The 72,089-nt window shown below is 39.8% G+C and overlaps 1 protein-coding gene across 1 annotated transcript; it reads left to right on the top strand.

Moving 5' to 3' along the window:
* Positions 1-36,034: 36,034 nt before the first annotated feature.
* Positions 36,035-47,913, top strand: SLC38A2 (solute carrier family 38 member 2). The gene is made up of 16 exons (NM_001257811.1): positions 36,035-36,349; positions 37,483-37,683; positions 38,008-38,089; positions 38,238-38,353; positions 41,509-41,582; positions 41,686-41,778; positions 41,909-41,990; positions 43,670-43,752; positions 44,150-44,208; positions 44,295-44,462; positions 44,868-44,947; positions 45,045-45,145; positions 45,708-45,832; positions 46,219-46,363; positions 46,474-46,571; positions 47,649-47,913. Exons 2-16 carry the CDS (start codon positions 37,568-37,570, stop codon positions 47,745-47,747), a joined length of 1,521 nt encoding a protein of 506 aa, NP_001244740.1. The 5' UTR covers positions 36,035-36,349; positions 37,483-37,567; the 3' UTR covers positions 47,748-47,913.
* Positions 47,914-72,089: the final 24,176 nt, after the last annotated feature.

Here is a 72,089-nt window from a genome sequence, read left to right as displayed (position 1 = left end):
ACTTCACAAAGCCTCCTGCCAGTGCTCTGAGACTTTACCGGAAGGTTTTCATTTTCTCTTGACAGGAGGCACACTGTGTGTGGAAAGTGTCCTTGCCACCTCTATAGTATAAATAACTATCAAATGTGACTACGAATCATAAACATGTCAGTGATTTGATTCCATGGATTTACATCATAATTGAAATAGTCAAGGTCACAAATAATGGGCTAAAGGAAAACAGCAGCACCATACCACCAATCCTGAATTTTCTCCAACTTTTCTCTAATATGTACTTTTTAGCATTTTAGAGTCCTATAGAGTGCCTGTGTTTGAGGAATTAATTCCTCTCTGATAACATATGTATTTTGAATAACACCCCAGTTACAGATTGAATCCTGGCGACAACAGGAAATGGCAGAAAAATAATGGTCTAAAATATTCCCAAACCCAAACCTCTTCTCTCAGAAAGAGGTGTAGAGCTGTGACAAGTAAGCTACCACATCGCTCACTTCTGGTCACAATATCCAGTAATACTCAAAGGCTGTGATGGTGAACTAATATTCTACCTAAGGTTAAAAAAAAAAAAAAGGATAATAGATCCAATCATTTAAATTATTTTTTGCCCAACATTTGACACCTTTACAAGCTCTAAAATGATAATATGTTCCAATCACTGAAGGTTTTATTTTATGAGATTCTATAATTTCAATACATATCATGAACTAATTTATCCTTGTTCACTTTAAATCTAGAGAGACATCGTGGTACCAGTCAAGGTAGATGTGGTCAGAATCACTGAAATAGAATGATTTACTTAACACTGTGCACATTCCTCATGGGGTGGGGGCAGGTATGTTCATAAATAACTGGAAAATCAGAATATTATAATAAACTACTTATTTAAATATTGAATACCTTTACCTTAGTATGGGTGAAGTGGAGATGTCAGGAGACAAAGTCTTCCTGGTGGTATATTGGTCCAGAGACAACTCTCTTCTCACTCTATCTTCCCCACCGGAGGGTCCAGCCATGTGCAAGTGGGTGGGGAGGGAAGGTGGTGTCCCATCACTACCTCAAGTCAGTATACCCCAAACCCAGAATATTGTACAATCTAAGTTTACTCAAGTCTCTTCACTCAAGTTCAAGTGAGGTAACTCATCTCAGACAGTGATGTAATCCATCTTGTACAACATCCAAAGTGTGGTGAGGAGTTGGGAGTGTCATCTCTAGACTAACTCATTCCTCGATACTAACTGTGGGAGTGGGGCTCAATCCCAGACTTTTGGGAGCCCCATATGTATGTCCATCCCACCAGTGGTCAGTGAGTGACTTCCCCCTGCCATTTTCTTCTTTACATTCTCTTCCTAACTCTCATAGTTCCTCTCTCCCTGAAGTTTCCATTCCTCTGGTGTCCTGGACACACGAATGGATTTTTATTTATACTCATTATCTGCTCCACATGGTTCTGTTGCTAGACAGGGAAGATTAAGATGTCTGTGGGTAGAGGTGCTGGGGGAAGAGTTCCTCACAATGATGTGGTATCTGAGGGACACCAGCTTAAATCACAACGGTTAATCTCTTCCTGGTACAATTGTCCTACCTTATCAAACTAAAGAGGCTCAGCCTCCTTCCCAGCTTTAAGTTGTAGTTCAAAAAGCTGCCTTCAATTTCCATACTACTCTAGATAAAGTAGCTTCCCCAGACTTCTCTATCCCATTAATTAAATTTACTTTATTCTTAGTATTTAACAGTGGGTAAAATTTATATTGACTTTTTTACACACTAATTGTCTCTTCCCCCCCCCCCCCACTCCCTGCCAACCACATTAGAATCTAAGAATTCTGATAACATTTGTATTTTGTATTCACTTTCACTAGAATGTGAATATCTTTAGGATATTCACGGCTCTATATGCAATTCCTATAAAGGTGCCTGGCACAAGATAGGCAAGTTTCAGACCTGCATGCCCAATTGTCTATTGGTTTATCACATGGGCATCTCAATCACAACTTGGACAAAACTGAATTCTGGAAAGCGTACTTAGAAAACCCATTCTTCCTCCTATATTTTCTACCATCTACCATTTTCCCCAGCTAGAAAATTGTCATCCTTTAATTGCCTGCTCCCCTTTCCCTTTCTTCAATTCCCCCACATTCCTAATTCTTCTCCTTCCTCTACATCCATCTCATCTCCCCACATCTAACTGGCATCCAACTCATGCCAATTCTTCCTCCTCCATCCTCCCTCTTTCCTATCTTTAAATGTTACCACTTCTGTGAAACCTTTTCCTTGCCACTACTGTTAGTAGCTTTGATCTCTGTGCTTCACACCATCGTGTCTCTTCAGTGTTTTTAGGTCCTTTTAGGGTTTCACAGTTAAAAATTTTGAGACCTGTTACAAATCATGGGCCCAAGAAAATCCATTTGCACTCAGACTTTTACATAAAATGACAGCACTCTATATTTCAAACCCTTTACTGAAACATGCATCATGGTAACTGTGTTATATTTATTTATGTATCTGTCTTCTTCACTAGAATGTAAGAAGTTCTAGGACAAGTTTATATCATGTTATCTTTTTCATAAAACTCCTTTGTTTATATTGCTGTGCTTAGTATGTATAAGGTACTAAAAATCATCAAATTACTGTCTATTGCAATATTTAGATGTTATGTTAAGACAGCATCTTCCAAATAGTCATTTGAATATCACCCTCACAATTTTTGCCATATCTGCTCAACCTATCCTACTATGTACTTAACAATTTGTGTAGATTGTTTGTAAAATCTTTACCAAAGATTATTTCCATTTCTGAACATATGTGTCATTAAACCCCCAAAAAGGTGTGGAGTCTATTTCTCCTCCCCTTGAATCCGGACTTGTCTTGTCACTTGATTTGACCAATAAAATGTAGCAGGAGTAACACATTGCGACTTCTAGATCTGGACCTTAAGAGACTTTGTACTTTTCTTTTTTACTGTCTTTAGATCCAGCCATGATGTTAAAAAGCTCCATGTGGTCTCTCATCACTAGGAAGTGATGAGATACCACTAAACAGGGAGAGGCTTGACCACCTGCAGCCATTCTGGCCACCCCAGCTAGGTTGCCAGACATACAAGTGTCTTAGTCCATTTAGGCTCCTGGAACAAAATAGTTTAGACTGAGTAATTTACAAACAACAGAAATCTACTGTTCACAGTTCTGAAGGCAGGCAAGTTCAAGATCATGGCACCAGCGGATTTAGTGTCTGGTGAGGGCTTGCTCTGCTTCCTAAATGGAGCCTTCCTGCTGCATCTTCACATAGCAGAAGGGGCAAACAGGCTCCCTCAAGCCTCTCTTATAAGGGCACTAATTCCATTCATGAGGGCAGAGCCCCTAAAGGTCTCACCTCTCACATTGAGTCTTGAGTTCCAACCTTTGAATTTTGAGAGGACACCAACATTCAGACCATAGCAATGAATAAAGCTATTTTGGTCCTTCCAGCCTCAACCAAACTCTCAAGCCACAGGACCCCAGCAGACCTCATGGAGAGAAGAATTGCCTAGCAGAGCCCAGCCAACTCATAGAATCCAAATAAGTCATTGTTTTTTAAACCAGTATGTTTTGGAAGTAGTCCACACAGCAATAGATAGCTGATGTGATGCTTTTCTTTTTTTTTTTTTTTTTTTGATGCTTTTCTTTAAAACTCTTTTTTTAAAACTTAAGTCTGTGTTAAAAAAATTTTTCTCACTTCTATAAATAGAAAATTACTATCACTTTCCATAAAACTAACCACAATGAAAGAAGAAACAAAGTAATGTTATTCACTTCTAGCCAGATAATCCTGCCTTCAAAAGTCTCTGTGTTCCTTCCAAAGGAAGATCCCCAAATGTCAGAGAGATATTAAAGATACACCAAAACTAAATTAGGACTGCCTCCTTGGTGTGAGTTAAGCTAAAAGGAAATGGAATGAAAATAACATACTCAACTCTGAAATTTTATAGTATTTAATGCTGTCTATCACCAAAAACCATAATCTTGTAAAATAATACAGGTGGTAAGCAACTACTGCAAAAATTGTGAGGGTGTTACTCAAATGACTAATATTTGGAAGATGCTGCATTCACCTAACACCTGAACACTGAGGTAGGTAGGCAAGTGGGTGGTCAGCATTTTTACTACCTTCTACACATCAGGCACAATGCAAAACAGAAAGGGGTGTGGATAAAATATACAACATAATGTACTCCTGTGCTAGAAGTGCTTGTACTCTAATGGAGGAGACAGGAGTATAAATAGTTATAACACATTAACTATGGCAAATGTAACTATAAAAGATTTAAAATACAACGCCCAAGGACTCAGACATTGTCAAGGACATAAAATCCCTGACATTTTGGGCAAATGTTTGAGGATATATGGATATTCTGGGCCCATAACTTGCATTAGATTCTCAAAGTTCATTGGAACACATTCTGTAACATAGGAAACACTCGAATAATTAATGCATGGTATTGTTGGTTCTTGGTTCTTGCCTGGATGTTCTTTTTTAGTTTGTCATTTTGGAATCATAACTGTGGCCTCTTCTTTGTTTTTTATGATTTTGTACTTTTCTCACATAGCTGTATGAAAGTTATCTTTAATTCCCTGATGACCAAACTCCCCTAAAGGTCTCTGCCACATTTTAAGCTCTTTGAAGCTAGAGACATACCATATAGCTTCCTGCCTTCAATTTCAAATAAACATCTGTTAAATGAAGAATAAATCTTGTAGAACTCCTGCAGGAAGTTTTCCTGCTGTCTAGGACTGATTAAAAATGTTTTCCATTGCTCAGACTGTGAACACTAAAAGTGTTTCTAATCTGAAATGTGTACATAACAAAATATTTGGAAAAAGGCACCAAGTTCTTCCTGCAATGTGTTATGTGTGTATATTCACAAACGTCTGTCTGGACTGGCATTTTATGTCTAGGCCTGTGTAGGTCAGTGTTGAATATTTTAAACGGTGTGGGGACTGTGTTTATTTACATACTGCATAAAGCAGCCATTGCGATGTTATTCACACACGGGGCCTCTGGGCTTCTCCTGAGCATGAAAGTGCTGCTGTTGACATTCATGCTTTTCTCAGTATTTCTTCTTTTATCCTGTCTTCCAACATAGCAATTTTGTCTTCCTCTGGAACTGAAATTCAGTGAAAAATATAGGCCTCTAAAATGTTAATACTTTCATCCTAATTTTTTTTTAATTTTTTAGCTATGCTGTGAACTAAATGAGCTGAAGCCTCCACTATTCAAAGTTCTTCAAGGTTTGACATTTAAATTTATTCTAAAATAGTTTTTGCATGAAAAACCAAGAAAGGGAGGATTGTGGTTTGTACCTTGGCATGGAATTTTATATGAGTGGGATAGAAACAGAGTAGTGGTGTTGAAGCCGTCTGCAGGATTTACTGGCACTGATTGGGAGCATGAGCGGCCCAGTCTCCAAACAAGCCCATAATTCATATGACTAATTCTAGCTTTTGCCTTAAGCCTCCACCCCAGCCCCCACCCCGCCACACACACAATCAGCATATATGGAAATGTTAATAAAGTCATCATCTCATTCTCTTCAAAATGATTAATTCTCATCACACCCATGCCTCAGTATTTCCAGGTAGGAAGGGGGCCTTCAGGACAAGAGGTTGCAAAGGGAAGCAAATTCAAGTGAGAAACCCTGCAAAACTTTCTGGGAGGCGATAGAATTAAACATCTCTCATTCTGAGATGTGTTCTAGTAGGCATGCTTCTGAGCCATAAGAGCATCCATATTATGGCTTTGAAAACATTTTATATACACATTCTCAAACACTCTAAAACTTTATTTTTTCTAAATTCTTTTTAACCTTAACTTCTGTTTGTAAGGCAAGTTTAAGATTCATCTAAATATATTATTTAAGTGATTCCTATTGTAATACGTGAAACACCCTTTTCATCCATCTATACCTCTGAACCTTTTTAATAATGCCTCATTATAATTAAGAGTTCAGACTGGTTAGCCATAGCATGACAATCATCTACTGAGACTTAATACACTATGTATGTGTAACAGAAAACACCTACTACTTGGAGTGTACAGCTTGCCTAATATAAAGTAGCAGATTTTGAGGGGAATGCATTTTACAGTGACTGCCAGATGCATGCCAAAGCCCCGCCTCCAGTGGTCCAAATAATGATTGCAATGACAGCCCTGGGAACAGCAGGGAGAGTTTTCAGGCTAAACCCTCACAATTTTTCTTACAGCTCCTTCCAAAAGGGAACAAAGCAGCTCTGCGTGTGTGTGTGTGTGTGTGTGTGTGTGTGTGTGTGTGTGTGTGTACGCTCCTACGCATGTGTGTGTATATTTTCCTGTTTTGAGGGCAGAAAGGACTAGAAGTAGATAGTAGATAGTGCCTGAGATGCCAACATAGGCAAATGAAGAAGGTGGAGTAGATAAGGAGAGGATTCGACCAGAAGTCCTACAATGGCTTTTTCCAGGTTCAAAAAGTCTCTGATTGGGCCAACTGAATGTGCACATAAACCCTGCTTCTCCCCAAATATAAGGAGCAAAAGGGAAAAGTGGAGTGCTGACTCCACTTTGATGGAGGAGGACGGGCAGACAGGAAAATGTGGTCAGAGTGCAGTCCCTGAAAGGCTATGATGAGGAGAGAAGCTCCCCAATGCTCCAAGCCTCTTCTCAGCAAATGGGGCAAAGGCCATCTGCACATTGTACTTACCTGGAGCTCCTCTCCATCTGGTAAAGGCGCCCCTGTGCACCTGAATGGACATCAAATCTCAGACTCTTCAGAAGAAAAACTTCCCTGTTTCCTTGGCTACACCTGATAACAATGTGAAAGAACCCAGAAACAGTCAAAATGTCTATTCATTTCTCTGATCTAACACTTATCAGTGTGTGACCTTATGTCAATGGCTATGCCGGTCTCAGCTCAAGATTTCTTAAACTGCAGAATGGACATAAATGTAATGCTATGTTACCAAAAGAAAGTGGTGAGGACAAGAAGAAAGGCCTGGAAAGAGCCCATGTCTGTGTGTACCCATGAGGGGAGAATGAGAGGGCTGGCCTTTCATGCAGCACACTGGTGCACATGGCACAAGAACCACGGACCACACTTTCATCTGTCAAATGTACTAACTGCCGGCAAGAGGCCTGATGAGCCAGAGTGGGCATCTGTCCTCCAACCCACGTATATGTCTCTATGTCCAAACACCCAGCGTGTCTCCTCCTGTAGCCATGATTGAATAGCTCAGGCTCCTAGCTAAGACCCATCCTGCCCCTTATGCACTGGAGCCCATCCTTCTTACCTACTTAAAGACATTGCTCCAGCAATTGTCCACCTGCTCTTGTATCATCAAGTTGTTACTCTCTACTGGATCATTCCCAGCATACGAATGTGCCGTCATAATTTCTTCCGCTTAAAAGTTTTGTTGTTGTTCTTTTTTTTTTTTTTTTTTTTTTTTTTTTTGAGACGGAGTCTTGCTCTGTCGCCCAGGCTGGAGTGCAGTGGCGCGATCTCGGCTCACCGCAAGCTCCGCCTCCCGGGTTCACGCCATTCTCCTGCCTCAGCCTCCCGAGTAGCTGGGACTACAGGCGCCGCCACCACGCCCACCTAGTTTTTTGTATTTTTAGTAGAGACGGGGTTTCACCATGTTAGCCAGGATGATCTCCATCTCCTGACATCGTGATCTGCCCATCTCAGCCTCCCAAAGTGCTGGGATTACAGGCTTGAGCCACCGCACCCAGCCAAAAGATTTTTTAAAATTCTCCTGGCTCCACATCCTCCTCCAGATACCACCCTATTTCTCTTCCCTTTTAGAGTAAAACTCCTCTAAAGTGTAGTCTCTATTCTGCCTCCAGTCCAACTACTCCCATTCCTTCTGGAATTCATTCCAAATAGCTTTCGTCCTCATTACTTCATCAAAATAGTTCTTGTCAAAGTCATCAATGACCTCCCTGTTGCTACATCCAATAGTCAGTTCTCAGGCCTCCTCTCCCTCACCTTGTCAGCAGTACCTGGCACACTTGATCACACCCTCTTTTTTTTTTTTTTTTTTTAACTTTCTTCCTTTAAAAAAAAAAAAATAGAGACAGGGTCTTGCTCTGTTGCCCAGGCTGCAGAGCAATGGTATGCTCATGGCTCACTGCATTTTCTTTCTTTCTTTTTTTTTTTTTTTTTTATTATACTTTAAGTTCTAGGGTACATGTGCACAACGTACAGGTTTGTTACATATGTATACATGCGCCATGTTGGTGTGTTGCACCCATTAACCCATCGTTGACATTAGGTATATCTCCTAATGCTATCCCTCCCCCCACCCCCACCCCACGACAGGCCCTGGTGTGTGATGTTCCCTACCCTGTGTCCAAGTGCTCTCATTGTTCAATTCCCACTTATGAGTGAGAACATGCGGTGTTTGGTTTTCTGTCTTTGTGACAGTTTGCTCAGAATGATGGTTTCCAGCTTCATCCATGTCCCTAAAAAGGATATGAACTCATCCTTTTTTATGGCTGCATAGTATTCCATGGTGTATATGTGCCACATTTCCTTAATCCAGTCTATCATTGATGGACATTTGGGTTGGTTCCAAGTCTCTGCTATTGTGAATAGTGCCACAATAAACATACGTGTGCATATGCCTTTATAGCAGCATGATTTATAATCCTTTGGGTATGCACCCAGAAATGGGATTGCTGGGTGAAATGGTATTTCTAGTTCTAGATCCTTGAGGAGTCGCCACACTGTCTTCCACAATGGTTGAACTAGTTTACAGTCCCACCAACAGTGAAAAAGTGTTCCTATTTCTCCACATCCTCTCCAGCCTCTGTTGTTTCCTGACTTTTTAATGATCGCCATACTAACTGGTGTGAGATGGCATTTCATTGTGGTTTTGATTTGCATTTCTCTGATGGCCAGTGATGATGAGCATTTTTTCATGTGTCTGTTGGCTGCATAAATGTGTTCTTGAGAAGTGTCTGTTCATATCCTTTGCCCACTTTTTGATGGGGTTGTTTGATTTTTTTCTTATAAATTTGTTTAAGTTCTTTGTAGAGCCTGGAAATGAGCCTTTTGTCAGATAGATTGCAAAAATCTTCTCTCATTCTGTAGGTTGCCTGTTCACTCTGATGGTAGTTTCTTTCACTGCACAGAAACTCTTTAGTTTAATTAGATCCCATTTGTCTATTTTGGCTTTTGTTGCCATTGCTTTTGGTGTTTTAGACATGTAGTTCTTGCCCATGCCTATGTCCTGAAGGGTATTCCCTAGGTTTTCCTGTAGGGTTTTTATGGTTTTAGGTCTAACATTTAAGTTTTAATCCATCTTGAATTAATTTTTATATAAGGAGTAAGGAAGGGATCCAGTTTCAGCTTTCTACATATGGCTAGTCAGTTTTCCCAGCACCATTTATTAAATAGGGAATCCTTTCCCCATTTCTTGTTTTTGTCAGGTTTGTCAAAGATCAGATGGTTGTAGATGTGTGGTGTTATTTCTGAGGCCTCTGTTCTGTTCCATTGGTCTGTATCTCTGTTTTGGTACCAGTACCATGCTGTTTTGGTTACTGTAGCCTTGTAGTATAGTTTGAAGTCAGGTAGTGTGATGCCTCCAGCTTTGTTCTTTTGGCTTAGGATTGTCTTGGCAATGTGAGCTCTTTTTTGGTTCCATGTGAACCTAAAAGTAATTTTTTCCAATTCTGTGAAGGAAGTCATTGGTAGCTTAATGGGAATGGCATTGAATCTATAAATTACCTTGGGCAGTATGGTCATTTTAGTGATATTGATTCTCCCTATCCATGAGCATGGAATGTTCTTCCATTTGTTTGTATCCTCTTTTATTTAATTGAGCAGCAGTTTGTAATACTCCTTGAAGAGGTCCTTCACATCCCTTGTAAGTTGGATTCCTAGATATTTTATTCTCTTTGTAGCACTTGTGAATGGCAGTTCACTCATGATTTGGCTCTCTGTTTGTCTGTTAGTGGTATATAGGAATGCTTGTGATTTTTGCACATTGATTTTGTATCCTGAGACTTTGCTGAAGTTGCTTATCAAGCTTAAGGAGATTTTGGGCTGAGACGATGGGGTTTTCTCATGTCATCTGCAAACAGGGACAATTTGACTTCCTGTTTTCCTAACTGAATACCCTTTATTTCTTTCTCCTGCCTGATTGCCCTGGCCAGAACTTCCAACACTATGTTGAATAGGAGTGGTGAGAGAGGGCATCCCTGTCTTGTGCCAGTTTTCAAAGGGAATGCTTCCAATTTTTGCCCATTCAGTATGATATTGGTTGTGAGTTTGTCATAAATAGCTCTTATCATTTTGAGATACATCCCAGCAATACCTAGTTTATTGAGAGTTTTTAGCATGAAGGGCTGTTGAATTTTGTCAAAGGCCTTTTCTGCATCTATTGAGATAATCATGTGGTTTTTGTCATTGGTTCTGTTTATGTGATGGATAACAATTATTGATTTGCATATGTTGAACCAGCCTTGCATCCCAGGGATAAAGCCAACTTGATCGTGGTGGATAAGCTTTTTGATGTGCTGCTAGATTCAGTTTGCCAGTATTTTATTGAGGATTTTTGCATAGATGTTCATCAGGGATATTGGTCTAAAATTCTCTTTTTTGTTGTGTCTCTGCCAGGCTTTGGTATCAGGATGATGCTGGGCTCATAAAATGAGTTAGCACTCCCTCTTTCTTAAAGTACTCAGCTCACTTGGCATCAGGGCCATCACACTGTTCAGAACCCTAAAATGGTGTCCCATCTCACTCTGAATAAAAGCCAAAGCCTTAGAATGGCTTAAAAGGCTTTCTTTGATTTCTTTTCTAGGAATTCTCTTCCTCTAGATAACCACAGAACTCATTCCTCAATTCTATTAGCTCAAATATTACCTTATCGGTCTGTGGGTCTTTCCCTAATGTCTCATATAAAATAACCACCTCCCACTTTGGGAGGCCGAGGTGGGTGGATCACGAGGTGAAGAGATCAGGACCATCCTGGCCAACATGGTGAAACCCCATCTCTACTAAAAATACAAAAATTAGCTGGGCATGGTGGCGCACGCCTGTAGTCCCAGCTACTCGGGATGCTAAGGCAGGAGAATCACTTGAACCTGGGAGGCCGAGGTTGCAGTGAGCCAAGATCACACTACTGCATTCCAGCCTGGCAACAGAGCAAGACTCCATCTCAAAAATAAATAAATTAATTAATTAATTAATTACTGCCTCCCTAGACTCCCTCCTATGTCCCTTACCAGGAGCTTCATATTATAATCTATGTTATATAATCACAGGTTTACTTAGTTTATGTAAGCTAGGTTTGTTCACCGCTATATCGGCAGCACCTATAATGGTATTTGGCATATAGTAGGAAGTCAAGTATTTATGGAGAGATCTAGGGAAGGAATCCTAAGTCCTGGAAACTGAACAGAGACTGGGTACATGACCAGCCTTCAATGTTTGCTTCAGAGGAGAAGTTCTCAGAATACAAGTGGACAGTGCTAGGGACATTCTGTACACCCTATTTATATTAGGCTGGAAAGACCGCTCCCTGTCCAAGGATGAGGCAGGACAAAGTCAACACAGTATCTCTGAAAAGATTCTACAATACCATAGAAACTTTTGAGTAACATTTGTTTGGTGCCCTAAACAGAGGTGTATGAAAACACAATCTCCATGAAGATGAAAAAAATTCAAAAACGAATAGGCTAAAATGAAAACAGAAAAGAACATGAAGCCACTGGAATAAGCAAAAAATACAACGATAGACAAAATGCCATACCAGAATTAAAGTACACCTGCGAAGCAGTAAAGACCATAATTAGTACTGCAGAAAATCAATTGTGATGTGGATAGATAACCTGAGTAGCTCTTTTAAAATGCATAAAGGTGAAAAAAATACATAAACAAGATTAAAAGCAATTCCCCAGGTGGCTTACGCCTGCAATTCCAGCACTTTGGGAGGCCGAGACGGGTAGATCACCTGAGGTCGGGACTTCAAGATCTGCCTGACCAACATGGAGTAACCCCGTCTCTACCAAAAATACGAAATTAGCCAGGCGTGGTGGTGCATGCCTGTAATCCCAGCTATTCAGGAGGCTGAGGCAGGAGAATTGCTTGAATTCAGGAGGCAGAGGTTGCGGTGAGCTGAGATCACACTATTGCACACCAGACTGGGCAACAAGAGCGAAATACCATCTCAAAAAAAAAAAAAAAGAGAGAGAAGAAATTTCCCAATACATTAATGTCAGCATCTTCAGTGATTTTCCTGTTGTTATATATTTCTTCTATACTAAACTTTTAATAATATACATATAAATCACAATAATCAAAGAGAAAAATGGGAAGGAAAAACTTTATATACATTAAACTGTTTATTTATGGTTTCTATTTTGTGAGACGAAAACTATTTCCTAGCCCATTGTCCTCCTCACAGCCCAGCAATGTTATTCCTCCCCACAGCACTCAACTACCTAAAAACTCATTCTACTGGAAATTATTGAAGGATCTGGCTTTTTCAATACGACTAGATCTAAGGAAGGTCCCAAAACTTCAGGTAAAATTAGGAGCACTGAGAAACAAGCATGAAGCTGAGGACACTGTTTTCTTCATATTTCTGTACCTCTAACAGTGATGGGGACACAACCATTTTGTTAAAATGCCTGTTAGGATGGAGAGTGCCAATTTGCACTTACAAATACACATTTTGAGTATGGGACAACGAAATGTTCTTAGGCTACTGAACCTATGTGTACGTTAGAGTTCTGATGGGAAATCGGCCTATAATCCCATAGCCCAATGCAGTGGATTTAGCTGCTTCAGGAACACTTCCAAGACTGCAGTTAACGGTTTTTAAACCTCAATCAGCTTTGCTGCCCTGTAGCGCTATTTGTTTCCCTCGTTTCCCAAATTTGCAAGTTCGTTTCTTCTTAAATTCTCCATTAGATGATGCATGAATGTGTTTTATTTCCTCAATGGAAATTTAGATGCTGCACAGCTGTTAAGACTTGAAATCACCAGGTGGTACTTGGAAGCAGGAACTAAAATGTTGTTACCAGGGTAACCATACATTCTTCCAGCTATGGGAAGAGCTGCCATGTTTTCCATGCTCTAGGGAATATATGTTATTTTAAAAATTGGCTTAGTGTGTATGAATATTTACTACTTAAAAAGAATACCCATTTCTTCACAAACCAGTGAAATGCTTTTTGATTACTCATATGCCTGAAAAAAAATTGTATTTTATCTTTCCAGGGCATCAGGCCTCATCTTTCTTTGCCGAAAGAATTTTAAAAATCCAGTAATAACTAATATTTTATGCTACCCATAATATACTAGTACATCTCATTTTATACCTTACATAGATTCACTTCAAATATGCAAATCAGAGCTTACTATTTAAAGAAGTACCACTGTGAATTCTGTAAGGAAATGTATTTACAGAATGTATTCATCGGTTATGAAAATCCTTACTGCCATTCACAGTAAAATCTGAGAGGCAGAGGTGAATCGTCTGAGATTCCCAAAGTTCCACTGGAGTTGACAAACCTATAGGGTGGTTTGAGACCATACAGACAAGAAAGCAGCAGTCCCACAACACTCAAAACAAAGCAAAAAAGAAGCCAATGACACAAATAGTCTTACATCTATCCGTCCTTCCTCCCTTCTTCCTTACTTCCCTCCTTTCTTCCTTCTCTCCTTGCTATCATCCTTTTTCCCTTCCTTCCATCCTTTCTTCCTTCTTTTAACATCTATTTACTGAGCTCTTACTTGGCACTAGGAACTGTGGCAGGTACTGGGAGACTTTCTGTAGGGATTAGACCCAGCAGTAGAGGTAGGTGCAGGTGATATGATAGGCTCATCTTCAACTGTACTAGATTTTGTTAAATTGTTTTCCAAAGTGGCCGGGCGCGGTGGCTCAAGCCTGTAATCCCAGCACTTTGGGAGGCCGAGACGGGCGGATCACGAGTTCAGGAGATCGAGACCATCCTGGCTAACACGGTGAAACCCCGTCTCTACTAAAATACAAAAAAAAAATTAGCCGGGCGAGGTGGCGGGCGCCTGTAGTCCCAACTACTCGGGAGGCTGAGGCAGGAGAATGGCGTGAACCCGGGAGGCGGGGCTTGCAGTGAGCTGAGATCCGGCCACTGCACTCCAGCCTGGGCAACAGAGCCAGACTCCGTCTCAAAAAAATAAAAATAAAAATAACAAAGTGGTGATGCCAGTGAAATTCTCCCATGAGCAGTGGATAAAATTTATTTGCTCTACATCCTCGCCAATACTTGATCTCTGGCGAATGTAAAATCCTACTTTCTGGTAGTTTAATTTTGTGTTTCCCTGATCACTATGTTCATATGGCTATTGACCATTCAGGTTTTCTTTTCTGTCCACTGCCTGTTTATATCTTTTACCTACTTTTCTATTGGGTTGTCTTTTTCCCCTTGATTTATAGGGGTTCTTTGTACACACTGTGTATAAAACTTTTTATGTTTAAATATCTTTCTCACTTTTCACTTGTTTAGGTATTGTTTAACATCAGAAATTTCTAATTTTAACATAGTCAAGTTTATCCATCTTTTTCTTTAATGTTTGTTTTTGTACATTGTTTAAGAAATTCTTAGGTATCCAAAGGTGATAAAATATTTCCTTTTAGATGTTTAAAAATTGTACTTTTCACATTTAGGTCTTCAACCTACATGTGATTAATTTTTGTACATGGTGTGATATAGGGATATAATTTTACTTTTTCCCATATGGATAACTAGTTGTACCAGAATCCATTACTGAATCATCAAACTGTTCTTCTATATTACCTCTTATACATAACAAGTTTCCACCTGTATGTGGGTCTGTTTCCTAACTGTCCTTTCTGTCCCATCAGCATATATGTCTATGCCTTTGCCATCATTGTCCTTCCTTGATTACTATAGCTTCATAGTAAGTCTTGAGATCTATTAATGTAAATATCTGCACCTTGGTCTTCTTCAAAATTATCTTAACTATTTTTGGCCCTTTATTCTTTGTATAGAGTTTAGAATAGTCATGTTGAACTGCTACTATCACCATGGGTCTTTTATACTACAGATTATGCAGCTGGATTTTTACATACAAAGGTTAATCAGAAAACATACAATCTGTTACTTGGGGGCTCTGTTAATTGGCTACAAAGTTGTATACACAAATAAATTCTAAAAATGCATGAACTTTGAGCACATTTTATGCATTAAGCATTGTGCAGAGTACCTTGCATATATTAATTTGGATGGTCCTTCCAGTGATGTTGTAAGGTAGATAATATAATCCCAAATTTGCAGTTGAAGACATTGAAGATCAGAGAAGTTATGCGGAATGCCTAAGGAAGGTGTAGTAACCAGCAGTAAATGCTAAGGCAAAGATTCAATTCTAGATCTTTTCAGACTCCAAAGTCCTTGCTCCTTCTATAATACCACTTCAGACTACACCAAAATCTTCTAGTTTAAAACAATAAACATAATGTGACTACTATTTGTATTGCATTTAGGTACTCTGCATTTAGGGATACCTATTTACAAATTGTCTTTTGCCCATATGGTGAACAATTCAGTCATTTATTTGAAAGGCATTAAATGTCTATACTATACTAGGCACTGAGTATTTTTAAAAGCAGCTCAAAATTGACCTGAATGTCAACACACTCCGAAAAAAAGTTAGAAAAGGTGAAAATGTCAAATAAGCTGGGGTTCAAAGTTCTCTGATTACTTCGAAAAGCTGCAGATGCACTACCATTAATTTTGCTCGAGGGCTTGTTAATTTGTGTGTGTGTGTGTGTGTGTGTGTGTGTATGAGTGTGGTCAGAGCTAAAAACCCAAATAATTTTAAATCATTTCAAATGATCATCTAAATAAGTTAGGACAAATTCACAGGTAGCTACTAATTTAGATATTTCCCAATTTAGGCCATATCACATGTACTACACTGAGACAGTCACGTGGGAAAGGCTACCCCGCAAAACCCCTATGGGCCTGCACACTGGGGTGGAGCCACAGAAGTCTGCAGGAAGGAGTCTGGCCCCTCCTCTTCCTGGGTGAAACCTGGGATTCAATCTGCAAGGCAGGAAGCTCGGGGCAAGAAGCACACTGTCTCGTTTTGCTAAGAGTCTCCCTTTCCCCTTGTTTTCCTTTTCACCCAATAAAACCCAGCCTTAGTCACCTTTTAAATTGTCTGTGAGCCTACATTTTCATGGCCCTGTGACAAAAACCCCATCTTTAGCTGAACTAAGAAAAAGTCCCACAACACCACCACATGTAATTAAGTGAGGAAAGGATGTCTTATAATTTCAGGACTGGTTAATCACATGGAAATTGTGAGGACATATCTTTTTTAATCAATAAAAGGTAAAAAGTCTGGTTGTCTTCCTATATTCTTTGGGTAGCACAGTATGTGGACCTCTGAGCTTTAGTTTCCCAGTTTGCAGAAAAGGAGAAAATTGTAATGTCCATCTCAAAAGATCATGGTATTAAATGTGTAATGGATTTGAAAAAGTACTTTATAAACTATAATGTATTAAGTGCATGTTACTTACTGTCAGATAAAAATTTAATAATCGAAACAACTGTTTCTAGAGCATATGTGTGAACTAAAAAGCAGTTTGTACTCATTTCAGAATGGAAAAGACTCAGGGCGGGGAAATGAAAATTAAAGATTTCTAAACAAAAAGAAATAAGAACAAAACAACACAAGTTACTTCAAGTTTTCTTAAGAATCAGAATAAATATATTTGAGACAATAAAACTTCTCGGTGCCTTTTTACAGGTGGCATTCTCCTTGTAGGGGACAGTAGAGTTATTACCTGATCAGCATCTTCCAAAGTTCAGGACCACTGAAACCGTAATAGAAGAATGTTGGGAGCTAATGTCAAAGAATCAAGACTTTTTGCTATGCTTGATTTAAGTCCAAACTTTAATGTGATTTTAAGCTATTGCATATCCAATGAGGAATTTAACTGTGATAATACTGAAAAGAAATATTGGATAAGAAACAAGACAGGCCAAAATCCACAAATATCCTGGGGCCACTCCTGACATGATTCTATGTCAATAGACTGGTTTTTAGCCAGAGGCTTTTCAGAGCATTCTATTTTTCAGTTACAGCTTGCAAACCATTGGAAATAAAATGCATCATCTTAAATTGCAAGAGCATGTAGAAAAAAAGTAGCAACAGCATTACAGAAATATGATTTATAGCTAAAAGGGTGTGATATTCTGATGCCTTTCTCCTTGCTTTTAAAGACTCCTATAAGGTTCAGCAGGACCTTAACCCTAAATTAAGTGGCTTCATAAAACCTCTGATAGAAAACAGTCTTGGACTGTTAGCAGGATTTGTGGATAATCTTAAGTAATAATTAACAATCAACCACTGGATTCAATGACAAAAAATACTGAACCATCCCTTCCCCAGATGCAGCTATTGAAGTAGACTATGACTGAACAATAAAATAAACATATTTCCTGATCTGAAGCACAGAAAGTAAAATTCAAAAATCTGTCTTCATGGCTACCACATTCAATGTGCCATTTGTGTACTGCACCGTGTCCTGCGGGGAGGGGATGGTTAGGGCTGAAATCCAGACTGTACTCCACTTTTCAGGCCCTGCACCCTGGGATGGGACTGTGTCAGCCAGAAGGAAGAGAGGTCTTCTAAGAAAAAGGCTCCATGAGTCTGAAATGCTACAACAGCACAAGACTAATTGTCACAGAACCGTTGTGTGGACTAGTGGGCCCAGCCTGACTGGCTCAATAGTGACTCTCTAAATGACTTATGGAAAATCACAACTTTTTCATTTCCTGTAAAGAAAGCCCTTCGCATTGTTAAACTACAAATGTTTGTCAATTCACACAAAGACTACAGTCCATCTCCTGCTGATGGGTAACACTAAGGGTCTTTCTCTCAAAATAGAAATAATAGAAACAATTGTTAAGAGCAAGGTCCTGGCCTTTCTTTAATCAATGGCATTCACTCTGCCACAGTTTCCTCACCTCCAGGTTTAGCCACAGCTGGATGGAAGCTCTAGAAAACTTTTCACAAGAGAGGATTAATCCCAAAGATCATTTTCCTTTTAAATTTAATTAGTTGTTTGCTGCTTCAGCCATCACTTGATGTTAGCCTCTCTGACATGACAAAAACAAAATTTGAGATTTGTTTGTTTGTTTAAGCTAACACTTGCATAGTACTTAACATATGGCAGGCATGGTTCCAAGTGCTTCCTTTACAAGTTCAGACTTAACTAAATCTTCATAAGTTATTATTTATCTCTCACATTCCTGAAATTAAAGCACACAGCTAGTAAAAAGCAGAAGCAGAAATGAAACCAAACAGTCTGGATCCAGAGTCCATCATACCCAGACTGCTTTGCTGTAGGTACTGTCCTACAGCAAAACAGGTACCTCTGAAGAGTATGTTTGCCAATATTCCCATTTAGTGTATAATGCCCTAGGTTACACCCTTTGGCAAATAAATGGTGTTGTCCTTGATGCCAGATATCATACCTAAATTTTTAAAAATTTACTTTAGAGCAAAATAAAATCAAAAGAGCATATTAGGATGTAATATTCTCAACTCAAGTAAGACCAGCTAAAAAGGCTTCCATTGTATTCAGCAGAAATCATAATTTCTGCAGACAAATTTAAAATATTTGAGAGCAAAATGAAATGTTCACCTTTGGCTCTCCACCTTCTAGGGCCAAGTGACGCAAAAATTCCATATTCCTAACAATAATACGAATTATCAGGGAAAACATCATCTTTTCTCTTTAACTCTTTTTCGTAAATTTAGGTTACAAAGCAAAAAATTTCAAATCTTGTTTTTTTAAACAAGGGAGGGAGCCTTTTAACCAGGACTTACTCATGAAATTTATGCTTCAGACTAATAATGACTGTCACTGCAGCTTCATCAATAAGAAGAAACTAAATACTACTTCTTAGATATATATTTTCCTAATGTTTCTAAATGAAATTTCCAGGACAAAGGAACCTAATGATCATTAAACTAGTACTTCAAATGAACTTATAATAATTGTCAAAGGCAAGTCTGTGTGATAATATATATATGTGTGTCTATAAATGTGTATGTTTTATATGGTTATAATGGGTATCCTCTAACTTGAAACATACCGCAAATTATAGTCAACTTAGAATCAACTTTATGAAGAATAATTAGTTAATTAACTAACTCTGGCTTCCCCAAAATTCTGAAAGTAGATTTTAGGCTAATGGGTAAAAATCGTAAGTACTAGGTACTTGCTGAGAGCACATCTGGAATCACTTTATCTTGAAACTCTTGTATAATGAGGTGCTAACATAGCCAACTACAGCTTGCCCCCCACTGAAATGTGTGTGTGTGTCCTGGACTTAACCCTCTTCCAGTAGCGAGCTCAAATTCCAGAACAGTTTGTCCAAGGATCATGTTGGCAGGAATGTGCTTGTCTTGGAAACCTGTGAACCAAAATATGTTCATCTTTAAGAAAAGCACATCCTGCAGATAACAGGGACTGGCCAATCAGTGTTTTCACATTACAGAACTGTGGGTTCTCATTTGCTTATCCTCTTTCCAATACCCAGCCCATATTCAGCACTGCTTGTGAAACAAAAGGCAATAAGCAAGAAGTTGTAACAAATCCTAACAGCAAACAGACCAAGCCTGAGGGAGCTGCAATCTGGGAAGCAGAGGGTCAATATTTCACAATGGCATTGATGAAGCCTGTGAATTTACCACAGATTTTATGGTTGTCAATTCACAAACTTTCTGGTGAAACAGACTTCTATAATAACAGTAATTAGATTGACTAATTTCCATGACAGGACATGAGTAGAATAAAGAGGCAGAAGATCTGGGTTCTACCTCCAATCCAGCCACTAACCAGCAATTCAACCAGCAATAAGTCATTTTCCTGTCTGGCCTCAGATACATTCATCTATAAAAGAAAAAGAATTGTCAGATAATCTCTAAAATCCTTTCCAGTTTACATACATTTTATGACAAAGTTTTTAACCTAACCTCAAATATGTGTGTGTATGCTCATACACACACACACACACACACACATGCACGCACACACAGAGAGAGAGAGAGAGAGAAATGAATCCAAACAATCTATTGAAGATTAAACCAGGCATGAAAATCCAGATGCTGCTGTACACTTTCCAGACGATTCTTTAGTTATCATTTCTTCCTCATACGAGAGTGTGGGGGGCTCACTGAGACAGGTCTTGAGTTCCCATCACTTGCACCTTTTAGTCTCTCTCATTTCCTCTCTTCTTAACCACTGTCACACCAAAGGAGGTACAGTATAGTGCATAAGTTTGCAAAACTATAAAGTGATACCATTCTTTGATTCTTCATTCTTCGATGCCATTCTCAACCTTTTGTACATAGAGAAACATAGCTATTTTCACTTTTAAATGTTATTTATATTAGCATATTGTGAGTTGGTTATTACTTTTAAATACATTGACATCCAACACTTTTTAAGACTGCAAGGGGGTCCTGAGACCAGAAAGTTTGAGAATTGCTAGTATAGTAGTTAAGAGGACAAACTCGAGATCCAGCTGCCTGAGTTAAAATGTCACTTCTATCACTGAAGAGTGGTGTGACATTGAGCACAGTTGCTTAGTCACACAGTTGTTCTGTGCCTCAGTTGGGAATAATAACGATAATAGTACTGACCCCATAGGATCATCATAAGGCTTAAATGAACTGATACATGTACCATGCTTAGAAATGTTGTGAGTCATCATTCTCTTTGGCGCTCTTCACCTACCTCCATTCCCCTGTGGTTTGCTTGGTTTGGTTTGATTTGGTCTGGTCTTACTACTGCTGCCTCTCCGTTTGACTGGCAAAATGTGACTGGCACTGCTTCACCAGGGGCTAAAGGCATAGCTGCCTAGGCTCCTTCATAACCACAGCCACGCATTCCCACTCCTGCACTGCAGCACCCAGCTGTACTTTGAATTTGCCCTTCACAGAGGCTCCATCAGCAAAAGACAACTGGAAAATCAAAGCAAGCAATGCTAAGTTTTTTAAAAACACGCTATGTCAGATGAATTAGAATGTAAAGTAGAAACTTTAGCCTTCGGAATAAATCAATGAGAGGATGGAAGTAGATAGAAAATGCAAGCAATTACATTCATTCCTTAAAGGAAAAGGTGGTATTTGCCCAAGCTCCCTCCAATTTGAACTATGTTCTCACAGCCTTCCATCTCCTTTTTAAAATCTCTCTTCGACATCCCAGAGCAGCCTCCTCCCACCTGGCCAAGAACCCTCAGGCCATCAACTTGCTTAAAAAAATATGACAGCCCAGATTCTGATCACGTGCACATGACTGATGGCCATTTGCTCTTCCCAGGGAGTACTGAAGTTTTATGAGCATTTATGATCATAATCCCTTGCATTTATATTAGTTTTCTTTCTAATCTATATTTTCACATAAATTTTTCTTTAATTCTTGGCACTCATCATGCTGTTATTCCTATTTAACAGTTTAAAAAACTGAGGCTCAGAGAAGCTAGCAAACTTGCCCTAAGTCCCAAAACTTTGAATCAACAGAACTGAAACTGGAGTATAAATGAAATGGGAAAATTTTTTAACGACTGAAGGACTGGGGGAAATGCACACAGCAGGCATGCTGGTGGGAGGCGGAACTAAGCTATTTTTGTCAGGGGGTTACTTAAGCAAATCTGCTCTACTGTGGAAATAACCTCAACTAATTCCCCCAGAGTTTTACACACGCTCTTTATTGCCTCTACAGCATTCTCTAATTCTAAGACTTATTTTTATTTTTTTATATACTAATTCATTTATACAATGGATACCCTGGTGGTACTGTTCTTAGGAGGATTTTAAAGAAGGTACACCCAGTATGTTTTATATTTAACCTACGGCTGCTTCTCAATAGAGTGTTTGTAAGTTGAGAACTGTCTGTATTGCATGTGTGATGTCATTAAATATATATTTGGTCTGTCCAAAACTATCTGGCATTTGTCCTTTACCAACATTACTGAGTATTTTAGTTTCTCAATCATGCGAGCTTAAAAAGCACAGCCAAATCTAATGAATCTTGTGTAGTGACTCAAGTTGATTTCAGTATGTTTAAACAAAAAAAATAAGACTCACAAAGGATCAACTGGAATGAGTATTCACTTTAAAGGAATGCAAAAAGGAATCCTTTTGAACCATTCATTCTCCTGAATATGTTTAAATATGCATGAATTTAGGTATGACTGCTAAGGAAACATGTTTATCATATATGAAATATTTTGTCATTAAAAAAAAATGGCAAAAACCGCAATTACTTTTGCACCAACCTAATAAAAGATACCTGGAATATGAGTGTAATGTTCTTTGTATGTAAGAATGCTAATGGTATCTAAAATATCTTCTTTTACCTGTTTTTTTTTTCCTTTGGTAACTTATCAGCCCTGTCCAATAATACTTTCTACAATAATGGAACTATCTATGTCAGTGCTATCCATTTTTGAATGAATACAATTAATTTTATTTTTAAGTAGTCACATGTGGCTACTGAGCAATTAAAGTGCCCTATTGAAGAACTTAATTATTAATTTTATTAAGTTTAATTCATTCAAATAGACATGTGGCTAGTGGTTGTGTATTGGACAGAGCAGTTATAAGGTTTCCTTCAGCCAAAAAAATCCTGATTTTATCATTCTATCATTGTGAAGCCAGAATTAAAGCTGTAGTTATTAAACCTCTGATTATTAATTGGATGCTGAAATAAAGTTAGCTAACTGGACACACAATTTTAAAGAGGCTGCTTTTGTTCTTAATAAACATCAAAAAACTATTATGTACAAAATAACATGTGGGTCAGTGGGAGATAGACAGACCAAGATTGAACAGACAGCTCCTGACGGGTACATTGCTCTCCCAGTTTCTGCTAAATCCCAGTTCAGTACATCCTAACAAGACATGGCTGATCAATTGTGTAAGCTCATGCTTTTAACAAGTATTGCTTAGCTCAATAACTCCCATAACTCTAGGACAAACAACTGTCCTGAGCCCTGGGGACACGCTGTTGTACTCTGTTGAGCCCGACAGGATGTCTGCTCTTCGAGGCACCTACTCTCCTGGGAAGCACAGCCAGGTGAACAGGCCACGAGATTACAGCGTGGTCAGTACCACTACAGGGGCAGACCTTGGGGGCCACACGAACACACAAAAGGGGCTTCTAACCCAGTCTTGGCTGGATGGGGAAGGTTTCAAGTGCGGAAAAGAAGGTTCCAGAAGGAAAAAACCAGTAGTATCTTGTTATCAAATCTATCCATTATCTAGCTTTCTTTGGGAAATTTCCTTTTCATTTGGCATTATGTCATCGTCCTTTCAAGGGTATTCACTTCTTGAGTACATTTCAATCGATATATATCGAAGACTAAAAAGCCTCATCGTCATTCTCCTGGAGGATTCACCATTTGCTCAGGGCTAAAGGTGTATGAAGACAAACTTTTCTCCTGAGAAAAAAATAAGTTCTTAGGTCAAATATTTCAATAATCTACCATGTAAGAAAAATGTAACACTGCCTTGGAATGCATGATTTCTTCATAAGACTTCCTTTTTAAAATTGTGTGTGGCTTTCTACCCAAACTAACTTTAAACATCCCTCCATAATAAAATTCAGGAAGGCCACTTTAATAAAATAGGGGGGAAATCCCACCAAAATGTAAACTTAAAATTTCAATACAATTAAATTTATTAATAAAGAATTTATACTGCATAGTCAACAAAGCATTGGATTTACCTGACAGTTTGGGGTCAAATTCCAGTTCCTCCTCTTAGAGAACGAATGGCCTTGGGCAAGTTATCTAACTTCTCCAAGGATCAGTTTCCTCATTTGTAAAAGGTGAATAATGGGGTAAGAATAGCCCGTACCTCCTCACAGTTGATGAGAGAAATGAATATGCACATATTTATAAAGACCTTAGTGTGTACCCTAAGCCTTATATGAAGATTACTATTCTTACTAATTACAATAATTCTAACTGCAGAAATCTATGAGAAAACAATACACACAGTCCTGGCCAGAAGAAGTTGAAACAAATGTAAAAAACAAGGGACATCCAGAAACTTCAGCAGCTCCCTTCTGTCCTATGCCTCAAGGTACCAGAGAGGGAAAAAGACCCCCAGGAGAGGCTGTGAGGAAACCTGAACTGCAAACCCACCACGCTGTCTTCCCCGGAAAGGCAGTTGGTAAAGAAAGATCTTAACTCTATTTCAGGCCAGTATGTTTTTTTCATTTGCTTCCAAGACTTTGATGGAATGACTTGAGAGGAAAAGTTCGCAATTACTAGAAAGAACCTAAAAGGACACAAAAGATGAAACGGTTGCAGTATTTATGAAATAAATGTTTCCTTGCAAGACCAGAGTCATGGGCGGGGTGTCTGTGTAATGTCTACTCAACACAGCCGAAGAGTAAGAGGAAATCTTGGTATGCCGACTTCTAAGTCTTAATGGGGAACCATACGGAACCAGCAGCACGCCAAATCCCACGCTCACCGAAGCTTCAAGGATTTTCTCGTGGGTCTGGGGGTTTAATGTGATAGCTCCTGGAGCCTTCAGGACTTCCCGGGCACAGATAATGGGCCGCGACTGCACCCCCGCGTCCCTCCCTGGGGCGCAGGCTTTCCACAGCTACAGTATTCCACGTCAGCAGCCACGTACACAAGCGCGGGCAGCTGCCAACAGGGCGTGCCCGCTTCCCACCCTGCACTCTCCCAAGCAGGGCATCCCTGCACCGCCCGGCGCGTTCGCGAAAACTCCGCGGGGCCTCGAGGTGGCCCGGGATTAGCCCTGACGCTGTAGGGCTCTCTAGGTTTTCCACCACGCAGGCGAGCGTGGCTGGCGCGAACCCGCCAGCCTCCCGGCCTGCCCAGGCTGGACTGCAGGGGGCGTTACTGGGCCCCCGACCCGACCCCCACACACCCGGGAGGCGGGGCCCAGGTACCAGCCGGCGCCTCCGCACCTCCTCATGCCCTCTGCTTCCTCTCCTCCCTCTTCCCGAACCCTTCCCCGCTCCTTCTCCTCTTCCTCCTCCCCAACCCCAGCTCCCCCGCTCAACTCCAAGTCCGCGCGCGGGCTGGGAAGGGGGCGCCTAGTGAATCACCGTCACGTGGGTCGCAGGCGCGCAGAGGCGGGCTGCGCCTGGGCGGCCCTGGCGCTCGGAGCGTTAGTGGAAAATTTCCGGAGATCTACTGGGGCTGCGCGCCGCAGGCCCTGCCCGCCGCCTCCCCGCTCCTTCGTCTCCCCACCTCCTTTTCCCCCTCCCTCTTCCTTCTCCTTTTCCTTCTTCCCTCCGTTTTCCGGCCACAGCCGGGATCCGACATTGCGAAGGTTCCTTTCTCTCCCGGGAGCGGCCCTGCGCACGCCCCGCCCGCTGCAGCGCCCCAGGCTGGCGCCGCCAGAGCCGTTTGCCCTGGGGCCGCCAGCCCTCGCTTCCTTCGCGCCGCTCCAAGCCGCCACGCGGCCTTGCCCCCGACGTTGCTTGTAGCCGAGTGGTATCCTGAGAGGCCAGGAGCGGCGCCTGGCGCCTCCGCCTTCGCCTCTGGGGCGCCGCCCCCCAGCCCCGCCACCTCCGCATTGAGACCCCCCACACCTCCAGGCGGAATGTGAGACAAAGGGAGAAGACGGTGACGATGGGATTCTTGTCTTCTCATTTAGAATTACTGCACCGCCGTTTAAACAAAGCACATGCATGGCCAATTGTGTTTTACCCACTCCCACTTAACCACTGAGAAAATAAACAAGCTATTTTCCCTATGCCGTAACATTCTCCATTTCGTTTTCCCAACCACGAACAAAATATATTCCTGAGACAGCAACTTTGAGGGTTTCGTTGACCTCATCCATGTAGAAGTGACAAATCGTTACACAACAAAATTGTTTCACTCAAAGGGGGTTGTTGTGTACGTGGTTCACCTCAAGAAAACACACATTTAACTGTTTAAGCAACTGTTTAGCCCTGGACTGTCGCCCGGGTTAATGTCGCTGAATAGCGTGGGGGTTGAAAAGTGGCATTAGCGCCACGTGTCCCAAGACGAAGTGACATGGAACCGGAGGCAGGTGCCTTAATCAGTCACAAAGTGCCAAAGATGTCAGCCAAAACAGTTGGAGTTTTATCAAGTAAAGATCTCAGAACCAAGCCCATATATTAAATGCTTCCCATCTAAGAACCAGAATTGCAGGTATGTTAATTTTAATAAATCCTTATTTAAGTATCTTAGCCCTGGGCAAAGAAAGATCCGGAAACTGACTGAAGGCTAGGAATGTAGGTCCATCGTGGCCTATGAGTGCTTTGGGTACAACACATACATTCAGTCACTGTCATTTCTCTAGACAAGAAGATGTCTAACAAGTATAAAAATAAAGGTTTTTTTTAATGATCCTATTTTGGAAAATTGTAAGGATCTGAAATTTTTAATTTTTTAAAACAATAGAGCACTTCAATAAAACTTCTACTTTCTTTACTAAGAATATACACAGCTTGTTTTCTAGCTTAATTGTTGATTGTTTCTGTTACCTTACCACATTCTGAATAACCTTAAGCATATATATGAGAATCACATCTGTGATTTTGCTGTAACATTTCACTTTCCAAGACACTTATTGGTAATTAGCAGGTGTCATTCTACCTAGCCAAAGAACCATTGTCAATAAATCCTTCATCTCTCTGCCACTGTTTTCTTTCCCATTCATTGGCATATACTACACCTAGCAAAACAGAACATTCCAGGGTCAAATGAAAAGGCCAACAGGTAAGTATCACAAGAAGGTCATTAGTCAAGCCATTCTTTCCCCTCTTTTATTTGGGAAGGAGATGAAAGAAACAGAGTTCTGATACTAGGTCCCTGGAAAGTTCTTCAGTCTTGACAGAATTGAGTATGTCTGTACTAAAGTATCTGTAAAACTATCTAAATATGTTTAAATTTGTTGTTGTTGTTGTTTTGAGACGGAGTTTTGCTCTTGTCGCCCAGGCTGTGGTGTAATGACGCGATCTCGGCTCACTGCAACCTCCGCCTTCCCGGTTCAAGCCATTCTCCTGCCTTGGCCTCCAGAGTAGCTGGGATTACAAGCGCCTGCTGCCACACCCAGCTAATTTTTGTATTTTTACTAGAGATGGGGTTTCACCATGTTGGCCAGGCTGGTCTCAAACTCCTGACCTCAGGTGATCCACCCGTCTCAACCTCCCAAAGTGCTGGGATTACAGGCATGAGCCACCGCGCCCAGCGGTAATATTTCTAAATTTTTTTAAGATTGAGTTTCTCTGGGCTCTTAATTTTCTTTTTCTTGCTGAAAAATGAGGTATGCATTTACAAAATACTGATGCTTGGAAATATATGGATTTACAATATAATATGTCTTTTAGGCATTACTATGTTATCCAGTCCTGGCCAGTGGGATCTGAGATAACAATAACAGCATTTCCAGGAAATGTTATCTCTCATAATAAAATTAACTCACAAAATGACGCTCCTTTCTTTTGCAATGGATGTGGTTCTGTCTGCCTATGATCCCTAAAACCACTGCAGCCAACATGTGACCATGATGGGAGAGATCTCCAGCATGTTGAAGAAGGCAAAGTGAAAATATAATGAGCTCTTTGTCTTGGAGGGAGGTATCAGGGCCAATAATTAACCCCAGAACTGCACTCTCTACATACTTCTTATTATGTGAGATAGTGTCATTATTTAAGCCACTTTCAATTGCATATTGTGTTTATTGCCAAAAAAAAGTTTTCTGGCTGGGCACAGTGGCTCATACCTGTAATCTCAGCACTTTGAGAAACTGATGTGGGTGGATTGCTTGAGCTGAGGAGTTTGAGATCAGCCTGGGCAACTTGGCTGAAACCCTGTCTCCCCAAAAAATTAGCCTAGCCAGACGTGGTGGCCTGTGCCTGTAGTCGCAGCTACCCAGGAGACTGAGGTGGGAGGATCACCTGAACCTGGGCTCTCTGATCAGACTGCTGCATTCCAGCCTGGGCGACAGAGTGAGACCCTGTCTCAAAATAAAATAAAATAAAATAAAATTAGAATAGAATAGAATAGAATAGAATAGAATAGAATAGAATAGAATAGAATAGAATTCTTTCTGCTGACAACCTCTGTGGTAGCCAGCCTCCAAAATGGCCCCCAGTGATGCTTACTTCCTGGTATTCACTCCCTTGTATAGTCCCCTTTTATGTTGAATTAGGGCTTGCCTTTGCGACTGATAGAATATGGCAGAAATGATAAAGAGTGACTTCCAAGGCTAGTTCATAAAGGCATTGCAGCTTCTGCCTTGCTCTCTCTTGGCAAACTCGCTCTGGGTTAAGCCAGCTGCCATGTCTTGAAAGCATTCAGTCAGGATTGTGCAGACACCTTCTTGCAGAGGAACCAACCGGCCAGCACCAACTTGCCAACATGTGAGTGACTTTGGAAGATCTTCCAGCCCCAGTCATGCCATCAGATGACTACAGCCCTCTCACAGTGGACTGCAACCTCATAAAAGACTTAAAGCCAGAACACCCAACTGAACTGCTCTTGAATTCCTGATTCATAGACACTTTGAAAGATTTTAAACTATTGTTGCTTTCAGACACTAAGTCTTGGAATAATTTGTTACATAGCAATTGATATCTAATAGAGTATCTGTCAACACCAGAAAAACATGACAAAGTCAGCAAAGTGCTCACAGAGTCCATACTGTTGCTTTAGACTTGAGAGCTATCTTACAAAGATTGAATACAACTGTTCATTTATCAAGCACTTTCTATTTATGATCCCAAGAATAAAATATACAAAATCATAAAAAGAAGAGTTGAGAGAAGAATTTCCTCAGGCACCTGGAAAGATTAACATTAAAAATATGGAAATGCAACAACATGATGAACCTCAAGAACGTTATGATAAGTGGAAAAAAGTCAGGCACAGAAAGACAAATCACATGATCCTATTTGTATGTGGAATCTAAAACAGTCAAACTCATAGAAGTAAAGAATAGAATGATGGTTACCAAAGGCTGAGGGAGTGGAGGGGAGGACGTTTGGGGACATGTTGGTCAAAAGATAACAAAATTTCAGTTAGATAGGAGGAATAAGTTCAAGAGCTCTATTGTACAACATGGTGACTATAGTTAATAACAATGTATTGTATTTTGAAAATTGCTAAGAAAATAGGTTTTAACTGTTCTCACCACAAAAAGTAAGTATATGAGGTAATGCATATGTTATTTGGCTCAATTTAACCATTCCACAGTGTATACGTATTTCAAAACATGGTGTTGTATATGATAAATACAATTTTTATTAGTTAATTTTAAACATTTAATTATTCTCCAGTCTTCACTATGTGAGGAAAAAAGTTAAATACATAAGAAGCCGGGCACAGTGGCTCACGCCTGTAATCCCAGCACTTTGGGAGGCCGAGGCGGTCAGATCACGAGGTCAGGAGATCGAGACCATCCTGGCTAACATGGTGAAACCCCATCTCTACTAAAAATACAAAAAATTAGGTGGGCGTGGTGGCAGGCACCTGTAGTCCCAGCTACTCAGGAGGCTGAGGCAGGAGAATGGTATCAACCTGGCAGGCAGAGCTTGCAGTGAGCCTAGATCGCGCCACTGCACTCCAGCCTGGGCGACAGAGCGAGACTTGTCTCTTAAAAAAATAAAAATAAAATAAAATAAGAAAATATGGAAGTCATTGGAATAAGGGGAAAGGTGTGGTTTGAAGGGAGATGGAGGAAAGGAAAAGTAATTTCACTGTCTCTCCCCAATGCCAGTGTTCATACTTGAATTCTGAATGATATTGTCCTAAGACAAAGGAGTGAGACTGTATACATAGCAAAGGGGCATTTAATTAGGTGAAACAAAGTCATTAGAAAGCAAGGTTTGCAATTCATTCTCATGCTTGTGTCTTACATAAGACTGGGTTTGAAATGCCGGGCATGGTGGCGCATGTCTGTAATCCCAGCTACGGGGAGGCTGAGGCGCAAGAATAGCTTGAACCCAGGAGACAGAGTTTGCAGTGAGCCAAGATCGCACCACTGCACTCCAGCCTAGGCGACAGAGCAAGAAAAGAAAGAAAGAAGAGAGAGAAAAGAAGAGAAAAAAGAAAAAAAAAAAAAAAGAAAGAGGGAGGGAGAGAGGGAGGGAGGGAAGAAAAGACAAGACTGGGTCTGAGAAAAAAAAACACTGTATTTTCTACCAACAAGGCATTGCAACAAATATGGATTCAGAGTTTATTTTGTGCTAGGCACTGAGGGAAAAGGTTGAAAGTACTAAATCAACAAGCACTTACTGAACACTTTTTATGTATCAGGCACTGTTTTAGGCACTGAAGATTCATTTAATAATGAGCCAAACCAGTCTTTTCCTCATGGAGTTAATGTTGCAGAAGATCATAAGCAAACAAACAAATAATGTGTTTTCACACATTGCACTAAAAAATAAAATAGGACAGTGGGGAATAGGACAGCAAGGAGCAACTTTTGCTGGAATGGCCAAGGAAGATTTTTTTGAGTCAGTGACATTTAAGATAAGATCTAAATGATAAGAAGGGAGCTGCATAAAGATACAGTAGTTCTCCCTTATCTGCTTGAGATACGTTTCAAGACCCTCAGTGGATGCCTAAAACTGCGGATAGTACCAAACCCTTTATGTACTGTTTTTTCAATCTGATTACCAAGATGGCTACTAAATGACTCACAGGTAGAGAATGGACTGTGAGCACCACGAATGGAAACCCACACATGAGCTAGGCTATGATTCAGGAGATGTCTTGAGAGAGATGATAGTCCCACTAGGGCCAGAGCAATGCAGATGGTGAGAAGTAACAGAATTCTGAATATATGTGGAGGCAGAGCCCTCATGACTTACTGATGGGTTGGTTATTTGAGGAAAAGGAGGACTCAGGATGCTTCCTTGGTTTGGGGCCTGAGCTCCCTTATGAATCATGGTGTTATTCTAACTTGGAAAGGTTCGAGGAAAAATAGTTTTGATAGAGAAATCAAGAGTTCTGCTTTAGGAAGTAAGGGATAGGATATATGCCCTTTAGACATAACATATAATAGGTTTCTCCTGGTTCTTGAGAAACTCAAAACTATTTACCTTGCATTTATTCATTCAGCAAATGTATTGTCAGGCACTACTTCAGGTGCTGGAACTAGCAGTGATCAAAGCTGATTAAATCCTGGCCCTTGTGCGCTTATGTTCTAGTGAGGGAGACAAACAATAAAAAAGTAAATAAATGAACATATTTAACATAATTTCAGGTGGTGATCAGTACTATAAAGAAAAAAGTATTTCATTCATTTACATATTCAAAAAGTGCCTTATTTTTACAAGTAACTAGACTGGATGTGATTAGCAAGAGACTGCCCTGAAAAGACACTAACATCAAATCTAATATGTAGACAACAGAAAAAGAAGTGTCATCAAAAAAAAAAAAAAAAAAAAGATATTTATAAGGCACTAAGTTGAAAGTAAAGTGAAATCAGTTTCAAATGGGATCACCAAATAAAGAAGAGTTGATACAAGTTGTGATATTTAAGCTGGGCTTCAAAGGAAAGATATAATTTAAATATATAGTGGCAGGGAAGAGGAGGTATGAAGAACATTCCAAGTAGTAGAAATGGTTTAAATGGAAAACGGTTTATATTGAGAACACTGAGCAACATATATTGGCAAAAGCATAGGGTATGTGAAGGGGAATATATTGGTTATCTATTGCTGAGTAATAAAATGTGCCAAACTGTAGTGGCTTAAAACAATAAACATTTATTATCACTTGTTTCTGTGGGTCAAAAATCTGGGCTGAGCTTATCTGGTCCTCTGGCTAAGGTATTAGCTGGGACTACATTCATTTCAAGGTTCAAATGGGCGGAATCTACTTCCACACTTACTCAAATGACTGTTGGCAGGCCACAGGTTCTACCTGGTAGTTGCCAGAAACATCCGTTCCTTGACATATGGGCCTCTCCATAGAACAGCTCACAAGATGGCAGCTTGTTTCCTTCAAAGCAAATGAAGAAGAGAGCCAGAGGAAGTGAACAAGAGAACAAGATAGAAGCCACAGTCTTTTCTTTCTTTTGAGACAGAGTTTCGCTATTGTTGCCCAGGCTGGAGTGCAATGGCGTGATCTCTGCTCACCACAATCTCCGCCTCCTAGATTCGAGCCATTCTCCTGCCTCAGCCTCCCGAGTAGCTGGGATTACAGGCATGCACCACCACGTCTAGCTAATTTTTGTATTTTTAGTAGAGACGGGGTTTCGTCATGTTGGTCAGGCTGGTCTCCAACTCCTGACCTCAGGTGATCTACCTTCCTCAGCCTCCCAAAGTGCTGGGATTACAGGCATGAGCCACCATGCCCGGCCTGTCTTTTTGTAACCTAGCCTCAGAAGTGACATGCTATCACTTTTGCCAGATAGAAATGCATCACTAGGTCCAGCCCATATTCAAGGAGAGGGGATTACAAATATGTATGAATACCAGCAGGTGGTGATTTATTGGGGCCTATCCTAGAAGCTGCCTACCACAAGGAATAATGGAAAATAAGATTGGAAATATAGACTGGGCCAGATCAAAGAAAGCCATAGAAGCTAATCTGCGAATGAAACTATACAGTTGGAAATGGAGGGTAGATAGAAGCAAATTTTATGTGTAAGCCTATTTTTGGCAAATTGTAGTGCTGGATAAATAGAATTTTGAGGGTCATCTTAAAAACCAGTTGTTTAACAACAAGTAGAAAATGTCAACCAATGACAGCTTCCAGGAAACAGAACCACTCTATTTTATCAGGAAATAGTGGTCAAAAAATTGTACAGAAGATAGCCACCTACCTTCAATAAATAGTTTTAACACTGTATCCTGACAATGCATTCCTGAAAATCCAGAATTGATAACTGATATTTGTGACAGTTTTTCTGTCTTAGGATAGGAAATAAAATTCACTTTCAGTAGCTTTCAAAATTCTTTGATACCCCAACCCGCAGCAAGAAATACATTTTACATCAGCAGTCCCCAACCTTTTGGCACCAGCGACCGGTCTTGTGGAAGACAATTTTTCCACAAAAAATTGGAGATGGTTTCAGGATGAAACTGTCCCAACTCAGATTGTCAGGCATTAGTTAGATTCTCATAAGAAGTATGCAACCTAGATCCCTCACATGTGCAGTTCTCAATAGGGTTTGTGCCCCTATGAGAATCTAATGCCACCCCTGATCAGGCCGAATGCTGCTCAATTGCCACTCATCTCCTGCTGTGCAGCCCAGTTCCTAACAGGCTTCAGACTGGTACCAGTCTGCTGCCCAGGGGTTGGGGACCTGTTTTACATCACAACTCATAATACACACACACACATATATATGAACACACAGATAATCACAAATATATACATATGTACATATATACACTCACACATATATATATACACACATAATCAAGATAAAAGATTTGCAGAATAATAGTACATATGGCATACTGATTTTTTTAAAAAAGTATTCTGTTCTACTGCATTGAAGGAAATAAAAAGCTAGTAGTAATCCACTGAATTCATCACTATCCACCACTTGGTCCCATTCTGAAAGTTTAAAAAATGCTGCTCTTCTAGAACAGTAGCTTAGAAATCAAACAAAATTATGACCAATAGGTATTTGGCAATATCGTTTCCCAGAAGTTGAATGAGGACACTGTGTCCAATGCATTCAAGCCCAAAGCATAACAGCAATTGCTCAGAGCACATCAGGCCTCAGCTGGAAGCCTGATGGAGTTAGCAGGCGTGCCTCAGTTTGGCCCTCGGAAAGACAAATCAAACTGTCAATAAAAACATGGAAGTTTACCCCCTCTTCTTTTTTTGTCATTTACTGTTCAAGTTCTGATCACAGAGACCAGATCATTACTGCAGCCCCTCCTGCCCCTCCCACCACTTTGCCCTCAGCTGTACAGGTATTGTGCTTCTCCTAAATATGTGTTGCAATACGAACCACCAAAAAGTCCAAAGGACATGAGATTTACTTATAGTGCAACTTGCCACCCATAACTACCAACCCTGAGGGCCTCCTTAGCACCTCTAACTGGGCAGAGGAAACGACCAGAGATTCATCTGGAATGAAAAAGTGGTTTAAGACCTTTTGATTGTTATCAGTTGAAACCTGATCTAAAGAAACTTCCTGGGACTCCTCTCTAACCTACCACTACCAAGATTGTTGTGACAAGAAGAGTTGATTGATTTTAGTGGGGAATGTATGTTGAAGGAAGATAGTTTTTTCAGCCCTAATTGTGTGTCAAATTCCAAACCTGCCCTTGGGGAGTTCACAATCTCTTTGGGCAGATGATACTACAAATAGTCTGGAATGATTTTGAGTGCATGACAGCATGGGTTTTTAAAAGTCCATCACCATATTGTTTTAGAAAATAGTACCTGCAAAAAGAGGACAGAGTAGGGAGGGACGCTATGGGGCATGCGGGGTGCTTTCCTGCGGCTCAAAGGCTAAGCCTTGTGCGATAGCGGCATTTAAGGGGGTGAGAGGAGGTTGGCCACCAAAGCAAGAATGGCTATTATTTCAGCCTGACCAACATGGAGAAACCCCGTCTCTACTAAAAATACAAAATTAGCCGGGGTGGTGGCACATGCCTGTAATCCCAGCTACTCGGGAGGCTGAGGCAGGAGAATCACTTGAACCCGGGAGGCGGAGGTTGCGGTGAGCCGAGATCGCGCCATTGCACTCCAGCCTGGGCAAAAAGAGCGAAACTCTGTCTCATAAAAAAAAAAAAAAAAAAAAAAAAAAAAAAAAAAAAAAAAAAAAAGACTGGCCTGAGCGGAGTAGAAGGTTAGAAGGTTTGGGGTAGGGAACACAGGAGTGTGATGGGGGAAATCGGGCCCTCGCTTGTCAATCATAAACACTGGTGCAGGCGAGGGCACCCGAAGCCTCATGTGCGGCGGAAATAGGCAGTTGTACAGATTTCCTCAGTAAAATATTGAAAGCAAAAATTGTGATCACACCCAGCCCTTTGCTTTGTGCCCTGCCCAGTTTCTCCCACGTCCCCATAAGGAAGAGAGCAGTAGGTCAAACTTGTTTGTTCATTCATTCCACGAACATTTCTCTCTCCTAAGGGGTCTTTGTTTCCAGCAAGGGAGTGAGTCTTGCCTTTCCCGCAGCACCACTTTCTCCACAGTGAAGGGGCCCCCCTAGTTGCCTGGCTCAGCAAGACCACATCACCATTGAAGGGAAAGGACCAGGCTCTGCAGAAAGCGCCTCAGACCCGCATTCATACAAGGCAGTGCCCTTGCAGGGGGCGGTGGTGATGGGATAAGAGAAGCGACGTGTCAGCGAATGGAAAACTGGGGACTCCCAAGCAGCCTTAGGAGCGCCGGGCTCCCTACTGGAGCCTCCTTCTAAGGGGTCTGGCTTGCTGGCCAAAAGGTAGCCTTTCCGCTAGTCTGGTTTTCCATGGCCGTACAAAAAGGTCATCCCGAAAAGGAGCTGCTAGCCGACCTCGGGCTAGTTTTGAAGAGTGAAAGCAGGTCTAGGTGGAAAAGAAACAACAACAAACCATCAGGACAACGTTGCTGTCTTGGCCCAAGTTTGTGAGACAAAACCTCATTGTAAATCACAAAAATAACAATCAAGAAAGTGTTTGGTGGGAGGGTGGTGTCCCCGAAAAGCCTTGATATGTGCCCCCAAAACAAGGACTGCTGGTGAATCGGACAGGAGAAAATTTTAAGGAGATGGCTCCTCAAAGACAACCGCATGTGTTGAGCACCAACCCGGGTTGAAAAGGATAGGCAGCGGCAGCATCTGGGGGTCTTTCCAGACTATCTAGGAAGCTGGAGAGAGTGGGCTTTGGCTTTGCGGGAGAGTCTTGGGGGCGCCCTCGGGCGGGGCTGGGCCGCGGGCGCGGGCCGCAGAGGGAGGTGCAGGGAGGCGGGGCCTCGGGCTGGGCGGGTCGGAGGTGGGGCCCAGGTGGTGTTGATACACAAAGAGAAGGCGCCCGGGCGGCCGCGGCCCCGCCCACTGACGCGTCCCGGGGTGCCGCTATAACCCGCCGCTCAAAGGGCTGCTACAGAGCCCCGCGACGCCGCCGCCCTAGTGAACGCCTTTCCAGTACTGCTATCAGCAGCAGCAGCCCAACCACGCGTTACCGCACACTCGCGCCTTTCCTTTGACACGGCGGACGCCGGAGGATTGGGGCGGCAGTTTGTCATTTCCTTTTTTATTAAAATTATTTTTCCTGCCTGTTGTTGGATTTGGGGAAATTTTTTGTTTGTTTTTTATGATTTGTATTTGACTGAGAGAAACCCACTGAAGACGTCTGCGTGAGGTTTCCAGGGTACAAGAACAGAGACCACCGAGGTAACGCGTGCGGGGGGGTGTCTGTGGGGAGGGCGCGGGACCCGGGCGAGAGTGGGGGAGGGGCTTCCGGGAGGGGCCGCGCGGGAAGGCGACCGCGGGGTCCGTTTCCTTTCGAGGCGGGCGTTGTCGGTTGGCCTGGCCAGCCTTCCATCCTGGCCCGCCGCGCAGGGGTCGCGCCCGCGACGTGGGCAGGAGAGCAGGCGCTGGGCCCGGGCCGCGTGCCTGCCCGGTGCGGAGCCGCATCTTCCCATTAGGGGGAGGGGAGCCAGCCTGGCCCGCGGCTCTGCTGCGGCAAGTCTTGTGACTGATTTGCATTTAATAAAAAAAAAAAAAAATTAAGTCCAGGGAACCAGGAATCTGGGGGCGGCGGAGGTGGGCTTGGGTATGTATTATAGGAGAGGCCAAGATTGGGGAAGACAAGTTGAGAACATTTGACAATATCGACGATCGATATTGCATCAGTTTGCTTTCCAGACATAGGAGGGGCTGGGCGGGCGAAGCACTCGCGGGCCAGCTGCTTGTGGACGGGTGTGCTTGAGGGCACTGGCGCGCGCGTGTGTAAATAAACCCCCAGCTCCCGGGGCCCAGGCGTTCGCCCCCCTCGAGAGAGTAGTGTCGGCCCTTTCCGCCTCCTTCTGGGGAAGGCTGTGTGCGGCAGAGGCATTTCCCGGTGTGGGGACTCCAGGCAGTAAAGGACAGATTACGCAGCATTGCTGTTCCAAATGCTAGAAACGGGAAGCCATGCGCCTAGGTTGCATGCACACGAGCCAGGGTCGGGGCTGCATGTGTGCCCTGAGTGCCTGTGCACGTTTGCAGCGCCTGGGAAAAAGCAAAACAGAGCCCTCTTCGCCCCCTCCACTCCGACTGGGGACAATAGAGAGGGTGAAATACTGAAATCTGCCGGAGTAGGGGGCCTCGGCGGCCGCAGCACAGCGGTGGAATCATCTTTGTTCTCAGCGGCTCAGCCGTCTGTACTTTTCCGCCCCTTGGCGCGCCCCCGCCCCTCGCGCGCGGCTGGTACTTTTCCACTCGCCTGGCCTGGGATGAATCAGCCGCGCTGCGCCTCCCGGCGGCGTCACCTGACCACGGCGGGCGGGCGCTGCAGTCCTGACGCGCCGCCTCTACTTTCGCAGGCCGACTCGCGGCCGGTGCACCCACCGCCAAGGACAAAAGGAGCCCAGCGCTGCTAGCTGCATCCGATTCCTCCCAGTGCTTAGCATGAAGAAGGCCGAAATGGGACGGTTCAATATTTCCCCGGATGAAGACAGCAGCAGCTACAGTTCGAACAGCGACTTCAACTACTCCTACCCCACCAAGCAAGCTGCTCTGAAAAGGTGGGAGAAGTTGTGACACTTCTGAAAAAACGGCTTGCATGGGTTGGGTTCAGGGAGTTACCTAGGAATTTGCTTCCATTGCTTTAATTCGCTATAGCATTTAGAGAATGTGTGTCATCTCTGGAAGAGTATCCGATTATCTTGTTGTAATGACAAGATAGCTCGTGGTGTGAAAGTCAACTCCTAGTTAATATTTATACATTTAAGTAAAGGTGTTGTATCAGAACTATGCTGGTGGGGGGTGTTTTATGTTCAAGCAGTCTTGTGTGTAGTGATAGATATTTCAATCCAGTTTACAATTATATATGTCTGTATTTTTTGTAGCCATTATGCAGATGTAGATCCTGAAAACCAGAACTTTTTACTTGAATCGAATATGGGGAAGAAGAAGTATGAAACAGAATTTGTAAGTTAAAAATAATAATTTGTCTGTCAGTGGCTTTATGGAGTAAAAGAATAGTTTTACTTTTAGAATTCAAATCTAACTTGCCCAAACCTGGTTTTCTCCATTTAATTATTGTTATATGTTTGGTTATCGTTTTCCCTCTATGTAGCATCCAGGTACTACTTCCTTTGGAATGTCAGTATTTAATCTGAGCAATGCGATTGTGGGCAGTGGAATCCTTGGGCTTTCTTATGCCATGGCTAATACTGGAATTGCTCTTTTTATGTAAGTATGTGTAAGTAGTGAATCTGCCATGCAGGGCAGTTACTATGATAAAACATATTTTGGCTCCGGAAACTGAGTTTACAGTTGCAGTAGCTGACTCAAGTTACTTGCTTAAAATTAAAAGTATGAGAAACCCCAAAAATCTCTTTATTCTGCTACATACTGCACAATATCAAGAAAGCCAACTAGAAAAAAATAGGGCAGTCCTTAAAACTGACAAATTAAGCCAGAAGTCTTCTAAGTCAGTGGGAATAGTTAAAACAAAATTGTAACAGATGGTAGATACTGAAAAAGAACTATGGCTAAATCCAGGGTAGGTATAAATTTTGAGAAGCTGAAAATCCTATTAAGCTCCAAATCAGTTTGGTAAATTGACACAGTTCTTAAGGACCTGTGGCCCCTTACATGAATAAGGAAAAGAAAATTCCTGTAAACATACAAGGTGTGGTGGTATTTACCCAGCCTGGAACATGTTTGTTTTAAGACGGAGGAGTCAATTTTCTGGACCCTGAAAAGCAATCCATACATGTTTTTTTAATGTTTGCTTTTGTCAGACCTGTTCGATTGCCACATGCTGTGGCAAAAAAATGAGTATTTTACTAAGTACTTGTTTTTAAATGGTTCCCCCCACAGTTGCACAGTTAGACTTAATTACTCCTGTGCTTTCCAGCATAAATACCTGGATAGACTCTTGGAGGTACAGAAGACTTCAGAGCAGTGGTTCTTAGCCATTTTTGCGTCACTGACTCTTGGAGAATATGATGGAAAAATGTGGATCTTATTTCCAGGGAAAAAGCACAAAACAAAAATACATGCAGTCTTAAGCATGTATTTTTCAGTGATGTTTGTGTCATAGCCCTTAAGTTTAAGTACCTGTGGACCCCTGGCTAAGGCAATTTCTGTGGAGGATTGTGTAACTTAATGCCTTCATTGTACAGATAAGGAAACCACACGTATATAACATGGAATTGTCCCTTTGTGACAGATATGTTTTACTTAGCTGACTGGTGCCTTCTACTCAAGTTATTTTCTCCAGCACGATAGAACGTTCATGAAAAGAAAAGCAGACCTTTGCAAATCTCTGCTTTGTGAAATTCCACACTGAGGTTAAGCCTGGCTTTGAGTACTAGATGCTAGGATTCACTCTGGCTTGCTTCAATTAGGATGAGGCTTTTTGAGAGAACCCTTACTAAGGTGAAGGACCAGCAATTTATACAGAATCCTAGAATTTCAGGAATTTTTAGTGGAGAATCTGAATGGCATCACTGTTGAATATTTGAAATCCTTGTTAGCGCTTGGCATAAAAACGAGGCAGTTTTAGAGTGCAGCCAGTGTAGTTAAAGTAAGAATTTAAAGGAGATTAAATGGCACCTCTGTTTCATAAGTGAAGGTCAAATTCTGATGTAACCCTTGTACTCTTGGAATTATACTTTAATAGGTGCTTATGTCATTGATTTACCATTTTACTAAATAGCTAAATAAGATTGCTAAAGTGTGATTTTATTCATCAGTATGTACTTTATATTTAGAGGTATAGAGTTAAATGGGCCAAAAACCACATGGCTGCCACGGTCCACTTCAACAACTCTATAGCTAACCTTTTTAAGTAGAATCAATCTCAAGGTTGAAAGTGACCTCAAAGGTTACAAAGTCTATTTACCGCTCGTCATTTCAGTGTAAGACATGGAAGGACTTAATTTGGTTTGTTTTTAATTAAATCGACATCTTTTCTCCAGTTAGAAGTGAGGTTGATAGTGTCACCTCAGACTAGGCCCTGTAAAACTTCTGGCATTTAGAATGGTAGTGTAAAGCCACTTCCTCTGTTTAACTAATAGACATCAGTTTCTTTGTCAGCACCTTACATGGTACTGCGTGCAATTTGCTCACACGGAATCAAAAAATATGCAACTCTTCTCTTTTGCAGGGTTTTCTATGAGTTTCCCTGTTTTGTTATTTGATTTCTTTTAAAAATTAGTCTGTATCTCTGGGCTCTCCTAGGTGGAAGAAAAGTAAAGCTGGAATGAGGGAGAACCCTTACCCTAAAGGAAAATAAGGTGATATTAGGGTCCCTTTAGTCACTCTATGTTACCTTATTTTTTTTTTTTTCTCTTGCTGAATCCAAGTGAAAAGGTCAAGGGAGGAAAGGCTTAGACAGTCAAGCTGATACCCTACTCATTCTAGCACAGACATTGTTTTAACTGTGACAATACTGGGCCTGTATTCCTTGCCATGGGGTGCAATGTAGTATGTCATTACAATGGTTAGTTCTCTGATTTGTGCCCAGTTGTTAGTAAAGCTTGTAGTGCCTCACTCTTAAAATGTTAGTATCATGTTAGTGTCATTTCCCCCTTACATTCTTTTCCTTTTTTTTTTTTTCTTTAAAAAAAAGACAGTATTTCATTTTGTCCTCCAGGCTGAGTGCAGTGGCAAACTACTGGGCTCAAGTGATCCCCCTACCTCAGCCTGAGTAGCTGAGACTGTAGGTATACACCACCACAGCTGGCTTTTTTTTTTTTTTCCTTTGGTAGAGATGGGTTTTCCCTACGTTATGTTGTCCAGGCTGGTCTCGAACTCCTGGCCTCAAGCAGTCATCCTGCCCCAGCCTCCTAGAGTGCTGGGATTACAGGCATGAGCCACTGCACCTGGCCTCTCATTCCTGTTTATATGTATACGGTCCATGTGGTTTTAAAACCTTTCCTGAACCTGTCTCAGTTGAATTTCATAAGAATCTTGTGGGCTAGGTTTAGTAGCGGATATTACTGATATTTTACAGATAAAGGGAACTATTGAAATGCAGAAAGGTGGCAAGCATACAGCTCATTATTGTGGTGCCAGAATCAAAGTACAAGTTTCAAACTCCACTGGGAAGTTGAGCTTTCCAGTGTCTCATGCTGTGTTTGGCTCAGTGGGTAGACATCCTTGTTCCTAACCAATGCTGTAGAACTGTCACCTGAGAAATGATGCAAGTTTTTACTGTCAGGCAAGAGACAATGTTGACACTCCAGTTAGCAGGAGAGGAAATGCCAGTTCTTCAGGGCATTTTGACACAAATAGGGCAAGTTTCACACATAATGTTATTTAAACAACCAGAAAGAGTTGTCTTTAAATATAGCCATGCTTATTTATAACCCTGTGCCTTTTCCTTCTCTCATCAGAATTCTCTTGACGTTTGTGTCAATATTTTCCCTGTATTCTGTTCATCTCCTTTTAAAGACTGCCAATGAAGGAGGTATGATAGCATTCTTGATTTTTCTAAAACAATGTATACCTATCATGATTTTATTTCTCTTTTAAAATCCTTGGCTTCATGCTTCTGTGTTCTTAAATTGTAGGGTCTTTATTATATGAACAATTGGGATATAAGGCATTTGGATTAGTTGGAAAGCTTGCAGCATCTGGATCAATTACAATGCAGAACATTGGAGGTAAGAATTTTTCAAAAGACAATTTGGGTAGACTTTATGCTCATTGTATAGCACAGAGTGGTGACATACGCGTTTTGGTGTCACGTGCCGCATTTTGCACTTGTAATGGTATAATTTTGTTTTCCTCTAGCTATGTCAAGCTACCTCTTCATAGTGAAATATGAGTTGCCTTTGGTGATCCAGGCATTAATGGACATTGAAGATAACACTGGGTAAGTGCTAAGTAAGGTTACTCATGAGAAACAATTATAGTCAAAAGTGGTTGGATATATTTTTATCAAAGTTGTATACAAAATGATTATTAGTTATCCATACATGTTCCTTTTGAAACTGACCCGTAAACTGATTCGAATTTTGGAGAATGAAAGGCCAAAAGATAGTAGCTAGCCCCACAATTTTGGATATCTTAATTTCTAAAACAGGTTTTCTAGAACTTGCTTTCTGTCTTTGTGTTCATACTTAAAGAAGTTATAGCTGTTTTTAATATATGTCCTAAGTGAGGATTGAAGCTTTGAATTACATTAAAAATTAATCCGTCCTATTTTTGTAAGTTTGGAATTCTTAAGACTTAATCTGTTCAATGCAAAATACAGGTTGGACATCCCTAATCTGAAATCCAAAACTTTTTGAGTGCCAACATGACGCTACAAGTAGAAAATTCACACCTGATCTCGTGACAGGTGTGCAAAATTAATTAAAATATTGCATAAAATCACCTTTAGGCTGTGGGTTTAAGAAGGTATATAGGAAACATAAGTGAATTTTGTGTTTAGACTATAGTCCCATCTCCAAGATACTTCAAATATGTATATGCAGATACTCCAAAGTCCAAAACACTTCTGGTCCCAAGCATTTTGGATAAGGGATACTCAACATTTTGGATAAGGGATACTGTGCCAGAAAATGCTTGGGCATGCTATAGAAACCATTTTCTTCTAGCAAAGTTATTCATCCCAGTGAACTCACAGGTTTTTATCTAAAGTAAACATGGGGAAGGGTAATTTACTTCCCACCCTACGTGCAGCTCATTATGTCAAAATAGAGAAGTGCCGTTATCAAAGATGTGGCTTTAGAAATTTAATTTTTTAAGCTGATCTTTAAGTATTAGTGTTCTACAGAGTACTTACTGCTGAAGTGAACAGAATTTATGAGGCAATTAGAATTTGAAAATAGTGATTTAGAAGAGAGTGCAATTCATGATTTACCTAAAAAGGAAAAGGCTTAGGGGACATACATAATGTTTTCTGTAAGTTCAAAAGGGATATTTTTGGCTGTCTTCGGAGTTAAAGGTGGTTCAAGATGTCACAATATACTCTGATAACCTGGAATAAGTCCTGGTTTGGGGGACTGAGTTTTATAATTTTTCGGGGGGGTAGGAGGCAGTTTGCCTATGCATTTTATGAAAACTTTTCCTCATTGAAATGTTTAATAAGTATATTTGGTAACACGTCTGGAAAAAAAACTTGTTTTAAAATTTTTTAGTTTCCAGCATTAGAAATTACATGCTAAAGCTGTACCAAAGTTGGTGTACAATTTTTCTGAAAGTGCTTAAAGATAAGATTACTGGCTTAACAAAGCAGCTTTGTTCCCTGCGTTAGTATCAAGTCTTTGAGAAGCATTTTGTGTTATGAATCAGCTGGCAGCTTTCCCAGAGCAAGTAGTGGGACAAAAGTTACACTGTTTCATACCCAACTTCTAACCTGAGTAAATATTCATCTAGCACACAAAGTTAAAAAGTTATTCCTATCTTGAACAAGGGAAACTGTTTCCAAACATGTCTTTTTTTGTGTTTGTTTTTATGGTATTTCTATAAAATGAGTCCTGTTAGAAGAAATATATATTATTCTGAGGATATTTGTGACTGTTTTGACCTTGTTTCTGTTTTCTTTAGATTGTGGTATCTGAACGGTGACTATTTGGTTCTGTTGGTGTCATTGATACTCATTCTTCCTTTGTCGCTGTTTAGAAATTTAGGTGAGCAAACTCATCTCTAAAAGAGAATTGAAATGAGCCTCTCACCAGTTAGTTGGGCTTTCTCTTAATAGAAATTAGTCAGAATGAAAAAGCCCTAGAAAGGTATATCTTTGGGACTCACAGCATACAACATTTAGGAGCCAAAATGTTTAATTGACACTATATATTGTACTTTGTAAGAAATAATGCAAATGATAGTTTTTATTAGCTTGGGTTATGACAAGTATATTTAAATAATTCTATATTTTAGTATCATAAGAATTAGAAATTTAGTAGTGTAGCCATACTTTAGTGCCTAAAGTCTTCCCAGCAGAATTGAGTTATTCAGTGGGGAAAAGATATTTGCTTTAAATCTGTTTCATTAAACTAATACTGATTCCTGCCACCCCCCTTCTAGGATATTTGGGATATACCAGTGGCTTTTCCTTGTTGTGTATGGTGTTCTTTCTGATTGTGGTGGGTATGATTTTTCTTTAGAAAATATTTTTTGTAAACCCTACCATGTCACTTAGTTTAACATATGCAAAATAATATCTTTTTAGGTCATTTGCAAGAAATTTCAGGTTCCGTGTCCTGTGGAAGCTGCTTTGATAATTAATGAAACAATAAACACCACCTTAACACAGCCAACAGCTCTCGTACCTGATTTGTCACATAACGTGACTGAAAATGACTCTTGCAGACCTCACTATTTTATTTTCAACTCACAGGTAACTAAATATGCTTATTTTCTCAAAAGAAGAGTTTAGGGAAGAAAAGAGGGAAGCTATTCACTGGAAATTTAAAAATAACTCCCAGGGTAAAGAGAGGAGGATAACAGGTGCTTCTTAGAAAACATGTGATTAGCTAATTATTGAGGACTGTGAGGAAAGTTTTGGTTTACATCTTAAAATAGATCGAAAAATGAGATAATCACATGGTGCTAATAATTGACACATTCAGAAGTGAGGATATTGATCATACTTCATGAACAGATTAGAGGAATGGAAGCTAATTACACAAAGGAAACTTTCAGGCTTTGATTCTAAGATTGTTTACATAAAATATATGCTGTAGAAATATGACAGCATGAGTTTGTTACATCAGATTAAGTAGGTTTTTACGTTTTGTTTCAGACTGTCTATGCTGTGCCAATTCTGACCTTTTCATTTGTCTGTCATCCTGCTATTCTTCCCATCTATGAAGAACTGAAAGAGTGAGTATTTCATTTTTATATCAGTTTGAGAAAATATTAGACAACTGCTGTAACTGCTGCTGAAATACACATTTGAATTTTCTTTTGAATTATATAGCCGCAGCCGTAGAAGAATGATGAATGTGTCCAAGATTTCATTTTTTGCTATGTTTCTCATGTATCTGCTTGCCGCCCTCTTTGGATACCTAACATTTTACGGTAAATAATGCCTCCTTTACCAAAAAAAAAAAGCTTATTGAAATGAAACTGCTACTTTTCTATGTATAGTTCCATCACTTTAAAAATAGTCTTAATATATTTCATATTTGTGATGAGAAATTATATTTAGAACTTAGAATTTTCTGTAGTGTATTTAATCAGTAATATCTAGAATCCAGGTTTGAAAACATCATTAATCATTTGATGGCATGTTTGTATGATATGCCAGCCTCTGAGTTCATCTTGCCTGTCTCCTCTCCCATCACCTTCAGACTGTATAACACAAACACAAATTATAAGCCAAGCCAGGAGATTTAGCTGTTTAACTCCTGTTGCTTTTAATGGGAGTCATGTGGTTAAATCTCTATGTGTATTTAGAAAAATTTTCCTTCAATGTTACTTTAATTGCATTAACCATAATTCCAAACTAATCTTATTAGCCTCTTAGTTTATAGTCGTTTTGTGAGTAGCTAAATAACTGGTGCACATTTTGCTGTTAAATTTTCTACTTGGTCTTCAATGAAAACAGACACTCAAGAGTTTTTTTGGTATTTCCCTGTAGAACATGTTGAGTCAGAATTGCTTCATACCTACTCTACTATCTTGGGAACTGATATTCTTCTTCTCATTGTCCGTCTGGCTGTGTTAGTGGCTGTGACCCTGACAGTACCAGTAGTTATTTTCCCAGTAAGTAATCACTTGCTCTGCTTTCAGTAGGAATGAGTTTTTAAACGTGAATATTTGTGAGATTTTCATCTTCTGGAAGAAGGGAAACACCAGTAGAACAATACTAAGTTGGTGGTGGTTTTGAAGGGACTTTTAAAAAATACAGTGTATATTTTCAAAATATCCTGGGGACTTTTTTTTCACCATAAGATATAAAATGATCTTTTAAGTGTTCAGATGTTCAGGAAACAGCAGAGAAAGAGGCACAGTTTTATTTAGAAATAGTTACTATTTTGGATAGATTCCTTGTTACTTGGGCATTCCTTTCATTCATTGAAGCTGGATTTGTAAATTTTATATTGCTATTATTTTTAAAATACATTTTATTTATTTATTTATTTTTGCAGATCCGGAGTTCTGTAACTCACTTGTTGTGTGCATCAAAAGATTTCAGTTGGTGGCGTCATAGTCTCATTACAGTGTCTATCTTGGCATTTACCAATTTACTTGTCATCTTTGTCCCAACTATTAGGGATATCTTTGGTTTTATTGGTAAGTTTTAGAAAGTATCAAAGTTGATTCAAACATCAGGGATTTTAAGATTTAAAGAATGAATGACAAGTGGTTCATTGAATCCTCAAGAAACAAATGTTCTTTTACAGGTGCATCTGCAGCTGCTATGTTAATTTTTATTCTTCCTTCTGCCTTCTATATCAAGTTGGTGAAGAAAGAACCTATGAAATCTGTACAAAAGATTGGGGTGAGTGAAAGATTATCACCATAGAAACAGTAGTAATATAAATTTCTCTAACTGATTTTAATTTTATTCTCGTAGCTGTTATTTGTTGTGGTTTCACTTTGAAGTTTCCAGTAAACATTTCTGTAATGGTATACTTCACAGGTGGAAGATTGCAGAGGGAAGGGGAAAGATAGTTTGCCATCTAATAAATACTTAAGTTAATTGCAATAAAGTTATTAGATACTTTGGAGATAGGAATAGGGTTGAAGACTAGTGTGAGATATTAAGCTTTCAACATTTGTTCAACCAGTTTTCATTGGACTGCCTACTGTGTGACAGGGACTTAAATGGGCATTGAATATATAAAAGAGAAGGAAGGGCGTTTAGTTGAATGAGACTGACCATCTTCAGAGTGAAGCTCTCAGGGAGGCCATCTCTCCATAGTGTTTACTATTATGTACCTACTCTAAAATGTAGTACCAGCTGGTGACAGAGAATGATGTGCTAACCACAAATGATGTGGTTCCTAGTACCAGAATCCTGGTGGGTGGTGTTTAGGAAAAAGACTGCTTTTTAGTCATTATTTTCCACCTTCATTCTGCTGTGATTAAAGTACTAGAATTGTTTATAAACCAACAACTGTCATCTTGTTTTACTCTAAATTACATAGTGGCAGTATTGAAGGGTAGGATTTAGGAATTAGTATTTCCTGGAAAGACCTCTGGCTTTGACTTTTGCTGCATTTTAGGATGTTTTGGGTTTGATTTTGTGACTTTACTTTTGCTCTAAAAAATTGCAAAAAATCCAGTCCACCTCTATATGAAGCAGTTTGTTTAGCAAGAAAATTCCCTTTTCACTTGAGACAAAGGAATGGAAAAGTGAAAAAGTTCAGAAGGCCTCAAAGGTAGTTATTTTGTACTGCAGATAACTTACTGATCACTTAGGAGTTTATATTTAGCAAGTTAAATACTCATTCTGTAGAACATGATGCAGTAGATAAACTTTAGTAATTAAAGCACATTTCAAAAAGTAGAAAAAGAAATGTTTAGCATATATGTTTTATTACTTATTGATCAATTTTCTCTATGCTTATTGCAGGCTTTGTTCTTCCTGTTAAGTGGCATACTGGTGATGACCGGAAGCATGGCCTTGATTGTTTTGGATTGGGTACACAATGCACCTGGAGGTGGTCATTAATTGGCACCACTCAAACTCAGTGCATCTGATGCCAGTGTTGAGTAAACTCAACTACTATGAAATTTCACCTAATATTTTCAGTTTCACTTCCTTTTGAAGTGCAGATTCCTCGCTGGTTCTTCTGAGTGCAGAATAAGTGAACTTTTTTTTTTTTTTTTTTTTTTTTTTTTTTGTTAAAGAAACTTATCTGTATGTTAGAAATGGATATGAACAACAAAACCACGAGTCTCGGGTTAAGGGAAGTGACAATTTTATTCCATTCCAGAGAATGGACGAACTCTTAACTTTTATCAAGCCACATGCTTGGCTGTGTCATTGTTTAACTTGGATATTTTATGATTTTACTTGAATGTGCCTAATGGAACCATTCGATGTGAGAAATAATTCTTCTTAATTTACAGCAAAGTATTGAATAACCATTGAGAAAAACACTATTATTTTTTGTACCAAAAATACTTAAAGACCTCAGAAGCACTCTTTTACTTTTAAAAAATTGCTTTTTTTGAACTTTATTCAGAAGCAGTTATCAATAAATTCCATAAAATAATTTCATTGGTATTTAAAAATGAATATTAGTATAATGAAATGATTTGCCTTTTTGTAGGCATAATAAGCCAAATACTTTTTTACCCAAAATAATTTTTAGAGAAAATGATGTAATGAAAAATTGTACCATGAATTAGGAGCGTAGTTTTTTTCCATTTAAATGTCACCATTACTTAAAAGATGATTGATTGATTATTGCTATACCAAATCAGATGAACCCTGTTCATCACTTTTCTTCTCTGTCCCCAAACAATTTGGTTCGAGACTGAAATGTTTGTGTCTTCAGCATATTAGAATGGAAGATAATACAGATATTTCTGTGGGAAATAAAATAACTAATTTTGAGGTACCAAATAGTGCAATTGGGTAAAACAGGGTTTATTCAGTTGCATCTGTCTCCAGTGTTGTATTGACAGCTCTGGGTATTTTTTTGGGCCAGCCCTTTTTTGGCATTGCTTCCAGCAGTGGAAAATGGGCATTTGATGGCAGTAGGCCAAAATTATTGTGTCCAGAGAGTACACTTTTTCAAAATGCTCACCTACTGGAAGTGTGAATTACTTGACAATGTATGGCTTAGTTGTGTTCATGTTTTGTCTACAGTAGAGGTCTAATCCACAGGGTACACCTATGTTTGGTAAGATATAAGTTCTCTTTGTGTAAGCCACTGGGTTTCTCATGCAGTAAGCTTTATAAAAACTCATTTGCACTGGACTGTCATCTCATTCTTGTACAACGTAGAATTACTTGTTTACATCCAACAAATGGTTAGCTAGGGAAAACAGTGCAAACTGAGTGTTAGTCGTTTTGGTCCAACTGCATGTCAACCCTTCCATTTCAATCCTGGTTAGAAGTGAAAATAATTACTTTGAAACTTGGCTTTAAGAGCACATTTATCATATGTCACAGTGTATGGTGAATATATTATTAAAATAACGTGGTACTTTGCTCATCAGGCATAATGTCTAAAATCTAATATACATAATTCCATTAAGTGGTTGAGGGAAGCAAATAATGGAATTGTCGATTGGTCATCTGGCTCTAAGGTTTGCCCTTGAACTAAAAATGTTGAGTTTGGGGCAAGGGCCAGAAATATGGCAGACGTGGTTTTTGTTACGCATTCTTGTATTATATGTGACTAAATTAACAAACAAGATACATGTGTAAGGACCCTTATGGAACTGGAAGACGTCTTGTAGTGCTACATTGGGTGAAACCTTATTGGTCCACTTTTGTCTGTTCCTATGAAGATAAAATAATTGGGGACCATCTACAAATAGGCAGTGGGAAGACAGATTCTACAGCACTGCTTTCATTTAATTGGGCTTTAGACACTCCACTCGAATGCAGAACCTCACCTCTAGTTGAGACCAAGAATTGGCACATTTGCATGAGCTCCTGGAATAAGTTGCTGACTTTGTATCTAAGACCTGCCAGGGAATACCAAGAGTTGTTTCTACAGAAGATACTGTGGCAACCAGGAAGGAATGGAAAAAAAAATTCTTTTCTTTACAACAAATTAATGTGAGGAAGCTCCTCCAATCATCTGGTTATTTGAGGTTCAAAATCAACTGCCTAGGGAAAATTGCAATGCATGATTCTCTTGGAGCTATCTTGTCTGCCTTGAGGTTCCTAAACAATGAATTCCCATTAATGAGCAGTCTTCAGTATTAAAACCACTGTCTTGTCACCTCATTTTGCATTACTGTCTTCCGTGGATGTTTCAGTTATAACTGTAATGTTATTTATAGAACAACATTAATCCATTAAAGCTAACCTATTTTTCAATATTTATGATAATCTATGTACATATATTGTCTGTCCATATGTATTTGTAAATAGGTTGTATATAATGTCAGGTTTGGGTCTTGGGTTCAAGTGTATATATTCCTATAAGTTTCTTAACTGCATTTTGATGAATTCATATTATGTAACTATAAGAATTGTCCCAAAAGTACCTGTACAGAAAATTGAATATTGAAAAATTGACAAATTGTGTACAAACACTAAAGTGTTTAAATTGTATTTGCAATAAACTCAACATTAAATTTTTTCATGAAATCGTGGTGCAAATTCAGATCTCTTATTTAAAATTTAAATAAGGTATAAATTTTCAAAATGCAGTAATCAAAATGTGATCTAGTGTAATGAAATAAAGTGTGATCTAGTGTAATGGAAGACCTTTGAGAACCTGGGTGTATTAACTTTGTGTATATAGTGTAAATATCCCTACTGTACTGTTAGAGACCAACAATTCTAGTATGGCTTGTTGGCAAAGAGTGCTACACCGTTTCAATGAAACAATGTATGTTTGTTTTAACTGAACTAAAATAAATACATGCTTAATCTTAAGTAGCAGTGTTTTTGTTTTTTTGTTGTTTGTTTTTTTTCAGGGAATGGGATAGGCAGTGTCTAATGCAATTTGCATTGTAACTGCAGTACCTAGCACCTAGTAGGTGTCCGTATGTTTGTGACGAACAAAAGAATGGTCAGGAAAAAAAGTTTATTTTACTTTAGGTTCCCAGAGATTCTAAGTTTCCAAAGTGAGAAGGAGTGGAAAGTCTTGGAGACCTGGGGGAAGATGCCAATCTTAAGGTCCCAGGCTCAGCCCTGCTGATGGAAATAAATAGGCCAATAATGTATCAGAATCAACTGGAGAGCTTTTTAAAACCACAGCTTTCTAAAAGGTGCCTAATTTGTCTGATTGCAAAGGTCCAGCTGTAGGGTGGCCCAGGATCTGGTTTTTGTTTTACTTAAGAAGGTCACTCGGGTGATTCTGATGCACAAACTCCAGGAGCAATGAAGTGGCCTAGAAAGAAGTTAGGATATGTTCAGCTTTGGTGAAAAAGCCACAGGAAAAGAGGAATTAATTGACAAGCTGATGTATGTAACAGCATGGTTTTACTTGAGTGACAGTGGAAGTGGGAAGGTTACTAAGATACACAGGCTACTTTAGGTATGGCCTACTGATAAGTCTGAAAAGCTTGAGGCTTGTGAACAGAGCTGAAACACAAAAGACCACACCTTGGGATAGCCAAGTATGCTCGATGGTAGTTCCAAAGTCAGGAAACGTCTCCAAGAAATTTAATGACGGTCAAATGAGAAGGATTAAGAAAGGCAGCAGAATTTGCAACAAATCAATTGAAGAATGACTTGTGGAATTTTCTTGTATTCATAGGCAAGCTCTAACTGAATACCTACCATTATGGAACTAACATGCTCATTGGAAAGAGGGTAGGGTTATGTGTCAGATGAGTTCGAACAAAATCCATACACTTTCAAATGTGATAATTTTTAGAAAAAAATGATACCAACTGGTCGTGGTGGCATACCTGTAGTCCTAGCTACTCCAGAGGCTTAGGCAATAGCATTACTTGAGCCCAGGAGCTTGAGACTAATCTGGACAGCATAGTGAAACTCTTTGTCTCAAACAAAGCAAATAAAATACAAAAAATTACCAAAGTGAACCAGAATGCAAATTTATTTATCTACAATTAGAAATATACTGGATAAAGCCAGGCATGGTGACTCATACCTCTAATCCCAGCAATTTAGGAGGCCAAGGAGGGTGGATTGCTGAAGCCCAGGAGTTCGAGACCAGCCTGGGCAACATGGTGAAACCCCATCTCTACAAAAAAATACAAAAATTAGCCAGGTGGTATGCACCTGTAGTCCCTGCCACTTGGAAGCCCAGGGAGGTCAAGGCTGCAGTGAGCCGTGATCATGCCATTGCACTCTAGCCTGGGTGACAGAGTGAGACCCTGTCAAAAAAAAAAAAAAAAAGGGAGTGAAGGAAAGCAGGGAGTAAGGAAGGAAAGGAAGTGGGTTGACAGGTCCACTGAATATAAAAATACGGTACTCTAACCAGGGAGCCGGCTATTCCAGAGAGATTTCCATTAAGCTTGAGGAATATTGCAGGAACATTTCTAAATAAAGAACCAGAGCTGTTTGTCTTGACTTAGAAATACACCTGGATAGTTGGCTTAGTCAAATTTCTGATAACAAAAAAATCCATTTAATTTAAGCAAGAATGTCAGATGGAGAGAACTCCTTAAGAGATTGGGATGCCTTAGAGAATTAAAAGATAAACAGCTTCCAAAAATCAAAAATTGTCTTTGTTTTAGAGACCTCAATGACAGAAGTGTGTGAAATTTCACTATAGAGCTATGCGACTAGATTCTGAGCTTCTTGTTTTCAGTTCAATTTCTCAATATAAACAAATCGGTCAGGAATGGGTCAAGATCCCACCCTAATCTCAAATGTAGTTAGGTGGGCAGGGTAACACAGTACAAACAGCTGCCAGGACCTACCTGAATGGTGGACAGAATAGTTTTCAGAGGAGAGGTACAGTGATCATGCACTAGAAATAGGCTAGAAAACTGGGACCAACTGTATGGTTTTAACACTGAAAGACCTGCATCCTGAAAACCCCGTTAGTCCCAGGCAAACTGGGAATGGTTGGTAACCCTAGCTAAGAAGGCAACCACCAAAATGTTTAATGAAGCAGTACAGAGATATTGATACATTTATTTTCTTTGAATTTCTTTTTTCTAGGCTTCCATGCAGGACACCAACCTTCTTTTATGACTTCGCCCCAACTCAATGATTGATTGCTTCCTCAAATCACATTTTTTCTGACTTCCCCACCATAAGAACTATAAGCTTCATAGGAACAGACATCTGTCTATCATTTCATCAATTTATCCCCAACACAGCCAGGCACAGGGGCTCACGCCTCTAATCCCAGCACTGTGGGAGGCTGAGGTGGGCAGATCACAAGGTCAGGAGATTGAGAACATCCTGGCTAACGCTGTGAAACCCTATCTCTACTAATAATACAAAAAATTAGCTGGGTGTGGTGGCCGGCGCCTGTAGGCCCAGCTACTTGGGAGCCTGAGGCAGGAGAATGGCATGAATCTGGGAGGTGGAGCTTGCAGTGAGCCGAGATCGCACCACTGCACTCCAGCCTGGGTGACAGAGCAAGACTCATCTCAAAAAAAAAAAAAAAAGAATCCCCAACACTCAGAACAGTATCTAGCAAATGCTACACAGGTACTCAATATAATTGTTGAATGAATAAACGTACCCTTGATTTCTTACAGTTTCTTATAGTATAGTGGAGGTGAGGCTCCAACTTTTAAGCAAGAATTTACTAAACGCTTGCAAGATAAATACTGCTTGTGCCATGAAATTAGACACTTTGACTTAAAAGATATAATATAGCTCACTTACCTTCAACCAGAGGCCCACAACAGGAAGGCTTTCTTAGTTCACGTGTGATCGGCCTCCAGGTGGCAAAGCCATTCTTTAACCTCTACCACATAAGTGATTTTGTGGCAGTGAAATTCTTTTTCAAATTCTAGCTAGATTTGGTTCTCCCCTACATATTGTGAGGAAAGAGTTAACACAGCAAGTCTAGTGGCTCCCTCCTATGTCTTCAAGGGAACCATGAGTGACCCTTGACTAACTCCTGGGAATGTGGCCCTCAGAAGGTTCTTTATGTTAGTGACTGATGATTTTGTTATATTCACCTGGAGCAATGGACCATGCTGAACTGGTTTGTCAGGTTGCTTTGCACAAACACCAAGGTTAATCATGTGCACATGGTTTCATTGTTGGGGTCCTGATTTTGGGTGGCCAAGGATGGTTGCACAGCTGGATATGCCTATGTTAACTAGCACCCCACCCCCCTACCCTTCCAAAAGCCATGGATCCCTGAGCCATTTGGGCTTACCTGAGCAGAGAAAATCCACACATGTCCTCATAGTTCACTGCTAGAAAAAGAGCACACCTGTGTGATCTTGGACAAGAAAGGTATTAAAGCCTGTATTAAAGCTAGACTCCACTGTTTCATATATTTTTCCTGTTACTCTGTATCCTTTCCTGTAATAAATCTTAGCAGTGAGTATTACCTGCTACCTCGTGGGAGTCCTCGTGAATCAGAAAATGAAATGTGTGGTCTCTGTTTTTTCTCTACACCATGTTTAGAAATCTCAGTGCCTCTTGGCTTCTCCAGAAAGAATCTATTCTCGGTAAAAGCTCCAAGCATTATTGTGCAAGTTTTACTAAATAATACTGGGGATCAGGAGGATTAGATAGCAAAGGAGGGTTTTACATTGTACACCTTACTGCATGCAGCTTTATAAAATCCCATTTGACAGATCTTCCAAGTCCCTCTCATGGTGTTGTGAATTAGAGATTGTCTCTGTCTGCCCTTCCTCCCACACCATCTATGGCCTGTCCCCTCTTCTCCTGGGTAGTTCAACTCTGCCTTCAAATCTGCCTATTCTTCTCAGAAAAACAAAAGCTTTGAAGTTATCAGAACTTTCCTGAGATGAGAGTTTACTGGCCATACATTTTTGCTTCCATTCTGCTCTTGAAGACCTCACTTCTAATCCAACCCTTCCTTTTTTTTTTTTTTTTTTTTTTTTTTTTGAGACGGAGTCTGGCTCTGTGGCCCGGGCTGGAGTGCAGTGGCCGGATCTCAGCTCACTGCAAGCTCCGCCTCCCGGGTTTACGCCATTCTCCTGCCTCAGCCTCCCGAGTAGCTGGGACTACAGGCGCCCGCCCAACCCTTCCTAAATGACTTTTCTAAGTATTGTTTCTAGCAACTTACAGTACTTTTTCTAAAAGGAGCTCTGGTAAATAAATTCAACTTTTTCATCAGATTATCTTAAAATATCTGCAGTAGATCCTAATCTATAAAGTAGGTGAAGACAGAGCTCTTCTTGTTGAGCCCAACCTTGTTGAAACGGGGTTATGAGTGAAATCTAGAGACTGAGAACTCAGCCTCCCAACTGCTTTTCACCTGCTTCATCCCTCCATTTACCCATAATGGTCCATGAAGTGCTGCCTTAACCTGGGCCTCTATGGAATGTGATTTGAAAAACATGGCTCTAAATTATTTCAAGAGAACAAGACCTCATGATGATAAGATTCCTACTAGCCTGACGTTTAGCTTCTGAGTCCCCATTTTCTGAGAACAGCCTCTTTCTCTCCTTATTGACAGGACGGTGGCCTTAGCCTCCCTATACAACACAATTATCCTTAGCTTGGTATAACCCAATAACCTTAAGATTGATGTGAGGTTCACATAGAGGCCAGGTGTCCTGGACTGCAGATGTGTTGCTGAGTAGATACTCAGGTTTTTCCAGGTATCTCCAAGACAGGGCAAGTGAAGAAGTCAAAGTGGAAAATAGACACAGATGTCATGTAATCTACCTCCTGTTCCCTAGTCAACAATGATGGTATTTTTAAACAGGAAAGGGAAGACATCGTAAAGAAGAATGTGTTGACCTTCAGTTAGATTCATTTCTGAAGGTCTTTAATGGTTTATGACAAGTAATCATAAACCAATACTGAATCATTTGTTTCTCAAGATGTGGGGAATTATTCCTGGGTCCTAAATGTGCAACTTAAACTTTTGAAGTTATCATATATTCTTCCTGAAAATGTAGCAAAATTGCACACCAATCATTTTTAAAATGAGAGATATCTGGTCAATAAGGCAATGAAAGAAGCCAAATAATATATCAAGGATGCCCATTTTGAGGATACAATTCCAACAAGCAACTATTTATTTTTATTTTCTCCTTTTTTTAAAAAACAGAGTTTCACTCTGTTACTCAGGCTGGAGTGCAGTGGCACAGTCACGACTCACTGCAGCCTGGACCACCTAGGCTCAAGCAATCCTCCCAGCTTAGTCTCCCAAGTATCTGGAACCACAGGCCCATGCCACTATGGCCAGTTAATTATTGTAATTTTGTAAAGATGAGTTGGGTTTTTTTTTCTTTTTTGCCATGTTGCCATGTTGCCCAGGCTGTTCTTGAACTCCTGGGCTCAAGTGATCTGCCCTCCTTAGCCTCCCAAAGTGCTGGTATTACAGGCATGAGCCACCATGCATGACCTATTTATTTTTCTAAAAGGGAAATATGCCCCTTAAGTTTTGGTAAGTGATAAATTTTCTTCCAGTGCCACCAGTTTATATCTTATCATGGTATCATGGTATGTTCTAAACCAAAAATAAGCTGTATTTCTTTTTATTTCCTTTCATTTTCTCTGTATTTCCCTTTAAAGTGACTGAAAGTCTCAAGAGATGTGGAACTCATGGTTCACAACCCTTCTGCTTCAGATAGAGAAATTGTATTTTTAAACTGATCCCTAAATAGAAAGATCCAAAGAAGGAAATATGTGGAATATGAAAATCTCTTCTCAAAATGCATGAGAGCCTCATAAATTTGGAAACATTCTTCTCTCATAAACTGCTCCAAAAAGAAATGTTTAGTACTTACAGCCTATATTGAAGGCAATGAAGCAACAGAACATTGCTTCTTTCTTGTGGGGGAGAGACAATGAATTATATTTTAAACAAGCATTCTTTCTTCTTTTCTTTAAAAAAAACCATGTAAACAATAATACACTTAGAAGCCTATATTTCCCAATAAACTATCACAGATTTTACTGTAATATTTACGGTAAAGGAGTTAATTATCCACAATGCCAGTAATTGCTCCACACTAGTTTTCACAGTACCACACTATTTCTGGAAAGCTCTCCTGGTCGTGGGGAAAGAGAATGATCTGTAGTTGTGCAGAGATGGATTCAAGTTCTGGTTTGCAATTATTAGTTGTGTGATCTCCAGCAAGTTCCTTAACCTACTCATGCTTCAGTTGCTTTACTTTGTAATAAAATTTAATGTAACTCACATGATTTAGTGCTTCAGGTACTGCACAGAAGGTAATCACCTTAATCCCCTAAGGCAGGTACTTTTTTAATCAACATTTTACTGAAGAAGAAACTAAAGCTTTTAGTTTGGGCCTCAACCTTAACAGGTTAAGTAACTTGCCTAGAAAGTGGTACAGCTGAAACTAAAGCCCTAGTCCTTATCCCACGCTCTTAATCCACTCACTTCACAATTCACAATTGCAAAAATACGGAACCAGCTCAACCGCCCATCAATCAGTGAGTGGAGAGAGATATATATATACCATGGAATACTACTTAGTCATATAAAGGAAAAAAAATAATGGCTTTCACAACAACCTGGATGGAATTGGAGACTATTATTCTAAGTGAAGTATCTCAGGAATGGAAAGCCAAACATCGTATGTTCTCATTTATAAGTGGGAGCTAAGCTATGAGGATGCAAAGGCATAAGAATGATACAATGGTCTTTGGGGACTTGGGGGAAACCGTGGGAGGGGAGTGAGGAATAAAAGACTACAGATTTTTAAAAATAAAAATAAAAATAAGAAATTATCAGAAAATAAAAGTAAGTATGAATATTAAACAGCCATTTTCAGGGTTATTTTGGATATTAAATGAAGCAACCCAGAAAGTGGCTTTCACTGTGTATACCACACAATGGAATATTATACAGCACCGAAAATGAGTGAACTACAGTTCACTTTTGTAATAAACAAAATTAAAAAAAAAAATCAAGTCCCACAATAACACAAACATCTAGTATTATGTCCTTTTTGTAAACTTCAAAACAACTAAAATGAAATGATATCTTTATTAGCATACTTACATATTTGATACAACAATTAAAGAAAAAAGCAAAGGAAAGATGTACACAGCATTCAAGATAGTGGTTAGTTTGGAGAGGGGGAGAAAGTGTATGGTGGGAGAGTGCATAGGCAGATGCAAGTTACTGTCAATGTTGTAGTTTGTTGGTATTCCTAGGGGAAAGATGGAGAAAAAATAGATGCACAAAAGAGAACCCATATGGACCAATCACGAGTGTGCTGTGAAGCAGACTGATTACTCCAATTACATATTTTTGAAGTTGACAAAAAGGTGACTTTTATTCAGGCTGCATCATAAGAAATTTCCAATTTTCTATCATTTTTTGACCTATGAAACTGGAAATTTTATATGGTTTGACCTGATATGTATTAATAAATATTGGTTTCCTCTACTAACCCTTTCTCTAGCTTGCTTGACATAATGAGGTGCCTACATAATTCCACAGTGCCCTGAACGCATCAGCTTCCCCAATGTGGGCTACGAGTCAGATAGGTGATGTCCAATCCCAATACTAATTACTGGCCTGAGTCCCAAAGGTTCCGTCAAAGGGACAGGTTCATCTAGGATGCTGAATAATTATTGAATCAATGATCACTCAAAATCTCAAAGTAGTTCAATGAGAGAAGAAAAAGATTACATTAGATACAGAATAGGTTCAGAAGTCTAGGCACAGAGAAATATAGTAGAAAAGATCACAGGCCTAAATAGTTGGCTCCTTCTAGTCGTGTCCCTTGTGACAAGGAGATATGCCTTGCTGCTTTGAGGTTTCCTCTAAGATGCTAAAGGCTCTGCAGGTCCTCCAAGGACCTAATCTTGAAATCCATACCCCATGCTAGCATCCACTTCTGCCTTCCTAGTCAGCCTTACTCCTAGACCTTATATTTGACCTCTGAGGCTGTTTCCATTTCTGGCATCTGTAGACAGGACCCTTCTTGTAGCCCTTGGCTTGCAACCCTGTTCAGTTAGTTTCAGGCCACTGGCATTTCTACAATCTACTCTTGACTTTCAGCCTTGCCACCTTCCAATTCATTTCCCTTATGGCAGTCAGGCTGATTTTTTCCATGGAACAAATGTGATCATGTCAGTTCCATTAAAATCTTAAAGTGGCTTCCCGTATCTCTCAGTACAAACTTTCAAATCTTCACAGCACTTCATGACCCGAACTCTTCTCTCCTCCCCAGCTCTGCATCATAGCATTTTCTCACCTCTTACTTCATGTCCCAATCACAAAGAATTATTTGCAGATCTCTGGACCCACCATCCTCTTACACCTCCATGCCTTTGTACATGCCTTTGTACATGCTTTGTCTTCTGCCTGGAATGCTGTTTCCTGCTCTTCTGCTGGGTAATACCCATTTTTAGTCAAGACACAAATCAAGCACCACCTCCTGCAAAAAGCCTCCCCTAACTTCCCGCCTGTGTTTTTCCTCGTGGGCTCCCAGGGTTTCCTGTGCTCTAGCCAAGCACATGTCTGACTTTGTCTTCCTGTCCACCTGACCCACTAGACTAAAGCTAGTGGTAGACTATCCCTGTCCACCTAACCCAGTAGACTGAAGCTAGGTCAGAGACTGTGTGCTCTTTTTTCCTGCACCCCAGCACCTAACAGTGCTAGGAATAGCTGCCACATGAATGTTTGCTGAGTTACTAGATGGAATCCATTACAGCCCCATTTCAGACCAAGCCTTCAGCTGAGTCTTGGCCTAACCCTTAGCAATGCCTTCAGATGACTCTACTTGTCAGACCCTGAAATAAACATTAAGCACCCAAAAACGGAGAAGGCTTTTTTTGTCCTTTAAGAAGTTCACAATCAAGGTAGGGGAAAAATAGTTAACTATAACTTAAAAATTAGAAGTGCTATCATAAAGCAGTACAGTAAATGATAGAATAATGATTTAGGGTAGTATAGGATTAAGAGAGAAGGCTTGAATCCATACCTGGATTTGAATTGCGGTGCTGCCCTTGCAGTGCGGACTTGAGAATATTACTTTCCTAGAGTTTAAAACTCTGCATAAGGGAAATAATACACAGCAATTAGAAAAAACATGGTATTTTGGGGGAAGGGAGTATTATAGTAAAATATATCTCATATCATATTTATCATTTTCTAATCATTCCAAAATATATAGTTCAGTGGCATTAAATACATTCACAACGTCACATAACTATCACCACTATCCATATTCAAAAGTTTTTCAGTATCCTCAACAAAAACTCTGTACTCATTAAAAAGTAGCTCCTCTTACCGCTTCCCTTCAGCCCCGATAACCTCTATTCTACTTTCTGTCTCTATAAATTTGCCTCTTCTAGGTACCTCATATAAATGGGATCATGTAATATTTGTCCTTCTGTGTCTGACTTATTTCACTAAGCAGTGTTTTCCAGGTCCATCCATGCGGTAACATATTTCAAAATTCCATTCCTTTATATGATTGAATAATATTCTGTTGTATGTATAAGTTATATTTTGTTTATCCATTCATCTGTTGATGGACACTGAGCTGTTTCCACTTTATTATAAATAATGCTGCTATGAACATTGGTATACAAATACCTGTTTGAGTCCCTGCTATCAATTTCTGGGATATATACCTAGGAGAGGAATTTCCAGGACATATAGTAATTCTGTGTTTACCTTTTTGAGAAACTGCTGAACTATTTTCCATAGCCACTGCATCATTTTGCATTGCTACCAGCAAGGCACAAGGATTTCAATTTTCCACCTCCTTGCCAGCACTTGTTTTTTATTTTTTAATTACAGACAGACATCCTAGGAGGTGTGATTTAAAATAATAACTAACTGAACCTTCCTAAATTTGATGGTATAATTCATGGAGAAGAATTATAGGATGACCTCTTTGGACATAAAAGATAAAGCTTCCCTTTTTGCCCCCTATTGGGCATGGTTTGGAAAGCTGGAGAAGAGGATAAAATTAAGAAAGAATAAAAAAAGAGGTGGGGGTTGTGGACAATAAAGAGTTGAGGAGGCCAGGAGCAGTGGCTCATGTCTGTAATCCCAGCGCTTTGGGAGGCTGAGGCAGGCTGATCACCTGAGGTCAGGAGTTCAGGACCAGCCTGGTCAACATGGTGAAACCCCATCTCTACTAAAAATACAAAAATTAGCCGGATGTGGTGGCATGTGCCTGTAATCCCAGCTACTCGGGAAGCTGAGGCAGGAGAATTGCTGGAACCAGGGAGGAAGAGGCTGCAGTGAGCCGAGATCATGACACTACACTCCAGTCTGGGCAACAAAGCGAGACTCCATCTCAAAAAGAAAAAAAAAAAAATGACAGTTGAGGGCAGAGGTAGTAGGAGGGAAGGAGAAGGCCCAGCTACACAGCAGGAAACTGAGACCCTTACTGTAAGAGATACTACAAGAGGCAGTCAGAGGAATGTTTTAGAGTATAAGATTGATCAAGGAACTTTTAAGAAGAACAAACTTTAGTAATACTTTTAAAACAATTTTTAAAATTGTATTTTGTTTACTTGAGAAAAGCAATATAAGCTCATGTATAAATTAAAAGCCCACCTTTTACTCCTAATCCCCCAACCTCTAGTTCCGTTCTCCAGAGGCAACTACTATTGACAGTTTTAAATTATTCTCTCAGAGATATTCTGGTTAAGGCTGAATTTTATGTTGTTTGTTGTTCTGCAAGCAACCTACTGCTTGTTTCCCTTCAGATTTGTGTGGAAATTTGGTCATTTTAATTGCTTTATGCTGATGATGCTTGGTAAAGTTAAAGACCTTAGTCAAAAAGGCCTGTGTTTCATGTTTGCAACTTGGATGCCAACTCACCCATAGTAGGATAGGGCACCAGGCAGAGTTGTAAGGCCCCATTACAGGCCCTAGCTCCTGGATGTCATTTCTAGACCAGGCCAGAAAGGAGCCTGCTGCCTTGAAGGGAAAGACTGAGTCCTGGAAGAATTCATCACCTGCTGACTGCGAGCCCTTTGCCCCTGAATAATCAGCAGTGGTAACAGGTAGTACTCACTGTGGCCCATGGGCGAGACTCTGAGATGTACTGGCTTCAGGTATGATGCAGCACACTCACAGCTGTTGTGGCTACAAGAAGAGACACTTTCTGTTTGAGAAAAGGAGAGAAAAGATAAAGGGGACTTTGTCTTGCATCTTAGGTACCAGATAGGCCAGAGTGGAGAAGAGCACCAAGTGGGGTGCTGGGGTCCCCAATTTCAGGTGTTGCTCTTGGATCACATTTTTGGACCTACCCTGGGCCAGAGGGGAGTTTACTGCCCTGAAGGGTGAGTCACAGGCCTGGCAGCATTCATCATAAGAGCTGACTAAAGACCACATGGGCCTTAAGTAAACATTGGTGGCACCATGGCAGTACTCCCTGGGCTTTTGGTAGTGCTGGTGGACACAGGGAGAGACTCCTCTGCTTGGGGAAAGGGAAGAAAAGAGTGGAAAGGGCTTTGTCTTGTAGTTTCAGTGTCAGCTTAGCCACAGTAGAATAGAACACCAGGTAGATCTCTAAGGTTTTTGACAGTAGGCTCTAGTTCCTGGACATCATCTCTGGACTCACCCAGGGCCCAGGGGGAACTTGCTGCACTGCAGAGAAGGACATAAGACTTGTTGGTTTCACCACCTGCTGAATGTAGAGCCTTGAGGCCTTGAGCAAATATAGGTGGTAGTCAGGTTGTGATTACAGTGGGCCTTGGGCAAGATCCAGCTCTGTGCTGGCTTCAGTTCTGACTCAGCACAGTCCCAGTGGCAGAGGCCACAGGGGTGCTTGTGTCACTACAACCACTCCCAGCTCCAGGCAGCTCAGCATAGAGAGTGAGAGATTCTGTTTGGGAGAAAGCAAGGGAAGATAACAAGAATCTCTGCCTGGTAATCCAGATAATCCTTGCAGATCTTATCTAAGACCACTAAGGCAGTACCTCTATTAGGCTACAAGAATTATAGCATTACTGGGCTTGGAGTGCCCCCTAATGCAGATATGGTTGCAGTGACCAAAAACTTAGATCACAATGCCCAATTCGCTTCAAATACCTGGAAAGCCTTCCCAAGAAGGACAGGTACAGACAAGTCCAGAATGAAAAGACTACAATAAATACACAACTCTTCAATGCCTAGACACCGACAAACATCCATAAGCACCAAGACCATCCAGAAAAACATGACCTCATCAAGCAAACTAAATAAGGCACCCAGGGCCAATACCAGAGAGACAGAGATATGTGACCTTTCAGACAGAGAATTCAAAGTAGCTACTTTGAGGAAACTCAAAGAAATTCAAGATAATGCAGAGAAGGAATTCATAATCCTATCAAATAAATTTAATAAAGAAATAGAATAATTTTTAAAAAACAAGAAGAAGAAACTCTGGAGTTGAAAAATGCTACTAACATACTCAAGAATACACCAGAGTCTCTTAATAGCAGAACTGATCAAGCAGAAGAAAGAATTAGTTAGCTTGAAGACAGCCTATTTGCAAATACAAAGTCAGAAGAGAAAAAAGAAAAAAGAATAAAGCACACTTACAAGATCTAGAAACTAGCCTCAAAAGGGCAAATCTAAGAGTTATTGGCCTTAACAAGGAGGTTGATAGATAAAGGCAGAAAGTTTATTCAAAGGGAAAAGAACAGTGGTCTTCCCAAGCCTAGAGAAAGATATCAATATCCAAGTACAAGAAGGTTACAGAACACCAAGGAGATTTAACCCAAGGAAAACTATGTCAAGGTATTTAATAATTCAACTCCCAAAAATCAAGGACAAAGAAAGGATCATAAAAGCATCAACAGAAAGGAAATATACAGCATGCAATGGAGCTCCTATACATCTGGCAGCAGACTTTTCAGTAGAACCCTTACAGGCCAAGAGAGAGTGGCAGGACATATTGAAAGTACTGAAGGAGGCAAAAAACTTTTATCCTACAAAAGGATAGCCAGCAAAAATATCCTTCAATCAAGAAGGAGAAATAAAGCCTTTCCCAAACAAAAGCGGAGAGATTTTATCAACACCAGTCCTGTCCTACAAGAAATGCTAAAGTGAGTTCTTCAATCTGAAAGAAAAGGACATTAACGATCAGTAAGAAATCATCTGAAGATACAAAACTCACTAGTAATATGAAGTACAGAGAAAAACACAGAATAGTAAAACACTGTAATTGTAGTATATAAACTACTCATATCTTAAGTAGAAAGATGAAAAGATGAACTGATCAAAATAATAACTATAACTTTTTAAGACGTAGTACAGTAAGATATAAATAGAAACGACAAAGAGTTTAAAGGTGGGGAGACAAAGTTGAAGGAGAGAGTTTTTATTAGTTTTCTTTTTGCTTACTTGTTAGTTTCTTTGTTTATGCAGTCAATGTTAAGTTTTCATTGGTTTAAAGTAATGGGTTGTAGATATTATTTGTAAGCCTCATGGTAACCTCAAATATAAAAGCATACAAGAGATGCACAAAAATTAAAAAAAAAATCTACAAATTCAATGCAATTCCCATCAAAATACAACCATCATTCTTCACAGAACTAGAAAAAACAATTCTAAAATCCATATGAAACCAAAAAGAGAGCCCACATAGCCAAACCAAGATTAAGCAAAAAAGAAATCTGGAGGCATCACATTACCAGATTTCAAACTATACTATAAGACCACAGCCACCAAAACAGTATGGCACTGGTATAAAAATAAGCACATAGACCAATGGAACAGAATAGAGAACCCAGAAATAAAGCCAAATACTTACAGTCAACTGATCATTGACAAAGCAAACAAAAACATAAAGTGGGGAAAGGACACCCTATTTAACACATGGTGCTGGCATAACTGGCAAGCCACATGTAGGAGAATAAAACTGGATCTTCATCTCTCATCTTAAACAAAAATCAACTCAAGATGGATCAAGGACTTAAATCTGGATCCTCATCTCTCATCTTAAACAAAAATCAACTCAAGATGGATCAAGGACTTAAATCTAAGACCTGAGACTATACAAATTATTGAACATAACGTCGGAAAAACCCTCTAGACGTTGGCTTAGGCAAAGAATTCATGACCAAGAACCCAAATGCAAACAAAGCAAAAACAAAGATAAATAGGTGGGACTTAATTAAACTAAAGAGCTTTATTAAACTAAAGAGCTTTTGCATGGCAAAAGGAACAGTCAGCAGAGTAAACAGGCAACTCATAGAGTGGGAGGAAATGTTCACAATCTGTACATCCGACAAAAGACTAATATCCAGAATCTACAAGAAGCTCAAACAAATCAGCAAGAAAAAAACAAACAATCCCATCAAAAAGTGGGCTAAGGACATAAATAGACAATTCTCAAAATAAGGTATACAAATGGCCAACAAACATATGAAAAAATGCTCCACATCACTAATGATTAAGGAAATGCAAATCAAAATCACAAAGTGATACCACTTTAATCCCACAAGAATGGCAATAATCAAAAAATCAAAAAATAATAGATATTGGAATGGATGCAGTGAAAAGGGAACACTTCTACACTGATGGTGGAAATGTAAACTAGTACAACCACTACGGAAAAGAGTGTGGAGATTCCTTAAAGAACTAAAACTAGAATTACCATTTGATCCAGTAATCCCACTACTGGGTGTTCTACCCATAGGAAAAGAAATCATTATACAAAAAAGGTACTTGCACACACATGTTTATAGCAGCACAGTTCCCAACTGCAAAAATATGGAACCAACACAAATGCCCATCCATCAATGAGTGAATAAGTAAACTGTGGTATATATATACACACCCACTACTCAGCCACAAAAAGGAATGAATCAGTGGCATTCGCAGTAACCTGAACGGGATTGGAGACTACCATTCTAAATGAAGCAACTCAGGAATGGAAAAACGAACATCATATGTTCTCACTTCACATGTGGGAGCCAATATATGAGGATGCAAAGGCATGAGAATGATACAAATGATTTGGGGACTGGGTGGGGGGAAGGGGGTGAGAGACAAAAGACTACAAATTGGGTTCATTGTATACTGCTTGAGTGATGGGTGCGCCAAAATCTCACAAATCACCACTAAAGAACTCACTCATGTAACCAAATACCACCCATTCCCCCCAAAACCTATGGAAATAACAAATACAAAAATAAAAACAAAATACAAAAAAGACACACATGAAAATAAAGGGATGGAAAAACACATTCCATGCAAACGGAAACCAAAAAAGCACAAGAGTAGCTATATATATATAAAACAAAATAAATTTTAAGACAAAAACTATAAAAACAGACAAAGATAGTCATTATACAATGACAAAGGGGTCAATTCAGCAAGAGAGTGTACAATTGTAAATACATATGCACCCAATACTGGAGCACCCAGATATATGAACCAAATATTATTAGAGAGAGATAGACCCCAATATAGGAATAGCTGGAGACATCAACACCCCACTTTCAGCACTGGACAGATCTTACAGACAGAAAATAAACAAAGAAACATCAGACTTAATCTGAACTATAGACCAAATGGACCAAATCCATATTCACAGACATTTCATCCAATAGCTGCAGAATACACATTCTTCTCCTCAGCACAGGGATCATTCTAAAGGATAGACCATATGTTGGGTCACAGAAAAGTCTTAAAAAGTTCAAAAAATTGAAATAATATCAAGTGTCTTCTCTAACCACAATAGAATAAAACTAAGAATCAATAACAAGAGGAATTTTGGAAACTATACAAACACATGGAAATCAGACAATATACTCCTGAATGAGCAGTGTGTCAATGAATAAACTAATTAAAAAAATTTAAATTTCTTGAAACAAATGACACTGGAAACACAGCATACCAAAATCTGTGGAATACAGCAAAAGTAGTACTAAGTGGGAAGTTTATAGCTATAAGTGCCTACATCAAAAAAGAAGAAAACACTGGAAATAAAAAAACTAACGATGCATCTTAAATAACTAGAAGGGTGGACCAGGCGTGGTGGCTCACGCCTGTACTCCCAGCACTTTGGGAGGCCGAGGTGGGTGGGTGGTTAACTTAAGGTCAGGAGTTCGAGACCAGCCCTGGCCAACATGGTGAAACCCCGTCTCTACTGAAAATACAAAAAAATTAGCCAGGCGTGGTGGTGCACACCTGTAATCCTAGTTACTTGGGAGGCTGAGGAATGAGAATCGCTTGAACCCAGGAGGCGGAGGTTGCAGTGAGCCAAAATTGCACCACTGCACTCCAGCCTGGGCCTCAGAGCGAGACTTGTCTCAAAAAAAAAAAAAAAAAAAAAAGAACTAGAAGAACAAGAGCAAATCAGATCCAAAGTTAGTAGAAGAAAAGAAATAATAAAAATCAGAGCAGAAATAACTAATTTGAAACAAGGAATGATATAAAAGATCAATAAAACAAAAAGTTGGGTTTTTTTGAAAACATAAACAAAACTGACAAACTTTGGCCAAACTAAGAAAAAGAGAGAGAAGGCTCAAATAAATAAAATCGGAGATGAAAAAGGAAACATTACAACTGATATTGCAGAAATTCAAAGGATCATTAGAGGCTACTATGAGCAATTATATGCCAATAAGATGGGAAACCTAGAACAATTTTTTTTTTTTTTTTTTTATGGAGTCTTGCTCTTGCCACCCAGGCTAGAGTGCAGTGGCATGCTCTCTGCTCACTGCAACCTCTGCCTCCTGGGTTCAAGCAATTCTTCTGCCTCAGCCTGCAGAGTAGCTGGGATTACAGGCACCTACCACCATGCCTGGCTAACTTTTCTGTATTTTAGTAGAGGTGGGGTTTCATCATGTTGGCCAGGCTAGTCTCAAGCTCCTGACCTCAGGTGATCCGCCCGCCTCGGCCTCCCAAAGTGCTGGGATTACAAGAGTGAGTCACAGTGCCTGGCCAGAAATGGATAAATTTTTATATAAGATTGAACCACAAAGAAATCCAAAACCTGAACAGATCAATAACAAGTAGCAAGATCAAAGTTGTAGTAAAAAGTGTCCCAGCAAAGGAAAGTCCGGGACCCAATGGCTTCAGTGCTGAATTTTATCAAACATTTAAAGAAAAACTAATACTAATCATACTAAAACTATTCTAAAAAATGGTGGGGGAGGTAATGTAGCCAAACTTATTCTATGAGGCCAGTGTTACCCTGATACCAAAACCAGACCAAGACATATCAAAAAAAGGAAACTACAAGCCAATATTTCTGATGAATATTGATGCATACATCTTCAATAAAATACTAGCAAACAGAATTCAACACTATATTAAAAAGATTATTCATCATGACTAAGTGAGATTTATTCTATAGATACAAGAATGGTTCAACATATCCAAATCAATCAATATGATACATCATATCAACAGAATGAATAACAAAAACCCTATGATCATTTCAATTGATGCCAAAAAAGCATTTGATAAAGTTGAACATCCCTTCAAGTAAAAACCCTTTAAAAAACTAGGTATAGAAGGAACATACTTCAATATAATAAAAGGCATATACCACACACCTACAGGTAGTATCATAGTGAATTGGAAACACTGAAAGACTTTCCTCTAGGATCTGGATCATGACAAGAATGGCCATTTTCACTATTGTTATTCAACATAGTACTGGAAGTCCTAGCTGGAGCAATTAGACAAGAGAAAGAAAGAAAGGGCATCTAAATTGGAAAGGAAGAAATCAAATTATCCTTGTTTACAGATGATATGATTTTTTATTTGGAAAAACCTAAAAACTCCACTAGAAAACAGTTAGAACTGACAAAGAAATTCACTGAAATTGTGGGATACAAAATTAACATATGAAAATCAGTAGCATTTCTATATGCCAATAGAGAGCAATCTGAAAAAGAAATTAAGAAAGTTATCCCATTTATAATAGCTACAAATAAAATGAAATACCTAGGAATTAAGGAAAGAAGTGAAAGATCTCTACAAGGAAAACTGTAAAACAATGGTGAAAGACATTGAAGAGGATACAAAAAAAATTTAAAAATATTTCATGTTCATGGATTGGAAGAATCAATATTGTTAAAATGTCCATACTACCCAAAGCAATTTACAGATTCAATGAAATCCCTATCAACCTACCAATGACATTGTTCACAGAAATAGAAAAAATAATCCTAATACATATACAGAATCACAAAAGACCAGAAAAGCCAAAGTTATCGTGAGCAAAAAGAACAAAACTGGAGGAATCACATTACTTGACTTCAAATTGTACTACAGAGCTAGTTACCCAAACAGCATGTTACTGGCATAAAAACAGATATATAGACCAATGGGACAAAATTGAAAATCCAGAAACAAATCCATACTGGCATAAAAACAGATACATAGACCAATGGGACAGAATTGAAAATCCAGAAACAAATCCATACATCTACAATGAACTCATTATCAACAAAGGTGCCGAGAATATACACTGGGGGAAAGATAGTCTTTTCAATAAATGATGTTGGGAAAACTAGATATCCGTACACAGAAGAATGAAACGATTCCTATCTCTTGCCATATACAAAAATCAAATCAAAACAGATTAAAGACTTAAATCCAAGAACTCAAACTATTAAACTACTAAAAGAAAATATTGGAGAAATTCTCCAGGACGTTACAGTGGGTAAAGATTTTTTGAGTGATACCCCACAGCAAAGCAAAAATGGACAAATAGGATCACACCAAGCTAACAAGCTTCTGCACAGCAAGGGAAGCAATCAACAAAGTGAAGAGACAGCCCACAGAATGGGAGAAAATATTTGCAAACTATTCATCTGACAAGGGATTAATAACCAGAATATACAACGAGTTCAAACAATTCTATAGGAAAACATTTAATAATCTTATTTTAAAAAGGGCAAAATATCTGAATACACTTTTTTTTTTCTTTTTGAGACAGAGTTTTGCTCTTGTTGCCCAGGCTGGAGTACAATCGCGCGATCTCAGATCACTGCAACCTGCACCTCCCAGGTTCAAGCGATTCTCCAGCCTCAGCCTCCCAAGGAGCTGGGATTACAGGCTTGCACCACAACATCTGGCTAATTTTTTGTATTTTTAGTAGATACAGGGTTTCACCATGTTGGCCAGACTGGTCTCGAAATCGTGACCTCAGGTGATCCATCCGCCTCAGCCTCCCAAAGTGCTGGGATTACAGGCATGAGCCACTGCGCCCAGCCCTGAGTAGACATTTTCCAAAAGAAGACACATAAATGGTAAACACATATAAAAGGCGCTCAACATCGTTCATTATCAAAGATATGCAAGTCAAAACTACAATGAGATATTATCTCACCCCAGTTAAAATGGCTTATCCAAAAGACAAGCAACAGTGAAAGCTGGTGAGGATGTGGATAAAAGGGAACCCTTGTATGCCATTGGTGGGTATGTAAATCAGTATAAGTGTTATGGAGAACAGTTTGCAGGTTCTTTAAAAACTAAAAATAGAGCTACCATATGATCCAGCAATCCCACTGCTAGGTATATACCCAAAAGAAAGAAAATCAGTATATCAAAGAGATATCTGCACTCCCATGTTTATTGCAGCACTAGTCACAATGGCCAAGATTTGGAAGCAACTAAGTGTCCGTCAACAGATGAATGGATAAAGAAAACATGATGTATATACACAATGGAGTACTATTCAGTCATGAAGAAGAAGGAGATCCTGTCATTTGCAACAACATGGATGGAACGGGAGGTCATTATGATAAGTGAAATAAGCAAGGCACAGAAAGACAAATATCACACGTTCTCACTTATTTGTGGGAGCTAAAAAATTAAAACAGTGTAACTCACGGAAATACAGAGTAGAATGATGGTTACCAGAGGCTGGGAAGAGTAGTGGGCATGGGGGGAATTGGAGATGGTTAATGCGTACAAAAATCATTAGAAAGAATGAATAATATCTAGTATTTGATACCACAACGGGGTGACTGTAGTCAATAATAATTTCATTGTACATTTTTAAGTAACTAAAATAATATAACTGTATAGTTAATAACACAAAGGACAAATGCTTGAGGTAACAGATACACCATTTACCCTGAGGTTACTATTACACATTATATGCCTGTATCAAAATATCCCATATACCTCATGAATATATATACCTACTATGTACCCACAAAAATTTAAAATTAAAGAACTCACACTCTGGTGAGGCTAACAGATAAGTGGGCCATCAACTACCATACAGTGTGATAGAAGCTGCAGTAGAGAAAAGCACAGGGCTCCCAGGGAATGTGAAAGAGGGTTAGCTAACTCAGCAAGAGTGTCTGGAGAGGCAGCCCACAGAGACGTCTGAGCTGACAATCTGATGTGCTATATATCTTCTTCCCAGAACAATCCAAATACACTACATTTTGCATGTACTTTTATAATTGGATTCCAGGCTGCAAAATCCTGTGCTGCTAATAAAATACATCTTGCTGCAGTACTTGGAAAATCATCAAAAGGGGTTTAAAAAGGAGGCTGACAATAAGAAATTCATATTTAGAAATATCTCTGGAGCAGCCCATATCATATGTTCAATAAATATTTATTAAATGAATGAGTGAATTAATCTCCAGAACTAAATGATAAATAGTTAAATCAATACTTCATGCCCTATCTCCACTTTCAAAATTTTAATGTGCAAATGAATTCTATAGGCATTGGTGCAAGTGGAGAAGAGCATTCCTGGACTACCCAAAGTCACAGTCATATGGCAGCACAATGTATCAAAGATAAAGGAATCAAACATCAATGAGTCTTTTTACGTATGTATGTGAGTAGTTTAATGAGTATGGATACCCTTGTTTCTACTGGTTCTGCTTAGAGGAAAGCTTAGATGACTTTGTGATGGAATGAAATGAAAGAAAATAAATAACCTCTCTTGGAGACAGTTTAATTATTTATATCTAGTTAATAATATAAGGTACACCTGGCAGCATGCACTTTGCTTACCTGAGGCATTGATCTTACTATGTATATCAGACAGAATAAGTTATGCTGTGTAACAAAACACTCCAAATCTCAGTGGCTTAACACAATTAAGGTTTCTTTCTCCTTCATGTGATATATCCAATGTGTGACAATAGGGTGGACTCAGGCCTACTGAAGCTCCATCTCAGCTCATGCTTGTCACCTTAGAAAAAGGAAGAGAATGAAGTGAATTGTGCACTGGTTCTTAAAATTTCTCTTGGGAAATACACGAGTATCTTCTGCTTGCATTACATTGGCAATGAGATAAGTTATATGGTCTTGTACAATGTACCTGAGAACTGTGATTGCAACATGTGGCCGGAAGCAGGGAGAACCAGAGTATT

Source organism: Macaca mulatta, chromosome 11, assembly GCF_049350105.2.
Source record: "Macaca mulatta isolate MMU2019108-1 chromosome 11, T2T-MMU8v2.0, whole genome shotgun sequence".
Lineage (NCBI taxonomy): Eukaryota > Metazoa > Chordata > Mammalia > Primates > Cercopithecidae > Macaca > Macaca mulatta.
The sequence above is the reverse complement of the archived record's forward strand: the minus strand, read 5'-3'. Positions and strand labels throughout refer to the sequence as shown.

Coding starts and splice junctions, on each gene's coding strand:
- SLC38A2 (NM_001257811.1), top strand. CDS start 37,568: ATGAAGAAGGCCGAAATGGGACGGTTCAATATTTCCCCGGATGAAGAC. Junction 38,354..41,508: donor ACTGGAATTGCTCTTTTTAT/GTAAGTATGTGT, acceptor TTCTCTCATCAG/AATTCTCTTGACGTTTGTGT. Junction 45,833..46,218: donor TACCAGTAGTTATTTTCCCA/GTAAGTAATCAC, acceptor TTATTTTTGCAG/ATCCGGAGTTCTGTAACTCA.